Below are 72,089 nucleotides of genomic sequence, written 5' to 3'. Positions count from 1 at the left end.
TGTTCCCAAATTTTGTTAACTTGACCCAATATTTACTTTCTATATGTGAATCTTTTATTTGCTGACTTAATATAAGGTTCTGACTTCCTCATTTGAAAGTATATGGTGTTTGACTTTGAACTCCTGAAGTTTCAGATTGTGCTATGTGCTGATCTCTTAAGCCAATTATCTGACCAGATCTCAGATTTTCATGGCAAATTTGACCCCATAGCTTTGCTATGCAAGTATTAATACCTGCATTTAGTCAAGTCAGGCCTAAAGTAAATATTTCTTTTCTCAACCTTTATTGCACTATATTGTCAAGTTTCTGGCTTTTAGACTAGATTATCTGATCTTCTATATCTGAGTCCACATTTTCTGTCAGTCTTTCAACTAACATTCAGCCCTCTATTGTTTTTTTCTAGCTTCCTAGTGAACAAGATATCTTTGCTTCTGTCATACCCAAATGATTTATTAGTAAGGCAAAATGACTCTTCAGTGTGATTAATTTTAGGGTTTCTGGCTATATGGATGTATAGCTTTCTAATCCTGAGCTGGTATTTTAATTCTACAATGGGATTCAGATAACCAGTTTATAGCACAAATACAAGAAATAAAATAATTTACATATAAAACAGTGAACACAATCATAAAACAAATCTTAATATGGCATACAACATTAATAGCTATAGCCTCCTCTTTAGTGGTGAATATTAAACTTTATTGAATTCTATTTTGTCTTTAATATTCTTTGCCTCACAAGTGAATATAATTGTGGAAAAGAGTTTGAGGGGAAGCGATTTAAAAAAAAAAAACCACAATCTTTTTGTTTAAAGATTTTATCTAACAAAAGGAAGGTACCTTGACAAAATAAAAAGTACTCAAAATAATTTATGTAGAGAAAAGTTCATTTTCATGACAGAATATTTAAAATGTTGCTGTGATTTGAGGAAAAGAAGAGCATGAGGATAATTAAAATAGAGTTTAGAATCAATTAGTGGATTGCTTGATTTGCTTCAGGGTCACTGCCAGAGGAAACTAACTTTTAAATTAAAATTGAATGGAGCAATAATTAACACTGGTAACTAAAATGAAAACATATTTAATAAAATAATCAAGTAGATACCCAAAGGTCATACCTTTATGTTATATATTTTAGTGTATTTGAGTAATTCATTGACATTAGAACATTCAAAAAGTCTTTTGGTAATCTTCATATTTCATAATTTCTTATTTTCTTCTATTGATTAACATATAACAAAGAGTTTCTAGATAAAAAATAAGTCGGTAACTCTGTCTCTCTATCTCTTTGTGTCTCCTCTGTCTCCTCTCTCCCTTTTCATTTTTTGAGACAGGGTTTCTCTGTGTAGCCGTGGCTGTATTAAACTACCTTTGTAGACCAGGCTGGACTCAAACTCATAATGATTCTCCTGCCTTTGATTCCTTGAGTATTAGGATTAAAAGCATGAGCAATCAGGTGGGGCTTCACTAACTCTTAAGAAAGGCACTCAAAATGTATGAGAATTTTTTAGATCAAGGAGGCAAGTATGTAGAAAAAGATATGTAAACATGTAACAATGTAAATAATGCAAAAGTATAGAAAAGCCAATTTGCTTTGAAACAATGTGGTTGTTTGTCTGCATCACAATGAAGGTTAAAATCAATAAGTTCCAAAGAAAATCCAAGGAAGGGATATGCATTTGGTCCAGAATAGCCTGAGAAAATGCTGGAGGAAAAAGAACAACAAACAAAATAACAGCAACAACTAAATAAAAATAAAATAAGCAGGATTAGAATTTGTTTCAAAGCATAGATCCAGACTTTCTTGATATACCTACTAAACAGCTGTCAAGAATTCTGGCATGTCTGTCTCCACATTACTCTTCCTCATCCTTTCAAGAGTTTTCCTTAGAATATTTATCTATAAAATATAGATCTTTTCTCACTTAACATAAGAAAGTCTGAAGAAAAAATTGAAATGTACCCTTGTCTCAGTTATCACGATCAGTAAGTGGGAAGCTTCCTTAATCTGAAGGAATGTTGGCTCACAAGGGAACAGGATAGTGTAAAAGACTACACATGCTCATTCCTTGTTTTCCCCATTGCTGACAATATACAGCTTGCCACTGCTCTCACATTTTCTAGTTTTTCATATTGAATTGCCTGAGCCAGATGCAAATCACTTCCGTCTTTTTCCTGGGCTCCAGATGCTGTTTACAAGACAGAAAAATGTGTGGTGGGCTCTGAACAATTTGACAACATCTGCATTTGGATAAAGGCATCAACAATTTTAAAACTTTGCACATGGTTTATTAGTTGTTTGCTATACTATGAACCATTGAAGGTAAAAATATTTCCACTTATTCATGAATCATTATCAATTTAAAAGAAGAAATTAAAATATAATCTGTCTCTTGAATGAACCCTGGCTAATATACATGCTCTGCTCCTGTAAGTCTGGTACTCAGCATGTTAAAATGAAACCAGTTAGTGGAAACAGTGTTTGTTATACTTACTAAAACTTCTTGAAAGCTTTGATATTTCTATTTGAATCCAGGGTAGGGTATATAGCCTTCTAAATAGCTTCCAACTCTATATGGCAAATGCACTTCATGAGAGGCTTAGACATGGGTATGACTTCAAATTTCCCACAAAATATAAATGAAGATTTGATTGCACATGGACATTTGTTTTAGTAGAAAAATTAATCTTATGTCATGAAAGAAACAGATTAATGATACTGTCACCCTATATTCTAGCAAAGCCAGCATTCCACAAAACATAGCATTTAATTAAACATTTTAGTTTTCATGAAAAATTTCAGGAAATTAACTGACAGTAGAAACTAGTGGGTCACTGTCTAATAGACTACATTCACAGTAATATTGGAGAAGATTGCAGAATGCTGTTTAATTAAAATAACTGATATTGACATTCATATTGTCATTTAAATACATTATAATAATGTACAAAGAAAGTGTACGCTTTCTGGTAAGCAAGAAGGCATTAATCACTCTATTATAAAGGACTTTAATGACAATAAAATATTAATTTTACTTTTTGACCATAATTTTTAAAGTAGTTATTCTGAATTTAATAATGAAGAAAGTATATTACAATTTAATAAAATGTTGCCTTTCTTATAAGCTGACAAATTATTAATTAAAGCCATATATTTTCATTGAAAGAGAAGCAACATGATGTTTTTACAACACAATATCAAGCATATTTAAGTATATTCTTATTTTAAATTTACTTACCTGACATATAAAATAAATTAAAACTCCATATCTATATTGAATCATGTGTTTTTGAGACGTGAACTCACAATATACGCACTCTCATTCTACTAATACAAATCTGCTGAGATAAAGGAATGAGAGTACTTATTGGCAACATATTCTCCGTTAAGCTACGAAGAAATTCTCAGTTCTGTGGCTCATAATTAAAAGCATCACATCTTCTCATTTGTGGCTCCCAAAAATATTACAAATGAAGTATTTTAATATTATGTAAAAGACTCTTGGTTTCTTAAATAATGGTAATTTCTGCTGTGTTCTGTCCTGTGTTACCAATTTGAATTGGTACTCAATTTTGAAAAGAAGAAATTGGTGAAAAAATATTGATAAATATGAGTTATAATCTATACATTAAAATAATGCGTATATACTATCTCAATGAACAATTTAATAAGTAAATGGAGAATGAGATCTGAATCTTCAGTAGAATTAAAAGCAATATGTATATAATGAATGATGCAAAGAGAAAGTTACACTGGCAAATGCCACAATTCTTAGTCAAGTACCACAAATGTATGATGAAATTGCTCGCAATTCTATTGTGAGAAATAGGTAATTTTGTAAATTCAATGCATCCCCTAGAAGTAATAGTAATCACAGAATAGAAATAGAAACATTTGTGATATTTTTAAAATGTTTTAAAGTCATCCCATGTGCCCCCCCAACTCTTAATTTCATAACCCCTCTTTTTTGGATTATTGCTGTTACATATTTGTGTATGTACAATTGCATATAAATATAACCTGTTGAACTTTTGATGTTTGTGAGTATATGATTTCAATAAGAAGGCTTATCCCTGGGAGAAGTTAAAACTCATTCTTCCAGTTGTAATTATTTGCCTATAGTTCTTTCTCTCTGGGTGGTACCCTATAAAATTTTCTCCTTTTCAGATTAATATGTCAATTGATATTGCCATTTTTTCTTGTCTTGTTTATATGACCATTTCTAGGGTTCAACTGACAGGACAGAAATCATGCCTCCTACTGGAAACATGGCTAACTTCTCCAGGATAGTGAGGTCATGGACCTTAGAAAGGAATCTACTACCTCTACTTTGCTATACCAGCACAATTCTATGCTTCATTCTAAACCTTATCCTTTACTCATAGGTAAGTTTAGTTATCACACCTCATCAAAAAAGCCTCTCTTTACAGAAAATGGTGAGTGTCACAGAAAACCACAACAGGACACAATTCAGAAGTCAATAGATTATGAGAAACTCTCCCTCAGTGGATGCATCTGCATCACCACTTAGGGAACATTGTGAAAGAGGATGGGAGGATTATAAGGGCTAGAATAAAAGAAAGTCTGCTATGAAACAGTTTCTCTTAGAAATAGCTGCATAAACAATATGAGAAATAGAAAATTGGCATTGCACAAACCTGACCAATACTAATTCGGCCAAATGTTAAAGATTAATTAGATCAACAACTAGGCATAACAATAACATGCACTAAAAATTGCACAAAATTAAAATGACTAGCATTTATTGCTTTAATTTGTTAAGGTCATGAAAAAAAGTAGTGGTGGGTTATCTCAGATTTAAGGAGAGTAAAGAGAAATGATGTTTCATGAAATGTACAATAAAATAGTTGATACTAGAACACATACAGAAATTTAGGGAGCAATTAGAAAACTTGAATAAATTCTGTACATTAGAACACTTTATAAATGTTCATATTTTTACTTTTATTGTTCTAATGTCACAGATGATATTCTCTTTATGAGGATATAATAATACTCAGGCAATTTTGTGAAATATTATCAGATTTTTTTAAATTAAAGGGGACAAAACAACAAAACATGCCTGTTATACTACACATTATAAAATAATTTGGACCACTGAATGAAGTTGTTTTACAGAAGATTGAGAACTCATGACAACCTTAAAACATCATTCTTCCAATACTTCTACTTTTGTTATTCTAATATTTATTAATTTTTAAACTAAACCATCATTCTATCTCCTTACCGTTTAAATTTCATTCACCAAGGGAAAATATAAAACTCACATTGCTGTTGTTCACTAGATATGTAGATATCAGTCAAGAAATACATTAAATTATGTGTCAGTACTCACAGATCATGTTTATAAGCCTCATCAGTGCAGAAGTCATATTGCCTTATTTTTTTAAACTTCGACTTTGTCTTTCTGTACATTCCAGTTCATAATCAGCTATAATGCATGTTGAAAACAACCAAATAAGACTAGCAATTAGTCTGGAGACTTTTTAGTGGAAATTTCCTTTGAACAATACTTTAATATAAAAGTTGAAAACCCTTCCCATTTATCTAATAAAAATGAAAAATTCAGGAACCAGGTTTTAAATGTCAGTGATTTTTAAAAATTAAAATTTTATATATGTGTTCTGCATTCTCTCCTCCTTCTATTCCCTCCATCTCCCCAACTCCTCTGTGCCCCTCTCCTGAAATTTATTACCACTTTAAAATCATTGTTACATATATATAAATGAAAAACTATGTAAATATAACTTTTTGAGTTTGTTTAATATTGCTTTTATGTATATTCTTAGAGCAAATCATTTAGTATTAGGAAACAAGTTATAAGAGGTTCTACTCCTATCTATAGAAATATATGCAAGGCACAGAAATGATAGTAATCATTTATTTATTGGGTGCAGTGTTCTAGTTAACACAAAATATGCTTGAAATAAATTTTGAGTTTGGTTTTGTAAATCATACAAGGCAAATGATATTGTTGTTCATAGTTTACAAGTAAGATAAGATTGAGTGATTAAAAATCATTGATCCAGAGGTCACATCTAGTAAAGTCTTGCTAAATGTGTACACCAAATTCTGACTGTAATTATTTCCTCGAGCTTCAACAATCTCAAACTAACTGAGCTGACTCTTTGTGATTGTATAATCACCAAAAATCCATCAATCAGTTTTATATTTCAATTTCCTTTTACATAAAATATTATTAATACTTGAAACTTCCAAAAGTGATACATTATTAAGAACAAATATTTAAATAATTGATCCTTCTTACATTTGTATCAAGGCATAGTATATTCTAGAGTCTAGAACCAGTGTGTAAATATTTTGGATAGTGCAATATGCCAAGCACTATACAGAATATAAGCAAAATAATAGAACTACTCACAATAAAACTCCCCTTACTAGATTAAAATCCTGAGTTATTTATTCTGTAATCTTTTAGTTGCATGAAAATTAGGATTTCCAGCTAGTTAAATTTGGACTACCTATGTCATTCAGCTAAAGTTATATGCAAAGAAGACATTGAAGGAAAGCATGCTTGATAAATGTTACTGGAAATACTGGTTTATTCTTTTTATGGCTAGAAAAATGACAAACATTCTTAGAAAGCCAACTCTTTCAAAAAGAAACTCAAGAAAAGAATAAAGAACCAAACAAGTAGAAACATTCCTGCAGACAAAAATCAGAAATTTCATGGGAGGGGACTCCTTTACTGTTTTTGCAGTTTGGCAGCTGTCAACATCTCAAAATATCATCTCACCCAAACTGTTGAAAGAAAAGAACCCTTTGATTTCCCCCTTGGGACGCTGAGACTGAAAATGGAATCTTTGTAGTCTCAGATCTATCTCAGACAATATTTCCTCTTTATTTTTTAGTTAGTAGAAACATGCATTTTCTAAGTAGTTAATTAAACAAGTTTTATAGTTTTAAATTGATTTGAAAAGGAAAAAGGAGATAAAGTAAATCTCTGATATGTTTTCCTTTTATTACCAATCTTAAGAGACTAAACAGCACATTTCTTGCATCATTAATAATGTAAATCAGTTTTTGTTTGTGTCTCACATGAGGCTATAATTAGAAGTAAATATTTAATGCCTAGATCAGAAAATCAAATCTCACACCCAGAAATTGTGTTCTCTAGGAATAGGAAGTTAATGTGAGAAAGATTGTGTGCACCAAAATTTTTGTTTACTTAACCTTTCTTGCTTTTTTTTCACTACCAGTGGATTACTTTGTAATTATTTATTAAATTCCAGTGTTTTCATATTCTTTCTCCTTAAATCTTTAGGGATACAAGCAGCATTAAATATTATACATTAAACATTAGTAATGTAATTGGATATTCATGTAAATATTGCATCTATGTTTTCAATTTAATATTATCTGAATGCCTAAAAACCAAATCATTATTTAAATTTCAGTTCAGAAATTTACGTGTTAACATTAATTTCTAATAGTTTAGTTTAAAATATCTATTGATCTCTTAAATATGCAAAGTTACTTGTTTTCTAAACATTATCAGAAATTCTTAGGTGTGGCATTTTTATTTTTGCATTAGCAGCTGGATAGCAACTGCATACAGAAAATAATTGTTTGTCCCCTAATCATTATTGTTTGGCTGAATTTTCTAGATTACTCCAAATTCATTTTTGTCTCTTTGTTCTTCCTTCCTTCAATCACCATATTAGGGATAGAATTCAGTGTCTTCCTATGTTAGGCATATGATCTATTTCTCCCAGATTCATATTTAATTTTCAGTAAGAATGGTATGTGAATATAGAATAGGAACTCTCAAGGGAATTTATCAGTGTAAAATAATGATTAATGTCACACCTCTAGTAATTATTGAGATTAAAAATATATTAAACACATCAGTTGCTTTTACTTTTCTACTGAGCACAACTTTATCCCAGTGCATGACCAAATTGAAACAAAAAAGTTCTCTTGTGTTGCAATCTGATAATGAATGCAATAATGATAATGATAACAATAAATAATAATAATAATATATTTCATTATTCTTGTATTGATGATCACCTCTGTATTTTAATTGTTGTGATCAATGCTGTGAAGAGCACAGAAGTGTTATTACTGCTTCAGCATACTATTTTCAATGATATAAGATATATTTTAGGTTTTGATTGTCAGGAATTCCATATTTGATATTATTAATACTCCTCAAACACTTTCTATAATAACTATACATCATTTACCCATTAATCAGTAGTACACAAGCGTCTCCATTTCTTTATACATTTGTTAATTCTTGTCATATGATAAAAACCATTTTAGTAGACATGAACTGGTATCACATTGGAATACTATTTTCTTTTTAAAAAGGAGTTATTCTTTCATTTCATACAACACAAATGAACTAAGAATAAATGATCCAAAGAGACATAAAGCAGACACAGGCAGAAAAATATAACATGAACTAATTTTTTATGTAGACTATATAAACTTAGAACTGAGAAGAGGAGAGTATAATAATAGTTATGAGAGACATGAACAAAGGGGCGTGCTATGGAAAAGCTGGTCTAAGGTTCAAAGATTCAGTTAGACAGGAGTAATAAGGTTTGGTGATCAATTAAGCATAATTGGAACTACAAGTAATGATGTACTATATATATATATATATATATATATATATATATTTAATTGTTATGTTTAGATTTAAAACATATTAAACCTAAAACATATAATCATGTAAAAAGATGGATTTGTTGATTAGTTTGATTTTATTATTCCATACTGTAAACAAATATAAAACCATCAGATGGTACAATTTAAGTTTATGGATTTAAACTATAAATAAAATATAAAATGAATGTTTTCGTACATATTTAGAGTCCACAGCCAAACTACAACAGAGCAGTGGGGTAAGTAGTTATAGGGAAGCAAACAGAAGGAGTGTGTGAGATCTAAGGTTTATTCAGACTTAGATTAAATCTGCCAAGGGGGAAACACAAACTTAGAAAAAAGAGGAGCGCATAAGGAGCACATATGAAAACAGCAGTAAAGCTATTGAAGCAGTTGAAAGGCCAATAAAGCCCAGTTCTATTAATAGCATTTATTTTCTCTAGCATATATCTGCTAAAGTTGAAACAATGCTTGTTCTTTCTACAGCACTCCTCAGGAGTTATAGTAGTGCTATCCTTTTCATAGAATTCCTCCAGAGCACTGCTTGCCACCAGGAAAGGAATTTTACAAGTTAGAATGCCTTGTTATCTTTAGGCAACAATCAAATTTTATCCACAGATAAGACCAGCTTTTCCAGTTTCCAGTAACTTGGAAGAATGTGAACCTCATGTAAATATTCTAACTTTGGATTGTATGGAAAAGTTGCTTTTAGAGACATAATATTTGATATTCTACTTTCCCATAGATCTATTTGTCTATGTATCTAAATCTATGCATCTCTCTCTCTCTCTCTCTCTCTCTCTCTCTCTCTCTCTCTCTCTCTCATGTGTGTGTGTGTGTGTGTGTGTGTGTGTGTGTCTGCATGCGCGTGCATGTGTGCATGGTCAGATTAGATTTACAGGGCTTATTAAATTTTGTATTAAATTTTTAGTAATAAAATTTAGAAGATATTCAAACTATATTTTTAAAATGCTTTTTATTTTTATGCATATAAATATTTTGCATGAATGTCTGCCTATGAACCATGTGCATGCATGGTCCCTGGAGCTGAAGTTACAGATGTTTGTGAGCTACCCTGTGAATGATGGCAATAAAACTCAGGTCCTCTGGAACAGCAGCTGAGGCTCTTAAGCAATGGACCACCTCTCTAGTCCATTAATCTATATTTTATTTTTTGTATTGTGTGTTAATGACAAAACTAATGAAAAGATTTGTATTTATGACATTCATTTGCAGAATTTGAAATGTTAGTCTTTGTATCAAAAGTGTATTGGATGAAAATTAGGTAAGTATAATGCTTTCTGCACTTAACCTAAGGTATCACATAAACTTACGGAACTTAAACTGGGAAAGTTTGAATTGTAAGGAGTTAATAGTGGATTACATTTGCTCATAAAGAATAAAAGAGGTTGAATGTAGAAAAGAAAAATGACTTTACACTTGACTCCATTATAGAATTGATGCAGGTTTATGAAACCATCATTTATTCCTATTTGATTGGTAGTCAAGACTTGTCAGTGTCCCACTGCTGCTTAGTCACCATCACCGCTGCTTTTGAAATAGTAAGTTATTTTCATATTTCAGAAATATGTTGGCAACTACAATGTAAGTTCCAGACCATATTTTCAGCAAAAGAAAACTAATAATAAGTAGCAGAGATTCTCCTACATCACACCTATCTAAAGTTGAACAGCAGGAGCAATCAATTGAATACAAAATAATTACTTCTGACTTATCTAGCAAGAGTAGGAAAAATTGTTCTGGATGAAGAACTTTACATTTCAACATTTGTTTATTTTCAAATATTAAATATGCTAAAATGAAAGGATCCTGGAAACTTATTAATTAAAAAATGTGACAAAAGGAATTATAGATTTCCCCTCAAATGTATTCTTTCTTCCCTATGCATCAACATGGACCTTATCTCTTTCTGCTGTATCACAATTTGCTAATCTGATAAATAATTTTATATTAGTATTTAAATTTGTAGTACTGATTTAACTTACCTTTTGGGACCTTTTTCCAGGGCATTTAAAAGATTCCCCTTATTCATTAAGTAATATTGAAATGTTTTGGCATACAAACTACAGGTAGCAATCTAATAAGAAAAAAACTTTTATTTTATACTAGGACAGGCTAATGAGAGATCCTTCAGTTTTTCCTGTTTCCATTTGTGTGTGTGTATATATGTTTGTGTGTGTGTGTTGCACATCTGTGTAGATGTATAGAAATGAGGTTGATGCCAAGAACCATCCTATATCTCTCTTCCACCTTATTCATTAAGGCAGGGTCTCACAGGCAAACCCAGATGTTGCTGATATACCTAGTCTCGTGTTCTACCTTTCTCTGAGTATCCCCTGTATCTGTCTTTAATGTTAAAATAGACTGGCTTTCATACCTTCTTGGTATTTTACTTAGGATTTGAGGAGACGTTCTATAACTAGTAAGTCAGTTTCCAAACCCTGAGATCATCAACTTAATGTGAAGAAGCAACCTATTCTGCTCACATACAGACTAAGCCTGAGGCATTTTAAAAAGACTTTTGTTGTGGTTCATTATCTCTTTTGATGCTCCTAATAACCCTCTGAAGAAAAGAGCCAGAGCTATAACTAGGAAGTGGGAGAACACAAAACGGAAACCCCAAAGTTCTGACTCCTTGTCATGTTCTCTCTACTATAACAGTGGTTTTTAAGCACCATTTCATTCATTGTTCAAGTATAATGTTTTGAGTAACACCATAATCAATAAAGAAAATAAGCAGGTACTTTTGTTTGAAGATGGATTTAAAGGCTACAATACGTGACTTATCACTTCAATCTGTTCCTTTTCACAGCTTTAAGGATCTTCCTCAAACCATTGTACCATTCATGACAACCACTGCCTAATGCGCTGCTGCTGTATAATACACCATTTCCACATATTGAATATCTAATAATCATTTGTGTGGTCTCATTAAACTCATTCACTCATAGTCACTTTCTTCTTGTCAGAAGTAACTTCATTGAGCTTGTTCATAGCTTTTTATAAATTAAAGATTTAAGAACTATTTTATTTGAAATGTAGCATCATTGACCAATGTATATATTTATTAAATTAGGAATACTAAGGTGATGCATAAATAAATAAATAAATTGTTGGAAATTTGTAAAAACTGCTTTCTTCATATGTTGCCATTAAAATATACTATTACTAAAATTATGATTATAATGAATTTGTGTAATTCTATGTGTGAAGAATGAAAAATTATATCATGTTTTTGTGTGAAAACTCTTAAAATGTGTACAAGATTTTTATTTAAAAGGGAATATTTCATCTAAATTCAGAAACTTTTAAAAGTTAATTACAAAATGTAAATTTAAATATGTTAAGGCTAATAGTAAATAGAAAACAAAAATATAAGACTACTCCTGAAGTAGAATATGTTTTTAGTAAGCTAGAATAAACAGAAAAGTAGTTGTCATGTCAATGAAATGGGATTTTGTATATAAAGCAACATTTTATTTCTTAAGAAAAATGGCTGGACTATTTTAAGAGAGAAAAATCAGGATAAGACCAAAATAAAGACTATAAAAGTTGTACTATGTCTGAATGTATAACAGATTTTTGGAGGAAAAATCCTAGAAAGGGTTATGTAAATCAGTTAATAGCTTATTTAAAGTGTTTCCTAAGGTTGGCATTTAATGTACTAATGCAGTAAAGAAAAACTCAACTGTTACAGCAGCAAAATCTCCCTAAGTTTTGTTTGTTTGTTTGTTGGTTGGTTGCTTGGTTTGGTGATCTTAGTAATATTCACAACTTCCAGACCTTAAAAAAGTATTTTATCTAGATAAATGAGTGTGTTTTTGGAAAACCTGGTTAAGCTTATGGAAAATCTAGTCAAGCAACCAAATAAATTTTTAAAATAAGGAACTTAACCTTCATAGACCTAAGATTTTTGTTTGTTTGCTTTTTATCTGTTTTGAAGTCTTCTGAACAGAGATTTCTGACTTTGTTTAAATAAAAATCAGTGTTTAGTAACAACTACTTTAGGTGATTAAAATATGTTTAATGTCTTTTATGTTTATGACCAGAGATACACAGATCTGAATGCCTGAATATCTAATCCTTATGGAATAGTTTAAAGAGTTAAAGGCAAATGCATTTAATACATAAAAGGTAAGCAACGTTATCTTTTTTGTAATATATTGTATGTGGCCTTCAACATGTAAAATAGTCCATAAAATTTTTGACATTTCTGCTTCTTATATTTGGTACTATTTAAATGTGAGTATCCTTCCATTTGGATAGTTTTGCACTTTTTAAACTCAATATCTTTAGTCTATGTAGATGTGCTAATGGCAGAGCCAAGCAATTACAACTATCCTTAAGAACTGTGGGGTCTCAATGATGCTCAAAGCTGAAAATCCAACTTAGTGTATAAATGTCATGAGTACACAATGCCCAAAACATAAATGAAAACTTTTGTGTCTTTCCACATTATCAAATTTAATTGAATAATAAAAAATTCAAAAGGTTTAGTGTTTTCAGTAATAGTAGTTTTTCATATAATTCATCTACACTGGTAGCCAAGGGCAGTGCAAGTTCTTTTTTTTCCAGTATTAAGTAACTAACATTAATTCTTACATCATATCTCACACACAATATACGGATATATATACATAGTGTATATATATATGCATATCTGTGACAAACAGCATGAATATGAGTTATAGAGGCTGAGAAGGCTTCAAAAGGTTTAAAATGTGGGCTGAACATCTATATTAATATGATTATGAACCAGACAAGTGCCAGGAGGGAGCTGAAGTAGAATTCAAGAGAAAACTTCAGAGTTCAGCTGTGAGGTGAAAGGCCACACTAGTCTGGAGCAGGAAATGTCAAGTCTGGTCAAGGCTCTGACAGCAAACAGATGGACATGCATGTGGAACAGACAATTGAGTATGCTGCATCAACAACAAGGGAGCTAGCTGAGCTAAAGCTCCAGGAACAATCCAGCAGTTCTTAGTTCCTGCTACAAAAGCAAAAAACAAAACCCAAACATCAGATTTAGTTTGTGCGGGGCACTATGCAAACTCTTTATCATGTTAGTTGTCTACCACTGTGTGAGGGGTTCAGACGGGGAAGCTATAAAATTTCCTTGGTCTAGTATACCATATAAGTTCTTGGACATGGTTTCTTTCTATGGCTTTAATACATACATGTGTCTCTGAGTCCTCAATTCGGTATTAAGCTCCTGCTGTACTTCTAGAAGTAACTGATTGATCATTCTGTGCTGAATGGGTCTTTTGATTTCTCATTCTGCTTCTGAGAGATGGTGTAGCTTCAGGATTCAGCCAAGAGCTGGTGACACCCTGCTCTCTCAAAGTGTGCTTAAAAACTTCTTGTAAAACTAAGTCATCTAGAAAAAATGCAGCCTGATAAAACACTATTTCTTGTGTGACAAACTTTTTACTTGGAAGTCACAACATAAATCTACAAGTAGATCAAAGTAGGTTTTGTCTGAGGACAATTAGATAAACCAATGATTTTTTTCCTGGAGTTCCTAAAATAAGTATGGGTGAAGAGTTACTTAGATGGAACAGGGCTATCTCAATAAGACACAGCTCTATCAGCAGAATGCTTATGCAAGAATGAATGATGACTCCAGAAACCCTGGAGCAGTACATATTCAATCCTGGAGCTTTCTATAGAGATTACAGGCAGTTCACCAGTCTACTTGGTGCCCTGTATGCACATTGATGTAGAATCATCTACTGAACTAGAAACTGCTTCTCAGGAGACATATCCATGCAGAAAACCAACTCACCCTCCAAAGCAGCCACCAACAGCCAATAGATCCTCATATAAGGATAGGAATCCATAAGTACTTTATCTATCAATGCTAGAATTTTGTCTGGCTTAATCTGGGACAGGTTTTGTGCATGCAGTCCCAGCTACCATGAGTTCCTATGTGCAACCTCCCTGTCATATCTAGCAAATTCTATTGCACTACAGATGCCCAGTACCTCCAGTTTTTTACAATATTTCCATCATTTTTTTTGCAATGATCTCCTAGACTTGGAGAGAGGGAGGGAGTGTGATATAGACTTCCCATTTAAAAGTAACATACTACTGTTTCTTTTTCTCTGTACCTTGACCAATTGTGGATCTCTATGTTAATCACCATCTGATACTGCAAGTACAATCTTCTCTAATGAAGACTGAGAGACACATTAATGTATGAATATAAAGAAGAGAACTTGAGGATGAAGTAATGAGATAGCTGTGGTTAAGAACACTGGAAGTTTACAGCCTGTATTGTGCTTGGCTGGTGCCATAGTTTGAGCGGGACCCCTGGACCCAAATCTGCCTATCATAATGTTCTTCTTGTAGGTTTCTAGGACCCTCTGGATCCTTCTACTTTGCTATTCTCCCATGCTTCTCTCATCTAGAGAATGTCCTCCACTCTGTCCCAGTTTCCTGGTAAGTGAAGGCTTTCATGGGACATGCCCCCTGGAGGGGGAGACCTGGTGGCACTCAGAGGAAGGATAGCAGGCTACCAAGAAGAGACTTGATACCCTATGAGCATATAAAGAGGGAGGAAGTCCCCCTCAGGCACAGTCATAGGGGAGGGGAGTAAGGGAAATATGGGAGGGAGGGAAGAATGGGAGGATACAAGGGATAGGATAACCATTGAGATGTAACAAGAACAAATTAAAAAAAAAAAAAAAAACAGAACACTGGAGGTTTTCCCAGAGGAGCAGGGTTCGATTCTCTGCACCCATATGGTCTCTCACAAATATTTTTAATTCTAGTTCCAAGGGAGCGAATGTCACCTTCTATGTGTCAAAAGTACCTAGGTACATTTGTATTACACAGACTCAGGGGAAATATGTAGTTACATAGAATAAAATAATAAAAATGAACCTAAAGAACCAGTTTGTTACTATTGTCCATTTAGTGGAGTAGTAGTAATAGATTCTTTGCTAAGGCCTATGACCTAGAAACCAAGGCTTTTTGGACTTATTTAAAGATACTAGGAATGAATTCTGCTTTGTAGCACAGTCTTAAAAGCTAATCATAAAATGGCTGATTACCCCCAGAACAGTAATGCATCTATTTTACAAATAGGGGTATCTTACTCGACTAGTCATTATTATACCTTGAATGTTCACAGCTAAATAAGACTTTTGATAACTTTTCCACTCATATTGTCCAAAGAACCTTACATCACTATTAATTGTCAGCAGTAGGGATGGCATTTCTAAGTCCATACCAACTATGTTTGTCTATGTTCTATGACTCACGATGTAGTGTCTTCAGCAGTGTGGTCTTATAACTAAACTGTATTGAGTAACATAGAGCAATATTGATAGCTTGTAATGTTTGGGGAACACCTATGACCAACAACTAGAGAAGAGGTAGCCCATATATCACACTGAGCTCCTATTTGACAGTCTATAGTATCTCAGGCAGGCATTATCTTGCCATTGCAGAGTAACCCCACAAAACTTCTGTTTATATGTGTATTTGTGTGTATTTTAAGAAGTTTCTACAGCAGTGAGTTTCCATATAGCCTTTTGTAGCCTTTTCAGAGTTTTTAAAATGTTAATTATCCCTTTCCATAATTCCTCATCTATCCTACCCCTCCTACCCCAACCCTATCTAATATTCCCTTTTGCCCTTTCCCACTTAATACTATGTATATTGTATCCCCATTCTTTTGAAGTGCCCTCACTGATGCATTTTCAGCTTCCTGACCATGTAGGTACTCTAAATATTCATATCTAAAGATTCAAAACTACCATTCACATATGAGAGAGAACAAGTAACATTTGTCTTTCTGAGTTTTTGTTGCCTCACTTATAATGACTATTTTCAACTTCATCCATTTACCTGAAATTGCTATAACTTCACTTTTTTATAGTTTATGTATATGTACCACACTTTTATTATACATTCATCAGTTCATAAGCAACACCTAGGTTATTTCCATTTCCTGGCTATTGTGAATAGCACAAAACGAACATGGATAAGAAAGAATCTCTGTAATAGGATATAGAATCCTTAAGGAATATACCTAGGAGTAGTACTGCCAGATTATAATATAAATCTATTTATAGATTTCTGAGGTGCCTGATTACTGATGCCCATAGAGTCTGCATCACTTTGTCCTTCCACTAAGTGACAGAATGTTCACTTTTCCCCCATATTTATTCCAGTATTTGTTTCCATTAAAAGATTTAGTCTTGGCTATTCTGATTAGAATAAGATGAAATCTCAAAGTAGTTTTAATATGTCAAGAATGTTAACATTAGAAGAATTTCCAGACATTTGTATTTATGTTTTTCTCTTTTTGAGAACTCCGCTTAGTTTTATGTACCAAGTTTTAATTGAGATACTTGGTTTTTTGTGTTTAGATTTTTGTGCATACTCTACACAAGAGTCATCTGTCAGAAACACATATGGGTATAAGTACAGCTGGAAAAGTATTTTTCCATCCTATAGGTTGTCTTTTCACTTGAATGGTGTTGTCTTTTTCTGTATAGAAATGAACTTTCCTTCCCTGATATTATCCAAAGAACTTTATAGAAGGTTCTTTGTATAGAAGCATTTTAGTTATGACATCTTATTTGTCAGTTGATGGCTTTAATGATTGTACTACTTGTGTGCTATTTGAAAAACATTTTCTTTGTCTATGAGTTGATGAGTATTCTATGCTTTCTATTCTAACTGAGTCAGGGTATCAAGTGTGTTAAGTTGATGACCTCAATTCATTTGGAGTTGTTTTATATAGGATGAGACATAAGAATCTAGTTTTATTCTTCTACATGTAACTATGTTCAGTTTGAGCAGCAGCAGTTTTTGAAGATTCTGTTTTTTCTCACATGTGTATTTGGGTCTTTTTCTAAAAAAACCTTAGTTGTAGGAATGTAGTTTTAGGGGAATCATATTACACTTATAATTTCATTTGGTAGTATGAATACTTCAACAATAATATATGCACCAATCCACGAGCATGGGAAGTGTTTCTATCTTTTGGTATCCTCTTCATCTTCTTTCTTCAGTATCCTTTTGTTTTTGCTATTGTTGGTGGGCTTTTTTTTTTTTTTGGTGGTTTGCTTGGGATAGACTTCTCTATGTAGCTGTGACTGTCCTGGAATTTGATGGTCCTTTATGGTCATCTATATCTTGGTTTTGTCTACAGTAAAGATTTTATTGTGCTGCTTTCAGTTTATGAGATATTTATCAGTAAAGAAAGATTCAAAACTTTCCTCTTAAAGAAAATCTGTAGAAATTCCATGGTATCAAGGATGATTGGAACTCTTATGGAATACCTTTAAAAGTATGAAACCATAAGATATTCTCACTTAATCCATTGATGGGCTCCCATAGTACTATTGAGTCCAAAATATTTTTTTAACCATTTCCCATCTTATATTGAAAGTCATTTGTTTTGATTTAAAGAATCAGTTCATTTATGTGGTACATTATCAAGTCAGATTTTGAATGAATTATAGCAAGCAAGAGGGGACTGAGGTCTTTTTTTTTTTTTTACAAGCTTTTGATAGCTACTTTGGCTAAAACTATTAAGTTGCCATTTGATAAAAAAATTATATATAAAACAGAAACACTTGGTGACAGTGACTTGAGTCACAAACTTTGCAGCATGTCACACCTAGAATATAATGTCTTACTAATACTATTAAGAAAACACTCAGAATAGATTAGAAAGAAGGTGACTCCTAGCTGCTCAGACTTCTTCAAACTCATGTTATTTTGCTTGTATGTTCAATTTCACAAGTCAATGTAATCATTATAATCAACAAAGTAATGAATTAAACAAATATAAAAATCTAATATCTGATTAAATGGCAGCTACATTAATATTTTACTAAAACAATTGAATATTTGAGGATAAAACAGGTTCACCTCAACATCAGAGAACCAGTGGATGATATACATCCAAGTAATTTGCTGCTTGAATCATTGTTTTATATATGTAGAGTAAATGATAAAATAGCAATCCATAAAATTTCAGTTTTTTACAACATATAGAGATGGACTTTTTTGGGTACCCATTTCAATTCTCCTCATTAAAATAATCTCTAAAGGATGGAATAAGGAGACTTATAAATTTCAGGAAATTCAGGAAAATTAAAAGTCTATGGAAACGCAAGAAGAAACTTACAAAACTCAAGAGCCACCTCTCTCTCTGAGGTTATATAAGCAGTAATTCTAATGTTATGTTTGTCACTGCAAATCATCACTATCTGTAGTTTGGAAATTATGGTGATGCTATTGGTTTTGAGTACCCAATACTTCTATAAATAACCCCCTGAAACTTATTAGTTTACCAAACTATATTTGAATAGAATCAGTTTTTTGGTCTTTCATACATTCTTTGTATGAATGAGTAGATATTTAAATGTCTTCCCTGGAAATTACATGCAACACACCATATTTTTTGGAATAATTTTTAAATATAGTTATTTATTTTAAGTACTTTTGAAAAACACACATTTATGATGCATTTGACATTACAAGGGTATTCACAGATGCCAGTACCCATCATCAAAACTATATAGATTTTTTCAAAGAAAAAAGTTTGTAGACTTGTTCTAGGTAACAAATTTTTACACACAAAATTAGGTCGTATGTACTTAATATGTGCCTAGCATTGTTAGTCATTGAAGAACACAAATTAATATATACAAACCTTATCCAAGGGGTTTTAAAAGTGTAATGATTTCCTTGTATACACATAATTTTTTTTTTATTGTTTGTTAATAGCATACACACATAATTTGTTTTGTTATGTCCATGTCCACTCTCTCTTTTCCAATTCATTCCCTATGCCCCCACTATTACACTATTTTTCATATATTCTCTTTTCTTCCAAACTGACTAAATCTATTTAGTGCTGTTAGTATCTGCATGAGTATAAGGCCATCTACTGGACTATTGATTATCTTCCAGTGACTTTATTCTAGAAGGAAATGAACTCTCTTTCCCAGAATCAATCAACTGTTAATATACGTCCTTAGCTGTGGTGGGGGATCTTGACTTCCTTCTCACTCATAGCTAGGATTTTGTATATCTTAATCTCATGAAAATCTTGCATGAAACCACAGTCACTTTTATTTCATAATCCAGCTGTGTCATTGTTTCTGGAAAACATATTGCACTGTAGTCATCCATTGCCTCTGTATCTTACAATAATTCCAAAAATCCTAAAGCCTTGGGTAGAAGTGGTTTGATATAGATGTTCCATTTAGGGATGAACACCTCACAATATATAATTCTTTACATGATGGCCAGTTGTTGATCTCTGTGTTAATAACCATCTAGTGAAACTAGAAGCATCTCTGATGATGATTAAGAGATACATTAGTCTATGGGTATAAACTATTTTCCTTTAGGACTGAGAGATGTACTAATCCACTGGTATAATAATATATCTTCAGAAGTTAGTTTAATAGAAGTCAATTTAACAGCATAATAATAGTATATCCTTCACTAAGGCTATGACTTATCTAGTGTCCTGTTCTCGGTTCCTCAATGATACCAATTATTATCTTGGATTGTGTACTTTAAATATATTCATAAAATCATTGGTCCCTCCAATAACATTAATGCCACAATTATAGCAGTGTTGATGTCTTGCTTGGGCAGTTGTTGTAGTGCACAGGATTCAGAGGTACAGTATACACATTTCCAGAACTATGACAGCAAGCCAGAAGGGATAAAGTTTTCAGATCAGTATCAGCTTGATTTCCTCATGTATTATGACTCAAGTATATTGTATCTTCATAGGGTCTTAATATCAAAATATGGAAGTTAACTAAGAGTAATGATGACAGTTCATAGTATTTTGAGACTCCACCAACTAACAATCCTAAAAGAAGTAATTCATTTCTAGCACATGGCTTTTTATTTGACAGCTATAATGTCTTGTCATTGTCTTTTGTTGTAAAGTAAATCAACTTAACTTATTTTACATACATTCATATGTGTATATTCTAGGAACCTTATATAATAGTAGGTTTTCATATAACTTTTTAAAAATTCTTAAGTGTTATTATTCTCCCTACGCATAGTCCTCTGGCTTTTCTTCCATGATCTATTAAACTTTACCCATTTGCTTCATTATCCTCATTCTCTTTTCAGATCACGTTTTTCTATCTTTCTTCTCCTAAAAGCTACTAACTTTTTAAGTGTCTCAGAACACCACATTTTAGACTGGCAACTTGTAAGAAATGCCAAACTTCCCACTGACCTTAGGAACTATTATAACTTATATGTTAACAAGATCCCCAGATGATTCATATGCAAGTACAATTTTTTAAAGTGAGGATTAAATACTTCAAGTCAGTGCCATTTAGTGAATAAAATGGTCAATGAAGTTACTGGCTCATGGAAAAATATTAAAAAATAAAAATTTGTAAATGTTATAGATGCCTCATAATTTTGTTATATAAAGTTGTTATTTGTTAGCATAAATTCTATATAAGTTTATTTAATTTTTCTACATCCTAGTTTATTTTTATTGTGTATTACAAACTGTACTTCTGTGGCTGATTAGAAATTGTAAAAAGATATCAGGAGTTATTTTGTGTAAAAAGAAAAACTAAATCATTTGCTCATCTAATACCTAAATTGGTTAAAATACTATTCATATAGAAACAGTTATTTTCATAAGGATAGCTACAATTTATGTTAGAAATATTATTTACAATATTTTCGTTGATGTAAAGGAAAATATTTCATTTTTAAATCTGGAAAACTGATGCTGAAAGAGTTTGTAAAAGATTTGCAAATTAAGCTACACATTCCTTTATATGATTTCATAACTGCAAAGTAAAAATAGAAATTATTTTTTCTTGTGAGTGGGAAGACTCAAATCACAAAGGTTAGGTCAGCATAGTTCCTTTCTTGAGTGATAAGGAGCTAAGACATTTTTAAGATAGTGAAGCTAAAATTTAAAATGTGTCATTGAAATAGTAGGCTATGACAGAGTTCACAGGCAAGGTGCTATACAAAAGGTAAAATGAAGTTGTTTTAAATCTATTAATGACCAAAATTGTGCCTATATCATTAACAAGCTAACAATATGATAAGGAATATAGACATGGGAAATTATCTCAATAAAGATTAAATTGATTTTGAAATCATGTATGAAAACATACAATTATGTAAAGTTTAGACTGAAATAGTTTTCAAAAAAAGGTTTCAACAAGTTTCAACATTTGGAGTTTAAGCTAGTAGTTGAAGTGAACATGATTAAGGGTATAGAGAGTTTGTTGTAGGCAATGGATATAGTACTGCCCAAGGCCCTTGAATAGAAAGACATTTCCATAAAAAAAGATACAGTACTCACGATACACACTAAGAAGGAGAAGTAGATGAGACCTGGACAATTAACCGGATCATAAACATCTTGGAAGACCATAACCAATCTCTATCTTGAACATTAAGGAGTAAAAGAAATGTAGTGAAATTATTGAAAATACATTTTGTATAATACCTTTAAATATTCTTTGTAGGATCTGGAATACCACAGAGATATTTTAAAGGAGCCAAGATTATTGTTAAAATAAACTCTGTCAGTCATTTTTTTCATTTTGGAAGCTGCTAAGCTGTACTTCAGGTTCACTCAGGTAATTAAGTTTTATTCTTTCTTATGTCTCTGATGGGTTTGGAAACCATATAGTTTAGTCTTACAACTAACCTTAGTTGGTTAGGAGTTGAAATATTTTAAGAACAAGATAGATGTTTTAAATTAATAGAGATGACATAAGATAGATATTGATTTTCATTCAAAGTTTAGACCCCAAAAGATAGGGAAGATGTTTACTTCAAGTTTGCCAAATACAAATGGCCAAATCTGTCAGGAGCCATAGGACCTTGCCTGACCTGCTCCAGTGGCTGAGAGGCCCTGCTGCCTGAAAGCCACAGCTGTCTGCATACTTGAAATAATTATTCTGCCTGGCTACCACAAAGATCCAGCCTGACCTTGAGAAAGAGAACATTCGGTGTATCGAGACTTCTGTATAGTCGCCCCACTCCACACCTGCTGTCCTTGGGCCTGGCCCAGAAGATTTGGTAACTTTCCACTGCATTCCTTCTCACCCCCGCTCTTTCAGAAGCTTACTATAAATTTGGATACCCCCTTACAATAAACGGCCCTCGATAAGCAAAGTTTTTCCTGGGCTCGTGCCTTTCTTTCGCCTATTCTTTATTCACAGGTCGCGACCCTCCTCGCCACTCCACGAACAACTGAACCCGCGGGTCGGGAACAGTGGCGCCCAACGTGGGGCCGAGGCATGGATCACCCCCGGATGGATTAAGGGATCCCGTTTGGTTTTTCATAACTCGTCCTGCACGCCCGGCTGGTCTTGTTATTAGGTGAGTCATCCATCCGCATTTTCTCAAGAATGGGCCATTCTACGTCCAAGGAAGTCCGATTCGTTAAGGACTTAAAGGAAGCTCTCAGAGAGAGAGGCATTAGGGTTAAAAAGAAAAACTTGGTGCAGTTCTTTGTTTTTATTGCTGATACGTGTCCATGGTTTATGATTGATGGTCCTACTATTCACTCTAAAAAATGGCAAAAGGTGGGCAGGGAACTAAATGCCTTAATTGAAAAAGAAGGCAATGACGCACTCAAACACAGTGTATTCTCTTAATGGGGGCTTATTAGAGATGTAATCGAATCGGCTGAAAACGATAGTGGCCAAAAACAACTTCTTTCTGTTGATGAATTATGCCTCCGTGAGTCCCTCCCGCCCTCTCCAATCTTCTCGTGCCCCCTCCTGCTCTTCTATCCAACTGTCCTCTTTCACCCTGATCGATATGCCCTCTAATAGTTCCCAGCCCGACCCCTTGCCCCCTTTAGCGCAGACCTCGGACCAGGCCGCTCCTCAACAACAAACCTGCCCTGTCTCTATCCCCTTCCTCTTCCCTCTACCCGACTCTGCCTCTCCCTGCTTATGAAGATCCTGCCTCCTCTATGGAATGCGGCTATTCCTCTTTCTGCGCGCCTGTTATCCCTCTTAACAGTAAGAATTCCAAGACTGCCTCTCCATCCACTACAAAGTCTTCTGTGCCCCCTGCTGTCCTTTTTGTTAATCCTGGAGATTCCCTTAACCCTGACAATGCCGTAGCCCTTAAAGAAAAAGCCGCTGGAGATCATTCTGAAGAGTGGCCACCTCCTACAGCTTCACCCCGTAAACTGCAGCCTCCTGTCCTCCCCTATAATCAATCTCCTTCCTGTCGATATTTTTCTTGCCTTTGTAACCTAAAAGCCCATCTTCACTCCTAGCTTAAAGATGCCGCTGAAATCGCTCGACTTCAAAAACAGCTTTTGCTTTTAAATTCTCGTCTTTCACAGCCTTCCGTTCCGTGCCTTACGTTTCCTGTCACTCGCTCTCAACCTAATCCTGCTCCTCCCCCATCCTCCAGAGAAGCTGAGGGTACGAGCGAAGATCCTGCACCCGCCACATCTATCACACGCTCCCGTGCTCTCCAGCAGGGGCCCATCCCTGGGCCCTCCTCTCCTTACACTCTTTAATTTCTCTGCCATCATGTTAAAGCCTCAGCTGCCACAACAGACCTCCCAGCCCCAGCAGCCGGCCCCCACGCAACAGGCTGTGGCTCGCAGGCTTCCCGGCAGGACCAGCGCTCCCAACAGCCACTGCCGCTCCCACGGCCGACTCCCCCTGGAGCCTGCAGTCACTGCCGAGAGCGGGCTCCGCCGAGCCGAGAACATCTTGTCCGCGCCGCCGCCGCAGCAGCAACATCAGCAACGGCAGGGGGCAGTGGTTATCGACTGCGTCAGGGGACAGAACACCGAATGTCCCTGCTCATCTTCTTCCTCATTCTCCTGAGCCCAGTGCCTGCTACGGGACAGATCCAACAGACTCCGGTGCCACCAGCCAGCCTTCCACCACCCTTACTCCCTCTCCCCCTGCCAATTCGCTTCCCGTCTGGTCCCCCTTTCCCCCAGCCCAGGACTGGACCTCTGTGCCACCACCTCAACAGTACTAATTCCGGAAGATGGGACCTTCTCGCTGCCTGTGGCCTTCTGCGAGCTCTCTCCCTCTGACTCCCTCAATTCCCTTGCAGAGGTAGTTCTTCAAAACCACAGAGGCCTCGACCTCCTTTTCCTCAAGGAGGGGGGGGGCTCTGTGCTGCTCTTAAAGAGGAATGTTGCTTCTATGTCAGTAAAACAGGCTTAGCACAAAAGAGCCTTGACAAAGTTTCCAAGGCCCTGGAGGAACGCCAGCGAGCCAGAGAGAAACAGGAGTCCTGGTATCAGAACTGGTTCTCCTCCTCCCCCTGGCTCACCACCCTCTTGCCCAGCCTTCTGGGACCCTTTGTGGGCATTATTCTTCTCCTCTCCTTTGGTCCTTGGGCCCTTAACTGCCTTTCCAGTTTTGTTAAAGCACAGGTGGATGCGGCTACCAACCCTGTTCAGGTCCATTATCATCGCTTGGACACCGAAGACCCCCCAACTGACTTTACACCCAGGACTTCCTCCAACCCTGGGCCAATCTCGTTTGGCCGCCCCCTCAATTTCAGGGCCCTGGACAAAAAGCAATGGCTAGGAGGCCGCTGGCTGGCAGGGCTCCGCAAAGACACCTCTTAGTGGCTCCTCCCTAAAATCTCCCCTCATTCTACTGTACAGTTGGGTTTTCTAATACAGGCTGGTGTCCACACAGATGGAGACCATGCCCTTATTATTCATGCCTTCTTGCCATTAAGGCCAGGTAGCCTCCTTAGGCTTGGCTGACAGCCTTTAAGCCCTAATTCTCATCACGTTCCGGGTGCGAGGCAAAGCACTGCACAGGAGGTACATTGCCTGCTGTGAATGGCCTCCTGGGGAGCATGTCTGATTGCATGTGGGTTGACACCCAATGTCCCACCTCCAGCCAAAAGGTGTCGGTCGGATCCAGAGCCAGGCTGGGGCTGAGCACTCAGTTAAGCTCTGAGCATATCAGTGGCCATATAGGGGCCGATCACAGGGTTGACAGCCCTGCGTATATCAGTGCCCTCTGGAGATCAGACCTTTACTCTCACCCATTTCGTCAAACATGGGCAAAATATAGAGAGCTGCGAAGTACCATGCCCTGACTTTGCACTGGTTTCCGCCTTCCGCCATCCCGATGGCGAGCGCTCTCTGGGTTGAGACCTTGATTGGCAAGAGACTAGACTATGTTAATTGGCAATTGCCCACCCATCACTGTATTAGTTAGAGTAGGGGCAGATGTCAGGAGCCATAGGACCTTGCCTGACCTGCCCCAGTGGCTGAGAGGCCCTGCTGGCTGAAAGCCATAGCTGTCTGCATACTTGAGATAATTATTCTGCCTGGCTACCACAAAGATCCAGCCTGACCTTGAGAAAGAGAACATTCGGTGTATCGAGACTTCTGTATAGTTGCCCCACTCCACACCTGCTGTCCTTGGGCCTGGCCCAGAAGATTTGGTAACTTTCCACTGCATTCCTTCTCACCCCCGCTCTTTCAGAAGCTTACTATAAATTTGGATACCCCCTTACAATAAACGGCCCTCGATAAGCAAAGTTTTTCCTGGGCTCGTGCCTTTCTTTCGCCTATTCTTTATTCGCAGGTCGCGACCCTCCTCGCCACTCCATGAATAACTGAACCCGCGGGTCGAAAACACAAATCACTATGAATGTAACATTTATATACTTCCTGATTGTTTTGTGGTTCTTCCTGCTGTATGTAGTTTATTTTATTTATGTGTAATAATATAAATGTATATTTAAAAAAGAAACATAATTTTTAAAATGGAGGGGGAAAAGGTTTTTGGGAAAACTTCCAGATGAAAAAAGCTGAAATTATCACCACACATACAAAAAAGCATGCTTGTGTGCACGCGTGAAAACACACACACACACACACACACACATTGGTTTTTTATTATCTGATTGTATAACCCAGCTGGTGTCAAAAACGGTATCACTCTACTTCTGTCTCCTGAATACTGGAATTTTAGGTACACCATATCCAGCAAAGAACTAATTATTTTGATAGTAAATTGTTGGCTCATCAGTTTAATATAGACTGAGATATATGATTAGCACCAAGTTAGTTTTAGTGGATAAATGAAATTATCCAAAACAATATGAATATACAAATAAGTATACTAAAGTATTTTTTAAAAATCATCTGAAAATATTAATTGAAGAAAAGACAGTCGGAGATGAACTAAAAATCTTATTAACACTGATAATCCAGAAAACATATCATAGCACTGAACCTATTTTTCCTCTCTGAGGGCTTTTCCTTCCTAATAAATTTGATCTCTGAAAAGCCAAAGTCCAAATTCTTATTACTTATGGAATCTAAGAGAAAACCTCTACCAAAGAAATTGAATAGCAAAAAAAGTCTTTTAAAAAAGACAACCAATGTAGGGGCATTTCTGGGATAAGCTGGAGACTTGTGCAGGAGTAGGCTCCTGGGAAGATATGGGTGTGGCTCTAGCTGAGAGTCCTAGCACTTGGGGGGCATGGAAGCTGAAGTGACCACCTCCTGTACCCAGACAGGATTTCCAGTGGAGGGAGTAGAACACCAACACACCCACAAAACCTTCTATCCCAAATTTGCCTTGCCTACAAGGTATGTAGGGATAAAAATGGAGCAGAGGTTGAATGAAGGGCCAAACATTGTCTGGCCCAACCTGAGACACACCGCATGGAAGAGAGCCAACCCCTGTCACTGTTAATGATACTTTGCTATGGTTGCAGAAAGGAGTCATGTATAATCACCCTCTGAGCAGCTCCACCCAGAAACACATTGAAATAGATGCTGACACCTACAGATAAACATTAGGTGGAGCTCAGGAAGTCTTGTGGAAGAGTTAGCAGAAGGATAGAGGGACCAGGAGGGGAAAAGAACTCTACAGGAAGACCAACAGAGTCTGCTAAGTGAGGACCATGGGGGCTCACAGAGACAGAACCACAAACCAAAGAGTATGCATTGACTGGACATAGGTCTCCTACAAACATGTAACTGATGGGCAGCATGGTCTTCATAAGGGTTCCCTAGCAATTAAAGTGGGTCTGTCTCTGAGGTGGACACTGTTGCCTGCTTTTAGATCCTTTTTCCTTAGTTGGGCTGACTTGTTGGGTGTCAGTGAAAGACGATGCATTTAGTCCTGACGCTACTTGATGGGCCTTGCCAGATGTAGGGGAGGGGAGATTCCCCTTTTCTGAGGAGAAGAGGATGGGGAAAATGCTGACGAAAGTGACAGGACAGGACAGGGAGGAAAGGAGAGAGAAAGAGAGGACTGCCACCGGTATGTAAAGTGAATAAAATAAATTTACTATATTCTGGAAGTTAAAGTCCTTCGCAGAAACAAACAAACAAACAAAAAGCCATTTTGTACTTCTCAGGGTGATTTAAAATTGTGTTTGTGTACCATGTGAGAAGACTGGTATGTTTTAAGTGCAAGTTGATCCTTTCTGTGGAGTAATAGTCTAGAATCATAAAACATAAATTGGTAAAAAACATCTGACTGAACTATAGTGTACCTAGAGTGGAAGTATCTCTAAGTATATGGTAAAATTAACAATAGTTTCTCTCTGGAGAGAAGGTGTTTCATATTAAATTTAAAATCTTTATAATGCAGTTTGTAAGGAAAACATATATCACCTATTCAAAATAATTACACACAGAAACAAGACAACATGGGTCAAATAACAAAATAGAAAAAACATTCATATACCATTCAAACATTTAATTTATCAAACAAACTATAAAATAAACAAGCTGGTGTTTGTTTAATGAAATAAAAGCTCCACAAGGAACAAAGTACTATTTAGAATGACCTAGATATTTAAAAACATGCTAAATAGAACTGGTAGGAATGAAAACATTTAAAACATATTTTTAGATTCATTAAAAATTTGACATTACTGAAGAGGTATTCAATTTGAAAATAAGATGTAATGAATTTTTTGAATGCAATACAGAAAGATATTGAAGGGAAAATATCAATACAGATAAAAATACACATGTTTCTTTTCTGAGTTTAAACCAAGATACATAGTTACCTCCAGGTTCTTATTCATCCTCTCCTCACTGCCTGGACTCCTTTCCTCCTAGATGTTTGCACTGATGGACGTCCTTTACTAAATGTTGATATTGTAGATTGCCCATTCCTAGAAAGGATTTCCATGATGGGTACTGAATACTGTACTCTTCCACCAATCACTTACCCTTAGTTACATATAATACAGCCTCTGGATAGCTAGTACAAAACAAGCAGCATGCAAGAATGCACTACATGTTGACAAACTCTTTTCATTTAGCCCTGATAATGGAGTTCCACCAATAAAATTCAGTTCTACAAAAAACCAAAAACAAAACAACAACAAAACCACACTCACCAGAAAGAGCGACACCGAGGCCTCTCTTGTCACAATATGCTTTGGCAGAGAATATCATGGACATGTATTTATGATTAATTATAGTGACACAACTTGATTCTAGTGCATAAGACACTTATTTTATAGGTATCAAGAAAAAACTGTGATAGTTGCAGCCACTGTGGTGGCAAGAGTGGCTCTGGGTATCTCTGGGTTTAATACAAGGATGATTTTTATATTTTCATTGATATTATTTTAATAAATCTACTTTTATTTGATTTACATACCAGAAAATGCAAACTTCAAAATCTCTTATTCACTTTATTCTCTTAAATAGTTGTGCCACTATCTGTTCAGATAAATATTCTAATACACACACACATACACACACACACACACACACACACATACACACTCATGCGTGTGTGCCAAAAATAATTCTGTACCTGTCAGTAGTAGTAAATTCCCATTATCTTCTCTTTTCAGCCCTTGGCAACCATTGATATAATTTCTAACTAATGATTTTCCTATTATAGTTTTTAACCTTGTTTTTAATAGATATTTTATTATCTAACTTATTTGACAAATATTTTTGAGGGTGGTTACACTTGTGGTCTTTATTCATGGTGCTGAAGATAAAACCCAGTTGCCCTACACATGTTATCCAATCAACTATATTCCTGAGATTTTTGTACATTTGATAATGCCGTTTGCCCCCCACTTATGTCCTATTCAAGTTTCCTTGAGATTATTTTACTTCTGTTTTCTCCTATTTTCAGGTGTATTTGGTGTCTGTTTCTACATTCTTTACTTGTCGGTTTTACATTTGTTTTAAGCTAAGATTTTCAATGAAATGTGTTCAATTTTAATGTATCCTTTTCTTAGTGTATCCTTTCATTCTTTGAAAGTTTGGTTTTCATAGCAATGCATTAAATTTATATTTCACTTTAGACAGCATATTATGTTTTCCATTGTTGTTAAAAAAATACTCTGGTAAAAGCAGGTTCAGGGAGAAAATGTCACATCTTACAACTCCATAGATAGCATCTGGGGCTCATTATAGAATTAGCTAGTCTGTATAAGGGTTAAGTATCTGCATAATTCCAAATCTCCTGATTGCAGTGCAAGTTCTCTCACAGGCTTGATACACTCTATGCCTGCAGCTTGTGTTGGCAGATATCCTATGGTTCTGGCATCAGCAATCTTCCAAGGTATCAATTGCAATTTAGGATTTATATCACAGTTTCACACAATGGCCTTTCAGGACCTCCTTTAAGGAACTCTATCTTAGTCATATATTTCTTTGCAATGGCTCTTCTTTGTAAGAAAAGAACGGGACTCATTGATCACCATAGTCTTGTATCCTTCATTCCTGCAAAATCAATACCACATGAATAACAATGCCAAGTTCTGCTAACAACTAGAGATGAACTTGGGGAATCATTTTTCTAGGTAGTAGCTGGCAAAAAGCAGGGCAATCCCTTCGGTTTAGGCTTTGTCATATCTATCTATATTTATATCTATCTATCTATCTCTCTCTCTATATATAATCTCTCTCTATATATATATTTCTAAGCCTATATATATATTATATGTACTTATATATGCCTTAATATATACACTATATACTATAATTTATTTTGATTTTGAGATTATAATTTAATCACAACATTTTTCCTTCCCTTTACTCCATGCAAATCCTTCCACATATCCCACCAACATTACCCTTCAAATTCACAGCCGTTTTTTCACCAAATGGTATTGCAAGCATCCATGTATATTCTATACACATATATTCTTAAATGTAACCTATATATTTCTACCTATATGTATGTTTTCAGGACTGAACATTTTATACTGTACAACCAATTGTTCTGCTCATCCCTGGGGAAGGCTGCCTCTACCATTCTAAACTATCCTAAGCTGTCTATTGTTCTTTATATAGTGTTGAGGCCTTGGAAGTTTTTCTTCTTCCAGTTTGGCATATTTGTTGGTGTCATTTCTCATCTGGGCGGAGATGTTGGTCAGATTTTATAGGTGTAGCTTATGATATTATTAGGAGACATACTCTCACAGTAAAGTCCCTAATTCTCTGAATCTTACAATATTTCCACCCCATGTTTTGTAATGCTCCCTGATTATTAGGTGTGTATAACAGTGCTCTGAAGATATTTTCACTGGTACAGGGTTTGAGAAATGCCTTTTGAGTGGTTGTCATTTTCCATCATGATCTTTTCTGTTGCAAAGAGAAGTTTTCATGGTGAGGGATGAGAACTACACTTGTCTTTGATTTAAGGAAAATATTTACACTGTATTTAGTCATTATACTGGTTTAATAAATTGGTGTTTGCAGGTTCTCTTCCAAGATCCATGACTTCACTAGCCCTGGGTACTTGACTAAGTTTCCAGTACTAAGTATGATTTCCCTCCTAATTAGTGGGTCTTAAATCCAACTAGATAACTATTAATACAGCTGAAACATGTGTGCTCCTACCTCACTTTGAAAGTTATATTGTGAGGGTTGTCGTTTATGTGGTTCTTAGGCATGTTCATTTTGTTTGCAGACATTTTATTGAACATACTGAGTTTATGTTAGTCAGGAACATCATTGGCTTGTTCTTTTTTTTTTCTATTTTGTCTTTACCTAGTTCTGGTATTAGAGCAACACTGGATTCAAAGAAGGAGTTTGGGAATGTTCCTTCTGTGTATACTCTTTTAATAGTTTAAGAAGATTGACCAAGAATCTTTGAAAATCTAGTATAATTATGCTGTGAATCCATCTGTCTCTGGACTTTTTCAGGTGGACAGCTTTTTATTACTATCTCAGTCTCATTTGCTATGGATTAACTTAAGTTTTGAGTTCTTGGTTTAATTTTAGAAATTCATCTATTTCTTTTAGGTTTTCTAGTTTAATGAAGTACAGATTTTTATAATTATTCCTTTATAATAGTCTAAATTTATTTGATGTTTATTGTAATATGTCTCTGTTCATTTCTGATTATGTTAATTTAGAACCTCTCTTGTCTTCTTTATTGTTAGTTGGGCCAAAGCTGTGTCAATTTTATTTACAAATAGCCTTTAAAATCATCTATTCTTTGTATTGTTTTCCTTGTTTCTATTCCATTGATTTCTGTTCTGATTTTTGTGTTGTTTCTTGCTATCAATAGGTTCAGATGATGTTTGGTCTTGCTTTTCCACTGTTTTGAGTTGCATCAAAAAATAATTTATTTGTTTTCTTTCTGAGTTTTTAGTGTAGGTACTTAGCTATTAACTTCCCTCAGAGGACTGCTTTCAATGTACCTTATATGTTTTGTTGTGATGTGTCTGTCTTTTCATCTTCCTTTAGTTTCAGAATTTATAGAAAATATTTTATTGGTTTCTTCTTTGGCTCATTCTTCATTCAGTAATAAGGTGTTTAAACTAGATGAATTTGTATATTTACTAGTGATTTCTTTGAGGTCAATTTAAAATTTTACTGCATTGTGGTCAGATAGGATTCAAAAAGTTATTTCAAACTTTTTGAATTTGTGCAGATTTTGTTTTTGTCCCAGAATGTGGTATTTTTTCAAGCTTTCATGTGCTGCAAAATAGAATATATATTATTTAGTATTTGGGTAGAATATTCTGCAGATATCTGTTATATGGATTTGATGTGTGATGTCAGTTCATTCTGATATTTATTGCTTTATCCAGATGAACCAGCTATTTTAAAAGTTGGGAATTCTAATCATACTTGATTGATATTACAATGTCTTTAAATCTGGTACTGTTTTTGTTTTTGTGAAATTGGGTGCACCAGAGTTTGGTTGACATATGTTTAGGATACACGAATATCTTCTTGATTATAATTATTTCTTGATAGTAATGAAATGTAACTCTTTATCTAATTCTGATTACTTTCCATTTGATGTTTACTTTATCAGCTATTAGGATAATGTAGCCTGCTTGCTTCTTGGTCTCATTTGATTGAAGTATTATTTGTCCATCCTTTTACTATAAGGTGGTACCTATTTTTAAATGAAAATGTGTTTCTTGTAGCAAACTGATAGATTTTGTTAGTTAATCTCTTTAGCTAATGCGTCTTTTGGCTGGAGAATTCAGCCAATTGATATTGAAAGTTAGTGTTGAAAAGTATGGGTTAATTTTGATCATTGTATTATTGTTTTTTTGTTTTGTTAATATTCTCAGGATATTTTATATTGTAATAATTACAGCCTTGTATTTCTTTCCTTGGTCCCTTTTCAGTTCATTCCTCACTCAGTGTGAAATATTGCTTCCTGCATTTTCTTTAACTTTCCTTTGTTGGCTATAAATATTTTTAGGCTGTTTATATTGTGGAAATTTTTCATTTAGCTATGGTGGATATTTTTCTGGGTTTATTAGTTTAGTTTGGCATTCAAAGCCCTTTAGGAATTTGAATGCTTTGCTCCAGGCCTTTCTAGCTTTCAAAGTTTCTATTGAGAAATCAACTGTTTTTCTGTTGGGTTTTCCTTTGTATGTGACTTGCATTTTTTCACATGTAGCATTAAATACACTTTCTTAATTGTGTATACTTAGCATTTTAATTATGATATGTGGTGGAGATTTTCTTTTCTTGTCTTATATACTTAGTAGTCTGTCTGTTTGTTGTATATGTATAGGTATATCTTTCCTTAGTTTGGGAAAGTTTTCTTCTAGGATCTTGTCAAGGATCTAGTCTAAACCATTGACTTCTTCCTCATCCATGATTATAATTGTAAGCTTTTGCTTTTTCACAGTGTCTCACATTTTCTGCATGTTCCTTTCCTGTGCATGTGTAAAGTTTTTATATTTCTTGCTAATTTTGTTTAGGTTTTCTAATTTCTTTACAACCTCAACTAGTCTATTATCCATTTTATTCATCTTACTTGCAAAGCTTTCCTTGGAGTTTATAGTTGAGTTATTGCAGTTTGCGATTTTATCTTCATTTTAGCTTGAACCCTTGTTCATTTCTATCTTCTTATTGAATTATGTCCTCCAGTCCTGGATTGTCTTTGTCATTTCCATCAGATTTATGCTTGTACATTCTTAGACATTGATCAGGCATTTTTCTGATTAAAGTTCTTCTCCTTAATTTCACTGATCTTTCATTGTGTCTTCTTTATACTCTTGAATTCATTGACAAAGTGTATGATTGTTCTCTTAAAGATTATGTCTGGAAAATATAGCTAATTCTTATTGGGAAACATTTCTATAGAACTGGTTGGTTATGGGAAGAAGATACAGTCTTGATATTTCACATGGTTTGACATTTTTTCAACGATATATGAGCATGTGGAAGTCTTTTGTTAGTTCTAAGTCTAATATGGACAGAGAAGTTTGGGGCAGAAGAGAGAATGTTGGGCTTATAGGTTAGAAATGGTGTCTGTGGAGTAACATCAGATGAACACAGAGAACTAGGCTGGTATACAAGATGTGCTTCCTGGTCTAAGAGTGCAGTTTCAGAGTAGGCCTCACTGAGGAGAAAAGTGAGATTTGAGGTAAGAAGGGCCTGTTGTTTTAGGTCAGGTAGTCTGTATCCTGGTAGAGGTCAGATTGATGAATATAGATGGAAAAATTCATAGCATACCATTAACAGACTGAGCTTAAGAATATATTGAATTTGACCAGATTTTCCATGGTTTTTCCACACATAAACTAACAGAATCTGTGGCTATATGCATAGTGCAAGAAGGGGTGGCTAAAGAATGCTTGGACATTAGATGCATACCCAAAGCTAGATCTGGAGTCTTGGAGAGGGTGTGTATATGATGAATGTCAGAAAGGCTATTGGGCTAGATTCTGCAGAAGACTGTTAAAGATCTGACTGTATATACATTTTTGGATTCTGGTGAAGAAGGAACTGTGACAAGTAGAGGGTGGTTTTGCTAGAAGCTTCTTTGCTTTTTTAAATTATGCCAGTAAGTACAATTAATTTTGTCCATAAACACACTTATGTGTACCATCCACTAAAGCATGACCAACATATCAATGACATCCTCTTTCCAAAATCTTTCCCTCTCTCAGTAGTCATTAACTCTCATTAGCTCATCATGTAGGTAGGGCTACTGGAAGGCCCTGTCCTTTCTATGCTGGGATTATGAACTCTTTTGATATGTACAGGTAGTCACAGCTGTTGTGAGTTTATGTGTAGAAAAAGCTGGTCAAATTCAATATATTCTTAAACTCTGTTTGCTAGTGGAATATTTTGAATTTTTCCATCTATATTTATTTAAAAGTATGGACTTGCCATTTTCTTATGTTTTTCCTTTACCATCAAGGTAAGGCTTACTTAATAAAAAAATCTTCCTTGTATTTTGAATTTGTTGATCAGTTAGAAAAGGATTGAATTTAACTTTACTGTAAATGTTTCAGAAAATTCACCAGTGAGATCATCTGGCTTTGGAATTTTCTTTGTTAGATTATTTAAAAGAAATACGTATCTTATAAAAATATGTATTAACTTTTTTCTTTTTTATTATATATTTTTATTTTCTACATATATATTTATATTGTTACACATATATACAATAAACTACCAATAGCAAGAAGAACCATGACACAACCAGTAGTTATATAAATGTTACATTATTAGTGTTTTGGCTATTTATATTTGGCATCCTTGAAGAAAACATCTTTCCTATCCTGGTGTATCTAAATTCTGAATGTAAATCAATATTATACCTCATCCCTATCAATTTAAAACATCTATCTAGACCTAAAAACATCTTAAACTTTCAACAACTAAGCTTAATTGTAAAACTAACCTACATGGTCTTCAACTCCATCAGAGACTTGAGAAGGAATAAACTTGATTACCTCAGAATGCTGGGAGTGCAGGTTAGTAGCTTTCCAAACAAGAAGATGACAGATACAGTTTGCTATCTGAATAGTCACCCAACTCTCTATAACGTTGGAGCATCAACTTCAGCCTTCTGGCCCAATATATGGGGCATACATATTTGTGAGGCAGGAACTATTGAGGACTTGCTTACCTTGTCTTGGTAGAGTTTGGCTGTCAACTCTGCCTGCACCCAAATTTGCTGTTTGTTAGGTAGAATTTTGTCTGTGGTAGAAATGAGGACATTTTGCCCAGTGGCTTTTTTGCTACATTTGAAGCATCTCCATAAGGAGGTTCTTTGATGCTCATCATCCTCTTTAAGGTAGGCTGGGTATGTCCAGGAGTTAACCTGTCTCATTGTCAGTGATATTTAAAATAATACAAACATTTTAAAATGCCATGTCCTGTAAGTCTCTGAGGTTTTGAAGATCTTATCTAATGGGTGCTTCTCACTTCTGCACTTCTGTGGGGCTACTCACAAGGGTCAGAAGAGAATTTCAGACCCCAGGAACTTGAGTTACAGTTAGTTATGAGTTGTGTGGCCTGTGGATACTTAGAACTGAACTTGGGTTCTCTTTAATGGCAGGAAGCCACTCAACCACTGACTCAACTCTATAGATGCTTTTTTAAAAATTTTGTCTAGTCTTAGTCCTGAATCTATTTAGAAGAATTTAAGGCTTCAAAATTACAGTGCCTTTTCAAAGTAAACAATGATAGATGGAAAATGTGTATGTCAAACTCAGAATTCTGTGTATCTTGTTTAGGATAGTTTTTAATGGAAAGTTTAATACACGTCATCTCAGAACACTACTAGTATTGGGAGGAACAACCAGCACAGTACTAGAAAAAACATAACGCGGTTCTAAGCATGTACATTATGGCAATCCTCAAATCATTTATCACTGGTGACTAAGTGCCTATAGTAATACTTACATTGTAAATGTGTTTGGTACTAAGTTTCCTAGTAAGTACATTAATGGTGAATATAAATGTACTTCTACTACATACAACAATAAATTTGTAGATATAAACTCAAGTAAAACCCATAGGAGTATGAAACTTTATTCATATTTCCAAAGTTCCAAGTCCTTTTAAACAGACTTTTTTGTATTTAAAGAAAGATAAACAAACAGAGGTAGTTGTTATAAGGAAAGTATAATAGATTTAAATTCTCTTTCCATAGTTCCGATAAAACAGAACTAAAATAGGCATAATAATTGAATATAGGAAAATGTTTCTTTGTGACTATAAAGAGAGCATGATTTGAATCTCATCATGCTAGTACTAATCAAGGACATATTTTTATTTTTATTTTTATTTTTAAAATACATTTATTTTATTACACATGTATAAAACAAACTACATACAGCAGGGAGAACCATGTGACAATTATGACGTCTATAAATGTTACATTCATAGTGGTTTGGCTATTTGTATTTGACAGCCTTGAAGTAAACGTTTTTTCCTGTCTTGTTGGGTCTAAATTTCTGAATGAAATTCAATATCTATCCTATCTCAACTCTCATAACTCAACTTCTTTATCTTGATCTAAAAGATCTTATACCCTAACAAACTAAGCTTGATTGTAAAGCTATACTATCTGGCATTCAGTGCTCTCAGAGACTTGAGGAGGAACAAAATTAAATTCCTGAGTGAACCCGAAGTATAGGTTAGCAGCTTCCAAAATGAACAAATTGATTTAGATGGTTTACTGCCTGAACAGTCACCCAACACTCTCTATAACATTGGAGCCTCATCTTCGGCTTTCTGGCCCAATATCTCTGCCAGACTTATTCTCAGTGCAGTAACTATTGAGGACTTGCTTACCCTGTCTTGGCAGATTGCGGCATCGACTCTACCTGCATCTAAGCTGCCCATTTTCAGGCAGAATTCTGTTTGTGGCAGGAATGAGGACATTTTTTTCCCAGTGGCTTGTTTGCTACATTTGAGGCCATGTCCATAAGGAGGTTCTTTCAGGTCTGCTGGGTGTTGTCAGGAGTTAACTTGTCTTGTTGTCAAAGAAATTTAGGATTATAAAAACAACTTTAAATGCCATATTCTGTGTGTCTCTGAGGCCTTTGAAGACCTTATTCAACTATTTTACCTCATATAGCAATAGAGTCATATCTATCTGTTAGACTTAGGCTATATCTTCTTGTGCTAAAATCTGACAAGTATTTGGCATGCCCATGTTTTGTATCAATATACTAAATTCTATACCAATGACTTAGACATAACCTTCATTATGAGTAACAATTAAGGCCTTGAGTTAAGGAGTAGGTTCAATCATCTAGCTTTTGTTCTATCCTCTCTCTACGTTTCTATGTCTCTCTTTCTTTTCAGCTCCTATCTCATTACCTATGTATACAAGATAAAGGAAAATAGAAACATCCCTGAGTTTCACCTAGTTTTTTCTATGTATAAGACCAATATTGGCTTATGTCCACCTCCAGGTGAGAACAAGCATTTGTAGACCAAGAGAGCAAACAGAAACCTACACAACCCCCTTAGAGGGAGTGGGTCATTCTTATCTTGAAGTTTCTTCAGGCTGAATTGGGGCAAATAGTACCTTGGAAGTGGGCCAAAAAGATTGGAGAAAATGTTTAAGCAAGCCAGAGATTGCATTTGTGGTCCAGTTTCTAAATGTTGAGAGGTGACAGGCTTAATAGAAGATTGAAATGGTGGTCCAAATTGGATCAGAAGTTTTCTACAATGTTGTCCAGGAAGCTGTCCAAATCTGATGGGTAACAGCAACAGAGTCATCCGGGACTGGAGATAGGAGGATGCAGATGTAAGTGTCCATCATGCTGAGAGGAGTGGATCCTGTCAGGTCTGATTCAGCAACAGTGTCCAGTTGTTTTATTCTGAAAACATATTTTCTCACCATCATTATACAGTTCTAACATTATAATGTATGAGGTAAGTGGTATGCACGGAACAATTTAAACTAGTTTTCTGTTCACTGTATGAGTCAACATAAGACATCCGCAAATCTTCCTTCATGCCTTACTAAGAGTGGCCTCTAATAATAAGTCACAGAGAATCTGTGGCCAACATGAGACTTCTCTATGCATTTACATTTGTATTTCTGTCAGTCTCAGAGCTATCCTCATGTAGTGGGATTAGGAATATAAATTACCTGCTTGTTCTCCTGTTTGAATTCTTTACATCCCGATTATAGACCCCTCCTTCAGCCTCTCCCCATCTCACCCCCTCCCTCATCATCTCTGGATCCCGTCCCTTCCCTCATCCCCTTTCCCTCCCTCCCCTAGTCCTTAGAAAGAGGAACCTTTCTTCCCTAAATTATGACTTTAGTTTATTTAGTGTCCCCTTAGTTTTTTAGTGTCAGTATTTTGCTCAGTGGTTTCCACTGTTATAACAGAGTAGCTATTATGTTTTATTTCATATAAAATAAATACAAATTCCATTAGCAGCTGATATTTTTTAACTCTATTCATCTGATGTTTGTTACTAGAACAAAATGATCAAGGTAAATAAACTTTAAAAACAAAAGAGTTTTATTTAATTTAGTGATTTGGAAGTGAGAAGTCCATGATTAGATAGCCTTCTTGGTTTAGTGCTGGAAGAATAGTTAGTGATGAGTGGCATCATGGTGAAGTATGTCTGATGGAACATTTATATCACCACACAATAAGTTGGAGAATTAGAGAGGGCCATCACTGTTCATTCTTTAATAACCTTGCCTCATAGATTCCATGGGAGTATTTTAATCTCTTTCAGCAGCAATGCTACCTTCCAACAATCTCAAGCTATCTCAACAGGCCACACATTTGTTTTGTTTTGTTGTCTCTTTTTTGATTTTTTAAATTTTGTTTTTTCACTTTTAAGACAAGTTTTCTCTATGTAGCGGTGAATATCCAAAACTCTACTATGTAGATCAGGCTGAGCTTGAACTCACAGAAATCCATTTATCTCTACTTTTTTTGTGCTGAGATTAAAGATGTGCACTACCAAATCTCACTTATGCACCATTTTAAAGGTGTCCATCACCTCCAAACATCATCATACTAGGAACAGAGTTTCTGCGACATGAATGCTTGAGGAAAATTCACCATTCAATCCACACAATTTATGTACCTTTATCATGTGGTTTTAGTTCTGTAAGCAACAATTAAGTTACTTGTTCACTGAGTTTCATACTTTGGCCAATTTAATTCTTATCTACCTGGAGGTAGCCTAAATTAACTTATTAACCAATAGAAAGTGAAATTTAGGAGTATAATTTAGTAACAACTGAAATAAGCTTAACTTTTCTCATAATCTTGCTTCCCATATTTTCAGTAACCTATAGTTTATTGTGATCTGAAAATGTGCAGCTGAAAATTTCTTGAATAAATACTAAATTCTAAATTGCATATTATTTTAATTAATGTGACAAAATCTCAAAAAAGAAACCGTTTACTGTCTATTCCCACTAAGAAATGAGTAAATAATCTGATTAGTATACCTGCAATGTCTACATTACCCACACATTAGCATGGTAATCTCTGTTACCAACTTGACTGTTGACAGTATTACAGTGCTTTTATGTTTGCTTTTGGGATTTTTTTTAAATAGATGACCTTGGTAGAGTGAATATAATTAATTTCAATGTCATAAATAGTAAATGATGCATATTTTATTGATATATCATAAACACATTCATACACACATTTACACACTACCACACATAGTGACAAATACAAGTTTATAAAAACACACACTCAAACATATTTATACATGCTCAATCACACAAACTCACATAAATACATCCACATTGATATGAATTCTCATATACAGAAACTCATGAACACTCAAACTTACTCATACACACATTCATCCACACTCACAGACACACATGTATTATATACTCATACATACACCTGCACATGTAAGCATGCTTATACATAGGCACACTCATACATTTTGACACACATTGACATATATACCCATACACAAACAAACTCACACATACTCTTCCATACTTAAGAAATATTTATTTAGAGAAACAACAACAATGCTTTATAAATAGGGAAAAAAGGAAATTATCTGGAACTTTGAATTTTAAATCAATACTATAAATATAAGAAAATATTTGTTTATTGACTTTACAATCTGATTAAAGTTGCCCTCCCTCCTCTCCTCCTAGCCTCCCCCCTGACACCCTCTCCCTCATGCTTCCTCCTTCCCATCTCCTCAGAGAAGGCGAAGCCCTCATGTATACCAACCTTCCCTGGCACATCAAGCCACAACAGGACTAAGCTTTTCCTCTCACACTAGGGCCAGACAAGACAGTCCAGTTAAGGAAAGATATCTAAATGCAGGCAACAGAGTTATAGACTGTCCAATGGTTACCAGATCCACAGGGTGACCAAGCTGCACATCTGCTACTTATGTGTAGGGGGCCTAGTTCCAGTTTATGCATGCTTTTTGATTGGTGGTTCAGTCTCTCAGAGCCCCAATGGGCCCAGGTTACTTAATTCTTTAGGTCTTCTTGTAGTGTCCTTGATGTCTCCACTTACTTCAATGCTTCCCCACAAGATTCCCTGAGCTCCTCCTATGGCTTGCCTGTGGGTCTCTGTATCTGTTTCCATCAACTCTTGGGTGGAACTTATCAGAGACAACTCTGCTAGGCTCCTTTCTGCAACCACAGCAGAGTGCCATTAATAGTGTTAGTTGTTGGCCCTCTCCCATGGGGTGGGTCTCAGGTTGGGCCAGGCATTGGTTGGCATTCCCTCAACCTCTGCTCCATTTTCATTGCTACATATTTTGTAGACAGGAAAGAATTTGTGTTGCAGTATTTTTGAGTGGGATGGTGTCCTTCCCCTCCCTCCACTGGGAGTTCCATCTGGCTACAGGAGGTGGTCACTTAAGGCTCTCTATTTCCCACTGCCAGGAGCCTCAGCGTAGGTCACCCATAGACTGCCACGAGTATCCTTTGTCCCAGGGCTCCTGCTCATCCCAGAGGTGCTTCTCACTGATTTCCATTCTCTTTTACAGCCATCTCCCACAACTACTCTCCCCACATCTGATCCTCATAGTCACTTGCCTCCCCATGCCCTCCCCTACCTATATTCCTCCCTCCATCCACTTTCAATGTCTATTTTATTTCTTCTTCTGAGTGAGATTCAGGCATCCTTCCATGGACCATACTTGTTTAGCATCTTCGGGTCTGTGAATTTTAGCATGGTTATCTCATACTTTATGGCTAATATTTATTTTTAAGTGAGTACACACCATGCATTCCTTTATGGATGTGGGTTACCTCATTCAAGACGACATTTTCTAGTTCCATCCATTTGCCTGAAAATTTTATGTTATCTTTGCTTTTAATAGCTGAGTAGTATTCTATTATGTAAATGTTTGACAATTTCTTTATCTGTTGAGTGACATCTAGGATGTTTCCAGTTTCTTGCTACAACAAATAAAGCTGCTCTGAACATATTTGAGCAAGTGTCCTTGTCATACTGTGGAGCATATTTTGGATATATGGCCAGGAGTGGTATAGCTGGTCTTGAGGTGGATTGATTCCTATTTTTCTGAGAAAACACCAAATTGATTTCCAAAGTGGTTGTACAAGTTTGCACTCCCACCTGCAGTGGAGAGTGCTCCACTTTCTCTACATCCTCGCCAGCATGTGCTGTCACTTGAGCTTTTGATCTTAGCCATTCTGATAGGTGTAAGATAGAATCTCAGAGTCATTTTGATTTGCATTTCCATGATAACCAAAGACATTGAACATTTCTTTAAGTGCCTCTTGGCCATTCAAGATTTCTCTGTTGAGAATTCTCTGTTTAACTTTGAACCTCATTTTTAATTGGATCATTGTTGGTGTTTAATTTAAGTTCCTTATATATTTTGGATATTAGCTCTCTGTTGGATGTAGGATTGGTAAAGATTATTTCTCATTCTGTAGGTTACTGTTTTGTCCTATTAACAATGTCCTTTGCCTTACAGAAATTTTCAGGTTCATGAGGTCACATTTGTTAATTCTTGATCTTAGAGCCTGAGTTCTCCTCTGCCAATGAGTTCAAAGCTGTTCTCCCCATTTCACTTCTATTATATTTAGTATATTAGGTTTTATGTGAGGTCTTTCATCCATTTGAACTTGACTTTTTTGCAGGGTGATGAATATGAATCTATTTGCATTTTCTATACATAGACATTCAGTTAGACAGCACCATTTGTTGAAGATGCTTTCTTTTTTCCATATAAGGTTCTGGTTTCTTTGTCAGAAATCAAGTGTCAGTAATGGGGAGGGTTTATTTCTGGGTCTTTGATTTGATTCTATTGATCAACTTGTCTGGTTTTTTTCTTTTTCTTTTCCATATGAAGTAGAGAATTGCTCTTTCAAGGTCTAAAAAGAATTATGTTAGAAATTTTATGGCAATTACATTGAATCTGTAGGTTACTTTTGGTAAGCTGGCCAGTTTTACTATTATAATCCTACCAATCCATGAGCATAAGAGATCTTTGCATCTTATAAAAATATCTCCAATTTTTTGCTTCAAATCCTTGAAATTTTTACCATACAAGTTTTCCCCTTGCTTGATTGGAGTAACCCCAAGATATTTTATATTATTTGGGGCTATTGTGAAGGGTATTGTTTCCCTAGTTTCTTTCTCAGCCCATTTATCATTTGTATAATGGAGGGGAATTGATTTATCTCAGTTAATTTTGTATCCAGCCACGTTGCTAATGTTTTTTTTCAACTGTAGGAGTTCCTTGACAGAATTTTATGGATCATTAATGTATACTATCATATCATCTGTACGTAGATATACTTTGACTTCTCTCTCTCCGATTTGATCCTCTTGATCTCCTTTAGCTGTCTTGTTTTTCTGGCTAGGAATTTCATGTAATATATTGAAAATATATGGAGGTATTGGACAGCCTCATCTTGTCCATGATTTTAGTGGAATTGCTTTAAATTTGTGTTTATTTACTTTGATGTTGACGACTGGCTTGTTGTATATTGCCTTCATTGTGTTTAAGTATGTGCCTTGTATCCTTGATCTCTCCAAGTATTTTTTTTTAAGAATTTGCATCTATGATTTTTTAATTAAATTCCATCTGTAAAACCATAGGCATGGCCTACTATCCTTATACACCTGTTTCTATCTTTACTTATATTAATAAAAATAGAAAGTCCATTGTGCTATCAGGAGCCTAGAAAACCGTGTTATCACAGATAACAATAAATTACTGCCTTCAGTACATTAACTCAAACCTGTTTCTCAGAACAAGGCTTCTGATTCAAATAAAGAGGATACAGATACAGAATAGAAACTATTTACTCACACAAACATTGGGCAGGTTTTGGCTTCTTTATGATTTTTGTTTGTTTTATTTTGTTTTTCAAGACAGGGTTTCTGTGTGCAGCCCTGGTTGGCTATCCTGTACTCACTTTTGTAGACCTGGCTGGCTTCGAACTCATTTCTGCCTGCTTCTGCCTGGGATTAAAGGCATGTGACACCACACCTGGGCTTTGGTTTACATTTTTGAGGAAGGGTCTCACTATGTAGCCTACACTAGCCTTGAATTTGCCAAGTAGTCTGAGAGGGCCTTACACTTGTGATCCACCTGCTTTTTCCTATAGGACCTTGAAACTCTATTTTGGGCCCATTTCTGTTGAGTAACAATCCAAGCCACATATCTCAGGGCTATCCAAACTTAACATGGTAATATCTGCCTTCACAGGAAACAAAACTAAGTCCTCTCACACAGAAAAATGTTCTTGGGATGACCATCTAAGCCATGTCTCTTCATGCTGGACATATTCCCCAATGTCTGCTTGATGAAACACCACAAGTGCCATGGGGTCCATTTTTCTGCAGTCTTTGGTAGCTTTGCTGCTACCCAAAAACTGAGAGAAACATCTGCCGTAAAATAAATCACTACTTCCTGGTACTGAGAATTGTTTTTAGTCATTCGACCCAGATCAGATTTCAACACATAGTTTCCATACAAGAAAGACTGTTTTCCACACTTCATACTGGCCGTCATCCTTAATTGCATCCCCATGGCAAAACAGAGAGATCATCCCCACATACCTTGGCATAGATTTCAATGTAATCGAGAGCTCTAATGAACAACTGGAACTTACGGGTCTTGGTAAACTTTCCTAAACACGTCCATCGTGACACTAGCTTATCCCCAGAGATGGTGGCATCCAGCTTCAGGATCATCTCACGCACATAGTACACTTGGTCGTTCTTCAGCCAGAAACAGTAGATGCTGTCAGGCCTGTCCACTAGGAGCTGTAGATTCTCCCCAATGCCTAGTCACTTCTTCAGTCAAAGACTTCATTTTCTCACTACCTGGGCTCCCAGGATCCTCGTGCCTCTCTCTCAGACTTTCAACATGAATAGGTGCTGGATTTTGTCAAACGGTTTGGAAGCATCTAATGAGATGATAATGTGATTTTCTTCTTTCAGTTTTTTAATATGTTGTGTTACATTGATAGATTTTCACATATTGAACAAACTCTGCATGACTGGGATGAAGCCTACTTGATTACTATGGATGGTATATTTGATATGTTCTTGGATTAGGTTTGCAAGTATTTTGTTAAGCATTTTTGCATCAATGTTCAAAAGGAAAATGGGTCTGAAATATTCTTTCTTTCTTGAGTCTGTGTGCTTTAGGAATCAGGGTGATTGTGTCTTGATAGAATGAGTTTGGCAATGATCCTCCTATTTCCTTTTTGGTGAACTATTTGAGGAGTGTGGCTATGAGCTTTTCTTTGGAATTCTGGTAAAATTCTGCGCTGAAACCATTTGGGGTTGGGCATTTGATTGCATAGAAGACTTTTAATGATTGCTTCTGTTTATTAAGGGGTTATAGGACTATTTAACTTGTTCACCTGATCTTGATTTAACTTAGGGAAGTGGAACCTAGAAAGAAAACTGTCCATTTCATTTAAAAATTTCAATTTTGTAGAGTATAGACTTTTGAAGTAAAACCTAATAATTCTTTTGAGCTCCTCAGTGTCTATTATCTGTATCCCTTTTCATTTGGATCTATCTCTCTGCTTCTTAATTAGTTTGGTTAAGGATTTGTAAATCTTGTTGATTTTCTCAATGAACCAACTCTTGTTTCATAGATTCTTTTTATTGTTATCTTTAGAAAAAATTATTGATTTCACACCTCAGTTTGATTCTTTCCTGAAGTCTAGCCCTCTTGGGTTTGTTGGCTTCTTTTTTTCTATAACTTTCAGGTGAGATGAAGTTGCTAGTATAAGATGTCTCCAATTTTTTTTGAAAAATAAAATCATTCATATTACATCTCAATTGCTATCCTATCCCGTGCATCCTCCCATTCCTCCCTCTCTTCCACTTTCACCCCATTCCCTTTCCCTATGACTGTGACTTATGGGGACTTCCTCCCCTTGAATATGATGCTAGGGTATCAAGTTTCTTCTTGGTAGTCTGCTATCCTTCCTCTGAGTGCCATCGGGCCTCCCCATCAAGGGGACATGACCAAATATGGGGCACCAGAGTTCATGTGAAAGTCATTCCCCAGTCTCCACTTAACTGTTGGGGCGTGTCTCATGAAAGTTCACTTACCAGGAAACTAAGATAGAGGTGAGGACATTCTAAGGTGAGAGAAATATAGAAGATAGGGAAATATATGGATCCAGAGGTTCCTAGAAACCTACAAGAAGAACACTATGATGGGCAAATCTGAGCCCAGGGGTTCTGCTCGATCTATGGCACCAACCAAGGACAATACGTGCAGTCATGATCCAATTTCTTTAGGAAGGCATTTAGTGCTAGAATCTTTTGTCTTGGCACTGCATTCATTGTGTCTCATACATTTGGGTTTGTTGTGCCTTCATTTTCATTTAATTCTAGAAAGCCTCTAATATCTTTATTTCTCCCCTAACCATTGAGTAGAGAGTTTTTCAGTTTCTGTGAGTTTGTGTACTTTCTTTTGTTTTTATAGTTTTTGAAATCCATGAAATTTAATACATGATGGTGTGATAAGATACAAGGAGTTATTTCAATTTTCTTCTTTCTGTTGAGGCTTCCTTTGTGATCAGCTATATGGTCAGTTTTGGAGATGGTCTTGCACGGTGTGGAGAAGAAGGTATAGTCTTCTGTATTTGGATGGAAAGTTCTGTAAATATCTGTTGGTTCATTGGTTTCATAATGTTGGTTAGTTTCATTATTTCTCTGTTTAATTTCTGTCTTGAAGACCTGTCCATTTGTGAGAGTGGGGTGTTGAAGTCTTCTACTATTAATTTGTGGAGATAAATGTGTAACTCATGCTTTATTAGTAATGTTTCTTTTACAAATGTGGTTGCCCTTGCATTTGGGGCAGAAATGTTCAGAATTGAGGCATCATCCACATGGATTTCTCCATCTCTTTTGATTAATTATGGTTTAAAGTTTATTTTATTAGATATTAGAGTGACTACCCCAACTTGCTTCTTGGATCTAATTTCTTGGAAACCCCCTTTCCATCCCTTTAATCTGCGATAATGTCTATCTTTGTTGCTGGGGTGTGTTTCATGTATGCAGCAGAATGATGGCCCCTGTTTTCTCATCCATTCTCTTAGCCTCTGTCTTTTTATTTGGGAATTGAGTCCATTGCTATTGAGAGATGTTAATGACCAATTATTCTTTATTCTTGTTATTTTTTTGTTGGTGGTGGGAGGGAGGGAGGGGAAAAGGGATGGAGGGAAAGAGAGGGAGAGAGAGGGACAGAGAGAGAGACAGAGAGAGAGACAGAGAGAGAGACAGAGACAGAGAAGGAGAGTTTCTCTTCTTTTGTTTTTTTCTGATTTGGGGTTATATTTTTCCTGTGGCTTTCTTGGAGGGTGTGGTTAGTCTCTTTGGATTGGAATTATTCTTCTAGTATTTTATGTAGGGATGTATTTGTGTATAGATATTTTAAATTTAGGTTTTTTCGTGGAAAATCTTGCTTTTTCCATCTATGATGATTTTTTCTGGGTATAGTATTCTGGGATGACATCTGTGGTCTCTTAGAGTCTGCAAGATATCTGTCCAGGCTCTTCTGTCTTTCACAATGTCTGTTGAGAAGTCGAGTGTAATACTTATAGGTCTTCCTTTATATGTTTATTGGACTTTTTACCTTGCTGTTTTTAATATAGTTTGTTTTGTACATTTAGTGTTTTGATTTTTGTATGGCAGGAAGAATTTCTTTTTTCAGGCCTCTCTGCTTTTGAGTTAGCTCACTCATTATGATCATTTCTAGTTCAATCCACTTGTCCACAAATTTTGGGAATTCCTTGTTTTTTTGGAAAACTACTCAGCTATTATCTCCCATTCTTAGATTTGGAGATAGGTGTTGAAATGAAAGAATTGTGAATATAGGCATATATAGAGAAGCTAGAACAAAAAGTAGATGAATGAATCTATTCCTCAATGTAATGCCTCACTTGTCACTCACAAAGTTATTTTTAATTCCCTGGTATAGAATTTTGTATATAGAAGCAAAGTAAGTTTAATTTTAGATACAGTGTTATAGAATTCAAATGTAAGATTATTCTTCACAAACATTATTTATATTTCTACCTGAATATGAGGTATTGTACCCATATAACTCAATTATAATACAAGGTTTACTTCTAATACTTTGCAGGCTGTTTAGGATAAGTAAGTTATACAAGTTAATTGTTAGTTGATCAAATTATGGTCGTATCATTTACTAGTCTACTTTTATCACAAGAATATACTTCTCAGGTACAAAAGATAGATATTATTCTATAGAAAGATAAGGTAATATAGTTAGATAAAGGCTTCAAAACCTCAGAGACCTACAGAATATGACTTTTAAAGATTTTTTTTTATTAGTTTAAAGATTCACTGACAATGAGACAGGTTGACTCCTGGCAACACCGAATCTACCTCAAAGAGGATGATGAGCACCAAATAACTTCCTTATGGAGATGGCTTCAAATATGACAAACAAGCCACTGGGCAAAATATGATCATTTCTACCACAGACAGAATTCGGCAAAAAAAAAAAAAAAAAAAAAAAAAAAAAAAAAAAAAAAAGGCAAGCTTGGATGTAGGCAGAGTTGATGGCCAAGCTCTACCAAGATAGGGTAAGCAGGTCTTCAATAGTTCTTGCCTCATAAAAATGTCTGTCAGATATTTTGGACCAGAAGGCTGAAGATGATGTGCCAATGTTATAGAGAGTTTTGGGTGACTATTTGATAGTCCTTGATGGTCCCTTTCTCATTTGGAAAGCTATTAACCCGCATTCCCATTATACTCAAATAATCAATTTTATTCCTTCTCCGGTCTCTGATAGGGTTGAAGATAAGATAGTGTAGTTTTACTGTTAAGGTTAGTTATTTAGGAGTTAAGATGTTTTTAGGTATAGATAGATGTTTTAAGTTGATAATGGTGAGATATGATAGATAGTGATTTATATTCAAGATTTTAGGTGCACAAAACTGGGGGAAATGTTTTCTTCAAGGATATCATATACAAATAGCCAAATCACAATGAATGTAACATTTATATAATTCTTGATTGTGTCATGGTCCTTCTTGCTATATCTAGTTTATTGTATGTATGAATATATATATATATATATATATATATATATATATATATATATAAAATATAAATGTATATTTAAGAATTTTAAAATATTTTAAAAATAATTCTATACATATAGGATTAGAAAAAATTAGAGAACTGCAGCCTAAGGTGCCTGGTCATGAAGCATTTATAACCAAAATAGTGAGTCTGAGAAATAACTTAATTGGTTACAGTTTGGGCTTATTTGAACATTGTCTTGTTACTTGGCAGCCTGTAACTTCAGGAATTTCAATTGCTTTGACTAGTTGTGACATAAAAATAACAGTTCCCATTATCTTTAGTTGAAACATTCTAAGAACTTCCTAACTTGAGAACCAAATACCAGATAGTATCAAATCCCATACCATACTATATTTATAGTTGTATACTTTCATGGATCTTAATATTTTGATTTATAAATTAATAATTGTAAGAAGTTAACAACACTAATGACATAGAATAAGTTTAACAGATAGTACAAGGAATTACAATAGACATTTTAAGAACTTCAGCAAATACTTTTTATTAGTTCTAAATTAAATGGCATATACCAGATTTTTTTCACTTAAAAGACACACTTTACTCATTCTGTTTGGTCTATAAAATTTTATCATATCACTGTCCTTGAGATTTGGGTAATTTTATATATTAATTGAAATAAGTATTATGTGAAAAGGAACACTGTGTTTTACTCCCCTCTGCTGAACCAAATGTCACATCTGTAACAAGATGAGGTAGGCTGCCCATGGATATTTCCTCCACTCTTACCTTAGACCCAATTCTCAGAGTTACCCCTAGTTCTGTAACAGATGACCAGTTATATCTTCCCCTTCTTCCATCAATACCTCCTATGACAACAACAGACCATCCTTATCTCCCCAGCCCACCCACTCTACATTTCCTCCCCAAATCATTGCAATGTTTCAGCTCCTATCTCATGCCAGTAGTGATTGTTCAACCACAGGCCAGGGATGCTAGAAGAGAAGGTTGGTTGCCTTTATACCTTTCCCACTCTCTCTGTTACCTCAAACCTAGTTCTCATGTTCAACACTAGTACTGGAACAGAAAATATGTAAAATATGTGGCAGCTTCCTCAACTCTTGTGGATTTCTCAGACCATCTTCCATTAACCTCTACTTCCTCCAGCATCTAATAGCAACAAGTGTTCCCCATGAACACAGTAGCAAAGTAGGGAATTTTAAAAGGCAACACTTACCCAACACATTCTGAAAATTGAGAAAGGAAACACAGATTAAGAAAAAAAAATACCCACATAACCAAGCAAACCCAGAAATCAACCCAGATACGTAGATGCCAGCACAAGAATGTAGTCCCTAATATCCAAGGCATTATGTCTCCACTAGAGCCCACCTATCCTACCACAGCAGGCCCTAAATATCCCAATGTAGGTAAAACATAGGAAAAAGATCTTAAAACCAAGTATATAGAGGTGAGAGAAAAAATGAGTAAACTACTTAAAGAAATCCAGGAAAACACCAACAAACACTTGGAGGAAATGAATAAATCCTTCAAAAACAGCCAACTAAAAGCAGTAGAAAGAAACAAAACTGTTCATGACTTGAAAATGAGAAGAGAAACAATAAAGATACACAAACTGAAGGTGTTCTGGAACTGGAAACTTTAAGATGGTAAGAGGAGCTACAGAGACAAATTTCATCAGCAAAATACAAGGAATGGAAGAAATAATCTCAGGCATTGAAGACACAGTAGAAGAAATGAGTATACTGATTAAAACAACTGAAAAATTATTGACAACAGATATCCAGGAAATCTGAGATACTATGAAAAGACCAAACCCAAGAAAATAGAAATAGAAGACAAGTCCTAGCTCAAAGGCCCAGAAAATATTTTCCATTAAATTATATAAGAAGATTTCTTAGCCTAAATAAGAGGGTACCTATAAAGGTACAGGGAATAAAAGAATAGAAAACATCAAATATATAAGACTAGAAAAAAGTCCTCTGCCACCTAATACTCAAAATATTAAACATATAGAGCAAAAAATAATATTAAAAATGGCAATGGGAAAAGAACAAGTAACATATAAAGACCGACTTGTTAAAATAACACCCAACTTCTCAACTTCTCAATGGAGACTCCAAAAGACAGAAGGACCTCAACAGATATATTGCAGACTCTGAGACCACAGATGCAAACCTAGACTACTATACCCAGTAAAACTTTAAGTCACCATAAATAGAGAAAATAAGTTATTCCATGACAAATTCAAATTTAAATGATATCTATTTACAAACCCAACAATATAGAAGGTTCTAGAAGAAAAAAACTGAAACACAGGAGGTTAACTGCACTCATGAAAACACAGGAAGTAATCTCTCACAAGAAAAACCAAACTAAGAGAAGCCCTCACAACAGACTCATAGAAAGAAACAAACATACAAATATATCACTACCACCTTCATCAATAAAAACAACAAAATAAAAGGAATTAACAATCATTGGTCATTGATATCTCTCAATATCAATGGTCTCAATTCTCAAATAAAAAGACACAGATCAAGAGAATGGATAACCCTTCCTTCTTCTGAGTACAAGAATCATACCTCAACATTATTACTGCAAAGTAACACGTTGGAAAAAGATATTGACTTAAGAAGTAAGATTATGAAGCCGGGCGTGGTGGCGCACGCCTTTAATCCCAGCACTCGGGAGGCAGAGGCAGGCGGATCGCTGTGAGTTCGAGGCCAGCCTGGTCTACAAAGTGAGTCCAGGATGGCCAATGCTACACAGAGAAACCCTGTCTCGAAAAACCAAAAAAAAAAAAAAAAAAAAAAAAAAAAGAAGTAAGATTATGTAGAAATTGTAACACCTTATAAAATAAACTTTAAACCAAAATTAATCAAAAGAGATGAGGAGGATTACTACATATTAATCAATAAAAAGCCACCAAAATGACATTTAAATTCTTAACATATATTCTCCAAAAGCAAGGGTATGTAAGTTCATAAAATTAAAAAAAAAAAACTACTACAGCATAAATTACATATTGACTCTCACATCCTGATATTGTGAGACTTAAATATCACACTATTACCAATGGAAAGGTTATCCAGATAAAAAGTAAATAGAGAAATGTTGGAAGTTAACTGATACTATAAGTCAAATGAATCTAAAGATATTCACAGAACCTTTCACCCAAACACAAAAGAATATAACTTCTCAGCAACTCACAAAACTTTCTCCAAAACTGACCACATACTGGGCTACAAAACAGGTCTCAGTAGGTAGAATAAAGTTGACATAACTCTCTGCATTCCATCAGACCACCATGGATTAAAGTTGGATATCAACAACAGTAATAACAACAGAAAGCTTACAAATTCATGGAATGTGTTAAGACAGAAATAAAGAAATTAATGACTTAATAGAATCGAATAAAAATGAATATACAACATACCAAAACTTATAGGACACAATGAATGTGGGCCTAAGAGGAAAGTTCATAGTACCAAGTGGCCTTGTGAGGCCATAGAAGAAGAAGATGCAGACAGTCCAAATGAGACTTGATAGATTGAGGTCAGATGATAGAGGAGGAGGCCTCCCACTTTCTGAGGACTAAAGGAAGAGGGAGTAGAGATGTAGGAGGGACGGTGGAACCAGAAAGTGAGGAGGGAGAAAACTACAATTGAGAAGTAAAGTGAACAAATAAAAAAACTGGAGTTAACAAATACATGCCACTTAATATTATACTCATGAACAAAGCTCTAACCAAACCAAACAAAAAAGCACACACACGAGCGTATAGGTGAAGAAACAATTAAACTGAGGGATCAAATCAATAAAATAGAAATAGAGAACAATAAAAAGAATCAGTGAAACAAAGAACTGTTTCTTTTAGAAAAAAACAAAACAAAACAAGATAGACAAATCTTTATCCTAGTGATTCTCATCCTTCTTGATGCTGTAACCCTTTAATACAGTTACTCATGTTGTGGTGACCTCTCACCCATAAAATCATTTTCATTTTTACTTCTTAAATGTAATTTTGCTACTGTTATGAATTATAATTTACACATCTGTGTTTTCCAATGATCTTAGCCTACCCTAGTGAAAAGGATCATTTGAGCTGCCAAGGAGTCATGACTCAGTTTGAGAACTGCTGCCTTTTCAAACTAAAAGACACAGAAGGAATGAACAAATTAATAAAATTGGAAAAGAGAAGGAGAATATTACAATAGACGCCGAGGAAATCCAGGGAAACATAAGGACTTATTTTAATATCCTGTATTCCAACATTTCGGAAAATCAAAAAGAAAAGAATAATTTTCTTGGTAAGTACCACTTACCAAAGTTAAATCAAGATCAGATAAACAATTTAAATAGACCTAAAACTCCTAGTGAAATAGAAGCCCTCATTGAAAGATTTCCAGCCCAAAATGCCAAGGTCAGACCATCTTATTGTGGAATTCCATGAGACTTTCAAAGAAGAGTTAACACCAATACTCCAAAAATAATTCCATAAACTAGGAGCTTTGCCAAATTTACTTTATAAGGCTATGGTTACCTTGATACCTATGCCCATAAAGATTCAACAAAGAATGAGAACTGAAGACTAATTTCTATTATTAATATAGATGTAAAAATACTCAATAAAATATTTTAAAACCCAAATTGAAAAAAACATTAAAAAGATAATCTGCGGGGGGATCCAAGATGGCAGCGAGCAGTGTGGACCGAGTTTGGAGGCTCCAGTGAAGAATTCAGGGAATTGCACAGATTTCTGAGCCAGGAACACCGAGGTCTGAACATCACGGCCGGCAGCGGGAGTGCTCCACGGTTCAGAGGGACCAGGGTGCGGAGGACCTGCGTGCCCCTGCACATGGGAGGAATGTGGATTTTCTCTGATCGGAGCGGCAGCGGCAGAGGCAGCAGCACCAGCGGCACCAGCAGCGGTGGCTGAGGTTTGCAGCTCATAGCCTTCCAGTGGAGGGGATTGGTGTGGTGGCTGGTGGGAGTTGCTGTGGGAGAGGGGACTCGGGGCAGGATTTGGGTCGCGTGGAGCCTTCGGACCCAGACTGGACTCGGCGGACAGTTTGGCCCCGGAGTCCCGGGTACTGGCCCAGCCCAGCAAGCAATTCTGCCCGAGGCACTAACTCAGCTTCGCCCACAGCTCCCCTGCTGTGGCGCAGGCTTAGTTGAGCGCGCAGCTCCACACTAGGCAGCACCTCAGCTCAGCGGCAGCTCCCCTGCGGTGACACAGTCTGGGCGGAGCACTTGGTTCCACCACAGGCGCTAACTCAGAGCAGCTGCAGTTCTCCTGCTGTGGCACAGGCTTGGCCAAGCACTCATTTCAACCCTAGGTGCAACCTCAGCTCAGGGGCAGCTCCCCTGCAGTGACACAGTCTGGGCAGAGCACTTGGTTCCACCATTGGCGCTAACTCAGAGCAGCCGCAGTTCTCCTGCTGCAGCGCAGGCTGGACAGAGCGCTCAGTTCCACCAGCTTTAAGACTCTGGTTGGACACAGTGTGCAGTTTCAATCCAGAATTCCTGGCTGAGATTGGTGGTCAGTTTGGGCCCTGAGTCAATAACCACAGCACACACTTTGGCCCAAAATGCCCTAGCGGAGCTTGGTGCATAGTCCCAGCCCAAAATTCTGGCTGGACCCTGTGTGTATTTTGGGCCCAGAATCCCTAGCTGAGCTTGGCAGATTGTTCAGGCCCTGAGAATATAGCTGAGTTCAGCCCATGGTTCGGGCCCAGTGTTCCTGGCTGGACTTGACAGGGAACACAGAAGGCTGTGGATACCTTGGCCTAACCCAACGCTCATTCAGAGACCCAGAACAATTGCAGGATCCACAGCACAGGGGGGCTGAAGATCACTGGCTGTGAGAGACCAGAACAACAGGGTTAACCTTCTAACATCAACACCAGTGAAGCTTTGAGCTCGCAGCCTAGGGAAATCGAGAGAAAACAGGTGAATCTATTGTCAGACACCCTCCATCCAACTCTGGAAGCTACCCAACAAAAATAAAGACGGCAAGATGTCTAAAAGACAACGAAAAAGCATACGCAAAAAAACCCAAAACAACATGGCATCTCCAGTTTCCAGCTATCCCAAAGAAAACAACCCAGAGAACTCACATACAACGGAAATACAAGAAAATGACCTCAAATCCTTAGTAATGAGGATGATAATGCAGGAAACAAATAAAATTCGTAATCAAATGCAGGAAGATGCAGACAAACAGGTGACACACATAAAAGAAGCACATAGAGTGGAACTGGAAAACTTGCAGGAAAATGCAAACAACCAGATGAAAGAAATAAATAAAACGGTTCAAGCGCTGAAGACCTATAGAGAGGCAATGGAAGAAACTCAGGAATATACAAAAAATCAGATGAAAGAAATCAAAAAATCAGTTCAAGATCTGAAAATGAAAATGGATTCAATGATTAAAACACAGACAGAAGAAAAACGGGAACGGGAGACCTCAGAGAAGAAGGCAAGCAACACAGAGGTGAGCTTTTCTAACAGAATCCAAAAGGTGGAAGAACGAATCTCAGGGCTAGAAGATACAATCACAGATATTGTATCAACCATTAAAGAAAATGCCAAATCTGGAAAACTCCTGACACAAAACATCCAAGAAATTAAGGACACCATGAAAAGAAGAAATCTGCAGATAATAGGCATTGAAGAAAGAGAAGACGTCAGACTCCAGGGCCCAGAAACTATTCTCAACAAAATCATAGAAGAAAATTTCCCCAATCTAAAGAAAGAAATGCCTATAAACATACAAGAGGCCTACAGAACACCAAATAGAATTGACCAGACAAGAAAAGCTGCCCGCCACATAATAATCAAAACACAAAACTTGCAGAACAAAGAAAAAATATTAAAAGCTGCAAGGGAAAAGGGCCAAATAACATTTAATGGTAAACCTATCAGAATTACACCCGACTTCTCAGCAGAGACCATAAAAGCCAGAAGGGCCTGGACAGAGATCCTGCAAACCCTAAGAGACCACAGATGCCAGGCCAGACTACTTTACCCAGAAAAATTATCAATAACCATTGATGGAGACAACAAAATATTCCATGACAAAAACAAATTCAAACAGTAACTATCCACAAATCCAGCTTTACAGAAGGCACTAGAAGGACAACTCCATCCCAAAGGGTCAAGCTACAACCAAAACTAACCAGGAAATAGATAACTGTCCCATGGCAAAAACACAACTACACAAACGCTCGACTGGAAACAACATCAAAATTAAGACTCTTAACAGTCACTGGTCATTAATATCTCTCAACATCAATGGCCTCAATTCTCCAGTAAAAAGACACAGACTAACTGAGTGGGTACATAAACAAGATCCAACATTCTTCTGCATTCAAGAAACACATCTCACCCATAATGAAAGGCATTACCTCAGGGTAAAAGGTTGGAAAAAAATATTCCAAGCAAATGGTCACAAGAAGCAAGCAGGCGTAGCCATTTTAGTATTGAACAAAATAGAATTTCAACCAAAATTAATCAAAAGGGATGAAGAAGGACACTTCATACTCATCAAAGGTAAAGTCAACCAAGATGACATCACAATTCTGAACATCTATGCTCCCAATACAAGGGCACCCACATTTGTAAAAGATCTCCTAAATAAGCTTAAACCACACATCGATCCCCACACAATAATAGTGGGAGATTTCAACACCCCACTCTCACTGAAGGATAAGTCATTGAAACAGAAACTAAGCTGAGAAATAACATCATTAACCAATGCCATAGGTCAAATGGATCTAACAGATATCTATAGAACCTTTCACCCAAATAAGAAAGAATACACCTTCTTCTCTGCACCCCATGGAACCTTCTCCAAAATTGATCACATCGTAGGTCACAAAGCAAGCCTCAATAGATACAAGAGGATTGAAATAATACCTTGTATCCTATCAGATCACCATGCTCTTAGGCTGCAATTCATCAACAACAGAAATAACAAAAAGCCTACACGTACGTGGAAACTAAACAACTCTCTGCTAAATGACACCTGGGTCAGGGAAGAAATAAAGAAAGAAATCAAGGAGTTTCTGAAATTCAATGAAAGTGAAGAAACCACATACCCAAATTTGTGGGATACATTGAAAGCAGTGCTAAGAGGAAAATTCATAGCACTAAGTGCCTTTAAAAAGAAATTGGAAACATCGCACATAAGCATCTTAACAACAAAACTGGAAGCCCTAGAAAAAAAAAGAAGCGGAAACACCCAAGAGGAGTAGACGCCTGGAAATAATCAGACTCAGGGCGGAAATTAACAAATTAGAAACTAAGAAAACAGTCCAAAGAATCAACAAAACCAAAAGCTGGTTCTTTGATAAATTCAACAAGGTAGACAGACCATTAGCCAAACTAACTAAAAGGCAGAGAGACAGTATTGAAATCAACAAAATCAGAAAAGAAAAGGGAGACATAACAACAGACACTGAAGAAATTCAAAGAATCATAAGATCCTACTATGAGGCATATATGCCACAAAATTTGAAAATCTAAGGGAAATGGACGATTTTCTTGATCAATTTCACTTGCCAAATTTGAATGAAGAACAGATAAACAAGCAAAATAGTCTCAATTCCCCTACAGAAATAGAAGCAATCATCGATGGTCTCCCAACCAAAAAAAGCCCAGGGCCAGATGGTTTCAGTGCAGAATTCTACCAGACCTTCAAGGGCGAGCTAATACCGGTACTCTTCAAGCTACTCCAAAAGATAGAAATGGATGGAAAATTACCAAATTCATTCTATGAGGCCATAGTCTCACTGATACCTAAACCTCACAAAGACTCAACAAAGAAAGAGAATTTCAGACCAACTTCTCTTATGAACATCGATGCAAAAATACTAAATAAAATACTTGCCAAACGAATACAAGAATACATCAAAGATATCATTCATCATGACCAAGCAGGCTTCATTCCACGCATGCAGGGATGGTTTAATATATGGAAATCCATCAATGTAATGCACCATATAAACAAACTGAAAATAAAAAACCACATGATCATCTCCTTGGATGCAGAGAAAGCATTTGATAAAATTCAACACCCATTCATGTTTAAAGTTTTAGAGAGATCGGGGATACAAGGCACTTTCCTCAAGATAATAAAGGCTATATACAGCAAACCAATAGCCAAAATCAAAGTAAATGGTGAGATACTCAAGGAAATTCCTCTAAAATCGGGAACAAGGCAAGGCTGCCCACTCTCTCCATATCTCTTCAATATAGTACTCGAAGTTCTAGCCAGAGCAATAAGACAACAAAAGGAGATCAAGGGTATCCAAATGGGAAAGGAGGAAGTCAAATTATCCCTCTTTGCAGATGATATGATAGTGTACATAAGTGACCCTCAAAATTCCACCAGAGAACTCCTAAAGCTGATAAACACCTTCAGCAAACTGGCTGGATACAAAATTAACTCAAAAAAGTCTGTAGCCTTCCTATACACAAATGACAAGCTTGCAGAGGAAGAAATTAGGAAAACCACACCCTTCACATTAGCCACAAGCAATATAAAATATCTAGGAGTAACCCTCTCTAAGCAAGTGAAGGACTTGCATGAAAAAAATTTCAAAACTCTGAAGAAAGAGATTGAAGATGACCTGAGAAGATGGCGTGATCTTCCTTGCTCATGGATCAGGAGAATTAACATAGTAAAAATGGCCATCCTACCAAAAGCAATCTACAGATTCAATGCAATCCCTATCAAAATACCTACACAATTTTTTAAAGACATTGAAAGTTCAATTCTGAACTTCATATGGAAAAACAAAAAACCCAGAATAGCTAAAACAATCTTGTACAATAAAAGGTGCTCCGGAGGCTTCTCCATACCTGATCTCAAACTGTACTATAAAGCAATAGTACTTAAAACAGCATGGTACTGGCACAGCAACAGGCTGGTTGATCAGTGGAATCGAATCGAAGACCCAGATATGAATCCACACACATATGGTCACTTGATTTTTGACAAAGAAGCCAAATCCATTCAATGGAAAAAGGATAGCCTCTTCAACAAATGGTGCTGGTCTAACTGGAGGTCTATGTGTAAAAAAAATGCAACTGGACCCATATTTGTCACCTTGCACAAATTCAAATTCAAGTGGATTAAAGACCTCAACATAAAACCAGAGACACTAAGCCACTTAGAGGAAGAAGTGGGAAAGAGCCTGGAACATATTGGCACAGGAGACAACTTCCTGAACAGAACACCAACGGCCCAGGCCTTAATGTCAACCATTAATAAATGGGACCTCATGAGTCTGAGAAGCTTCTGTAAGGCAGGAGACACTGTCAAGAGAACAAAGTGACAGCCTACAGACTGGGAAAAAATCTTCACCAACCCTACATCTTACAAAGGTCTAATATCCAAAATATATAAAGAACTCAAGAAATTAAACACCACCGAACCGATTAACCCAATTGAGAAATGGAGCTTGGAACTAAACAGAGAATTCTCAACAGAGGAATACCAAATCGCTCCAAACACTTAAAGAAATGCTCAACCGCCTTAGTCATCAGGGAAATGCAAATCAAAACAACTCTGAGATTCCATCTTACACCCATCAGAATGGCTAAGATCAAAAACTCAAGCGACACCACATGCTGGCAAGGATGTGGGGAGAGAGGAACACTCCTTCATTGCTGGTGGGAATGCAAACTAGTACAGCCACTTTGGAAATCTCTCTGGTGCTATCTCAGAAAAATGGGAATAGGGCTTGCTCAAGATCCAGCTATTCCACTCCTTGGAATATACCCAGAAGATGCTCCAGCACACAACAAGAAAATTTGCTCAACCATGTTCATAACAGCCTTATTCATAATAGCCAGAACACGGAAACAGCCTAAGTGTCCCTCAGTAGAAGAGTGGATAAAGAAACTGTGGTACGTATACACTATGGAATACTACTCAGCTATTAAAATCAAGGAATTCCCGAAATTTGTGGATAAATGGATTGAGCTAGAAATGATCATAATTAGTGAGTTAACCCAGAAGCAGAAAGACTCAAATGGTATATACTCACTTATATCTGCATACTAGCCCAAGGGGCATGTCCCACGAAAGCCTTCATTTACCAGGAAACTGGGACAGAGGGGAAGGCATCCTATTGGGACTCTTAATGAGAGACGCATGGGAGAATAGCAAAATAAAAAGATACAGAGGGTCCTAGAAATCTACAAGTAGAACAATATGATAGGTAGATTTGGGCCCAGGGGTCCCGCTCAAACTAAGGCACCAGCCAAGGACAATACAGGAGGTAAACTTTAAACCCCTTCCCAGATCTAGCCAATGGTCAGAATATTCTCCACATTTGAGTGGAGAGTGTGATATGACTTTCTCACGTACTCTGGTGCCTCACATTTGACCATGTCCCCTGGAGGGGGAGACCTAGTGGCACTCAGAGGAAGGACTGCAGGTAGATAAGAAGAGACTTGATACCCTATGAGAATATATAGGCGGACGTAATCCCCCTCAGGAACAGTCATAGGTGAGGGGAATAATGGGAAAATGCGGGGGGGGGAGGAATGGGAGGATACAAGGAATGGGATAAACATTGAGATGTAACAAGAATAAATTAATAAAAAAAAAAAAGAAAAAAAAAGATAATCTGCAATTACCAAACAGGTTTCATCCCAGAGATGCAGGAATGGTTCCATATTTACTGAAAATCAGTAAATATAATGTAGCATATAAAGAAACTAAAGGAAAAACAAAACATGATAATCTCATTTGATGCAGAAACGGGCTTTTACAAAATTCAACAACCCTTCATGATAAAAGTACTGGAAAGTTTAGAGATATGATGTGCATATTTCATTATAATAAAAGCACGTTACATCAAGCCCATAGTCCATGTCAAATTAAATGAAGAGCGACTCTCTAATTTCTCTAAAATTAGGAACAAGAGAAGGTTCTTCACTCTCTCCATATTTACTCAATATATTACTTAAAAATTTAGGTAAAGTGATAGGACAACTGTAGGAGATCAAGGGGATACAAATTGGAAAGGAAGAAGTCAAAGTATCATTTTTTCATATGATATGATAATACACAAAAGTGACCCTAAATATTCCACCAGGAACTCCTACAATAGAAATGGCTGGATACATGATTACCAGAACCCAAACCAAAAACCAGTAGCCTTCCTATATACAAATGACAAACAGAATGAGGAAAAAAATCAGGGAAATAACACTCTTCACAATCACCACAAATAATATAAATTATCTTGGGATAATTCTTAGCAAGCAAATAGAAATATTGTATGCTAAAAACTGCAAGTCTTTGATGAAAGAAATTGAAGAAGGTATCAGAAGATGGAAAGATCACCCATACTCATGTGTTGGTAGGGTTAACATAGTAAAAATGGCCATCTTATAAAAAATCAATCCAATGCAGTCCTTATGAAAGTTCCAACACAATTCTTTACAGACCTTGAAAGAAGAGGTTAGCTAAAAAATATTCCAGTATGATAAAAGAACTGCTATAGGTATCACCATCCTGGATTTGAAGTTGCACTACATAACTTACGTATAAAAATTGCATGGTATTAGCATAAAAACAAACATGTTAATAATGGCATTGAATTTATGGCCCAGACTTAAATCCACAAACCTATGTACACCTGATTTTTAGAAACATTGCAAAAATTCACACTGGAAAGATGATAGCATCTTCAACAAAAGATGTTGTACAAACTGGATGTCTGCATATCAAAGAATACAAATAGATCCATATATATCACCTTGCACAAAATTCAAGTCCAAGTGGATCAAGGATGTGAACATAAAACCAGATAGATAGGTAAAGCAAGGAATAGGGAATGAACTTGAATGTATTGGCACATGAGACAACTTTCTGATCAGAACACCAACAGTGCAAGTAATTATATCAATAATCAATAACTGGGATCTCATGAAACTGAAGAGCTTCGGTAATGCAAAGGGCACTGTCATTCAGACAAAACTGCAGCTTACAGAATGGGAAATGATTTTTATCAAGTTCTTATCTGATAGTGGGCTAATAGCCAAACTATATAAAAGAACTCAAGTAATTGAATATAATAAAGCAAATAATCCAATTAAAATGGAATACAGATCTGCACAGAGATTTCTCAATAGATCAATCTTTAATGCCTGAGAAACACTAAAGAAATGTTTAACATCCTTAGTCATCAAGGAAATGCAAATCAAAATGATCTTACACCTGTCAGAATAGCCAAGATCAATAACACGAATGACATGCCATGCAGGAGGGGATGCGAAGCAAGGGGAACACTCCTCCACTCCTGGTAGTAGTGCAAACTAGTGTAGTCGCTATGGAAATCAATATGATGGCTTCTCAGAAAACTGAGACTGGATCTACCTCAAGACATAGCTATATCACTCTTGGGCCTATACCCAAAGGACACTCCATCTCAGTACAAGAACATTTGCTCAACTATTTTCATTGCAGATGTATTCATAATACTGCAAACAGTATAGATGCCCCTCAACTGAAAATGGATTTTAAAATGTGATCAATTTATACAATGAATGTTACTCATTTTTAAATGCCATCATTAAATATTCAGGCACATGGATGCAACTAGAAAACATCACCCTAAGTAAGGTAACCCAACCCAGAAAGACAAATATGGTATCTAGTCACTTATAAGTGTATATTAGCTGTTAAACAAATGATAATAAAACTACAATCCACCGACCCAAGGAGGTTAGGTAAAGTTGGCTGTTTTAAGGGGAAAATATGAATCTCCCTGGCAAGGGAAAACAGTATAAATTTTGTGGGTTGAATAGGAGCAGATAGGGACACGAGAGTGAAGAATCAGGTGGGGAGAGTAGAAAAGGATGGTGAAAGAAAATATGGGGAAAGACAGTGGTTAGGATTGGGCAGAGTGTGGGTCATGTGAAATCCTAGTGCATTGTAAACCTCCTGGAATCTTCGAGGGTGACCCTCATGAGGACTTCCAGTAATAGAAGATATGAAGTCTGAACTGGCTACTTTTCATCGCCAGGCAAGGCTTCTAAGGTTGGGATTGGTTTACATTTCTTTAAGTTCTTGCCAAGGGGGTCAAATGGAGATTCCCTAAACAATCTAAGCTTTCACCAGGACAAAAAGTTGTACTATGAAAACTGAAAGGAGGACCATTGCTGAGGACAACATTCACATACCTCACAGAGAGGTTGAGCTGTTGGGGCATAGATCCTTCATTCCTACATTCTAGTCTCTTTGGCATAAGAGATAGTCTGTAGGCTATGGAAAGAGAACCTTGAACACTGAACCAGCCACAAATTCTTCAAGATGTGTGCAGCAGGGGTCTGGGGGGCAATTGTAGAACAGAACTTATGGGAGAGGTCAACCAATGTCTGATTTAATGAGGCACAAATCACAAAACGGAGGCTATGTCTGGCCTGGGTGGCCAGAAACCTAGAGTAGAACTAAACAGAACTGACAAAAAAAAAAAAAAAAAAACAATGAAATGATTTCTAATGGTATTTTGTTATATTCATAAATCAGTGCCTTTTCTAGTAGTCATCCAAGAGGCTTCTTTGAGCAGCAGATGGGAGCAGGAAAAGAGTTGCACAATCAGACATTGTGCAGGGTCTAAACAGGATGTCCGTATCAGGTCCCTCTCCTTGGAGATGGGGGAATCCAGTGGAAGAGGGCAAGGAAACATTGTAGAAGTTAGAGGAGACAAGAGGACATCAGGAAAACATGGCCTACTGTATAAATTAAACAAATCAAAGGCAAGCATAAGAACACAATCAATGCTTCTTCCTGTCGCACCTGCCATCAGAGAGCAGCAGGCAATGCCCCCTGCACCACCCCATGGCCGTGGGCCTCAACAAGGGCCACATAGTGACAAAGAACGTCAGCAAGCAGAGGCACAGCCGGCGCCGCCGGAACCTCACCAAGCACACCAAGTTTGTGCAGGGCATGATCAGGGAGGTGTGGAGATTCATGCCCTATGAACTGCGTGCCATGGAGCTGCTCAAGGTGTCCAAGGACAAGCACAGGCTCAGGTTCATCTAGAAGAGGGTGGGCACGCACATCCGGCCCAAGAGGAAGCGGGAGGAGCTTAGCAATGTGCTGGCAGCCATGAGGAAGGCAGCGGCCAAGAAGGACTGATGTCCCCTCCTTCATTAAATGTTTGTGCACAGTTAAAAAAGAACACAATCCACAAGATCCAGGGCAATATAACACCACTAGAACCTAGCAATACTACTACAGGAAGTCCTGTATATCCTACCACAGCTGACACAGAAAACAATGACTTTAAAATCAGTCTTTAAGAATGATAGAAGCTTGTAAAGAAGAAACAAATAAATCCCTTAAAGAAATACGGGGAAAAACAATCAAACAGGTGAAGGAAATGAATAAAATGTTTCAAGGCCTGAAAAAAGAAATTCTTCCTGCCGTACAAAAATCAAAACACTAAATGTACAAAACAAACTATATTAAAAACAGCAAGGTAAAAAGTCCAATAAACATATAAAGGAAGACCTATAAGTATTACACTCGACTTCTCAACAGACATTGTGAAAGACAGAAGAGCCTGGACAGATATCTTGCAGACTCTAAGAGACCACAGATGTCATCCCAGAATACTATACCCAGAAAAAATCATCATACGTGGAAAAAGCAAGATTTTCCATGAAAAAACCTAAATTTAAAATATCTATACACAAATACATCTCTACATAAAATACTAGAAGAATAATTCCAATCCAAAGAGACTAACCACACCCTCCAAGAAAACCACAGGAAAAATATAACCCCAAATCAGAAAAAAACAAAAGAAGAGAAACTCTCCTTCTCTGTCTCTGTCTCTGTCTCTTCCTCTGTCTCTGTCTCTCTCTCTCTCTCTCTCTCTCTCTCTCTCTCTCTCTCTCTCCCTCTCTTTCCCTCCATCCCTTTCCCCTCCCTCCCTCCCTCCCACCACCAACATAAAAATAACAAGAATAAAGAATAATTGGTCCCAATAGGATGCCTTCCCCTCTGTCCCAGGTTCCTGGTAATTGAAGGCTTCCTATTGGGACTCTAAATGAGAGACGCATGGGAGAATAGCAAAATAAAAGGATACAGAGGGTCCTAGAAATCTACAAGTAGAACATTAGATAGGCAGATTTGGGCCCAGGGGTCCCGCTCAAACTAAGGCACCAGCCAAGGACAATACAGGAGGTAAACTTTAAACCCCTTCCCAGATCTAGCCAATGGTCAGAATATTCTCCACAGTTGAGTGGAGAGTGTGATATGACTTTCTCACATACTATGGTGCCTCACATTTGACCATGTCCCCTGGAGGGGGAGACCTGGTGGCACTCAGAGGAAGGACAGCAGGTAGCCAAGAAGAGACTTGATACCCTATGAGAATACATAGGGGGAGGTAATCCCCCTCAGAAACAGTCATAGGGGAGGGGAATAATGGGAAAATGGGGGGGGGAGGAATGGGAGGATACAAGGTATGGGATAAACATTGAGATGTAACAAGAATAAATTAATACAAAAAAAGAAAAGATAAAAAGAAAAACAACAACAAAAAAAGAATAATTTGTCATTAACATCTCTCAATAGCAATGGACTCAATTCCCAAATAAAAAGACAGAGGCTAAGAGAATGGATGAGAAAACAGGGGCCATCATTCTGCTGCATACATGAAACACACCCCAGCAACAAAGATAGACATTATCGCAGATTAAAGGGATGGAAAGGGGGTTTCCAAGAAATTAGATCCAAGAAGCAAGTTGGGGTAGTCACTCTAATATCTAATAAAATAAACTTTAAACCATAATTAATCAAAAGAGATGGAGAAATCCATGTGGATGATGCCTCAATTCTGAACATTTCTGCCCCAAATGCAAGGGCAACCACATTTGTAAAAGAAACATTACTAATAAAGCATGAGTTACACATTTATCTCCACAAATTAATAGTAGAAGACTTCAACACCCCACTCTCACAAATGGACAGGTCTTCAAGACAGAAATTAAACAGAGAAATAATGAAACTAACCAACATTATGAAACCAATGAACCAACAGATATTTACAGAACTTTCCATCCAAATACAGAAGACTATACCTTCTTCTCCACACTGTGCAAGACCATCTCCAAAACTGACCATATAGCTGATCACAAAGGAAGCCTCAACAGAAAGAAGAAAATTGAAATAACTCCTTGTATCTTATCACACCATCATGTATTAAATTTCATGGATTTCAAAAACTATAAAAACAAAAGAAAGTACACAAACTCACAGAAACTGAAAAACTCTCTACTCAATGGTTAGGGGAGAAATAAAGATATTAGAGGCTTTCTAGAATTAAATGAAAATGAAGGCACAACAAACCCAAATGTATGAGACACAATGAATGCAGTGCCAAGACAAAAGATTCTAGCACTAAATGCCTTCCTAAAGAAATTGGATCATGACTGCACGTATTGTCCTTGGTTGGTGCCATAGATCGAGCAGAACCCCTGGGCTCAGATTTGCCCATCATAGTGTTCTTCTTGTAGGTTTCTAGGAACCTCTGGATCCATATATTTCCCTATCTTCTATATTTCTCTCACCTTAGAATGTCCTCACCTCTATCTTAGTTTCCTGGTAAGTGAAGACTTTCATGAGACACGCCCCAACAGTTAAGTGGAGACTGGGGAATGACTTTCACATGAACTCTGGTGCCCCATATTTGGTCATGTCCCCTTGATGGGGAGGCCCGATGGCACTCAGAGGAAGGATAGCAGACTACCAAGAAGAAACTTGATACCCTAGCATCATATTCAAGGGGAGGAAGTCCCCATAAGTCACAGTCATAGGGAAAGGAAATGGGGTGAAAGCGGGAGGAAGGGAAGAATGGGAGGATGCATAGGATGGGAAAGCAATTGAGATGTAATATGAATGATTTTATTTTTCAATAAAAAAATAAGTAAAACAAAAAGGAATGGGAGATAAAGGAAAAGAGAGACATCCCTGAGTCCACCCTTGTTTTCTCTCTAAATAACATCAATAACAACTTATAACCAATTCCCATTGAAAATAACCACCTAAAGCCCGAGAAAGCAACCAAAACCTTTGTAGAGGCCCAAATAGAATTGGGGAAATGGTTAAACAAGGTAGTAATAGAATTGTGGTCCAGTTTCTAAATGTTGAGAAATTATAGTCTGAATTAGAGCAGGAGAGATGGCTCAGCCATTAAAGCTAGGCCCACAACCAAAAATAATTTCTCTAATATTTTTTTGTTTCAACATTTTCACAATATATTAATTTAGCTCCGAACAATGAAATATTGTTAAATTATCACTTTAAATTTTGTTTTGCAATAAAAATTTGGAGGAATAAATAATAACATAAGGATATAAGAGCATTTTATAAGCATCCTGTACATAGTAACAGTTCAGAAAATGCCAATTACAGTCTTATCAATGTTTCTTGCTAAAGTTACACATAAATAAAGAATTGATTCTTAAATGATAGAATATGTTTATCCAAGATAATATGTTATGGTTTATCTCTGGCACATATACAACATTAAGTTAATTGTTTTAAAAATATTTTGCTTAAAGCTGTGTCAGCATGTATCAAAACTGACATTAGTTGCCATCCTGAGAAGCACTGTGGGACACCCAGACAGACTTGGGCTTGGAACTCTGTCTGTCTATTTGTTTCTGGTCTGGCCCATCTGGGTTAGAGAGTAAACCAGCAGGGGTGAGTCAGCTTGGACCACAACCCACAATGTACACCATACCAAGGAGGCGTGAGAGGCATCCGAGCAGTTTTCAGCTTGGAGCTCTCTCAGCCTGCTCCTCTCTTGCCGGATCCACCTGGACACAGTCAGGGAATTCAGCAGAGCTGAGCTGGGTGTTGGCTTGTTCTTCATCATCTTGAAGAGGCTGCCATGGTGTTTTAGCAAACAGCCTTTGGCTTATAACAGTTTTTACCTGCTCCCAACCTGCCTCACCCAAGTGAGCTACAAACAGTGACCCCATAGGAGGAACCTCAAATTCTGACAACACCAGATACAACCAGGTAGCTAGAGGGGTGTACAAGGACACAAGCAGCAAAACTCACAGCCATATAACACCACCAGAAACCAGTGGTCCTATCACTGCAAGCCCTGGAAATGCTAACACTGTTAAAGTGCAAGAAGAAGGTTTAAATATGATGTTATGAAAATGATACAATACTTAAAGAAGGACAATAAATATAGGAAAATACATCCAAACAGATGAAGAAATTGAATAAATCCTATAAAGAATTAAATGAAAATACAATCAGGCAGGAGAAAGAATTTTTTAAAAATGAATAAAACTATTCAAGACCTAAAATGGAAATTAGAAGCAACAACAACAACAAAAAACCACAATCTGAGGCAATCCTGGAGTTGGAAAACCTAGGGAAGAGAATAATAGGAACTTCAGACACAAGCAACACCAATGGAATATAAAAGATGGAGGACAGAACATCAAGTGTAGTAGGTATTGTTGAAATTATCAATACATCAAAGAAAATGTTAAAAGTAAAAAGTTCCTGACACAAAACATCCAAGAAATATGGGACATTCTAAAAAGACCAAACCTAAGAATAATAGGAATAGAAGGAGAATACTACAAGTTCTACATCTCAGAAAACATCTTCAACAAAGTTATAGAAGAAAACATCACCAACCTAAAGAAAGGAATGTTCATAAAATACAAGAAGCCTATAGAACTCTGAATACACTGAACCAGAAAAGAAAATTCTCCTGTCCCATAATCAAAACACTAAATTTACAGAATAAAGAAAGTTTATTAAAAACTGCAAGAGAAAAAGGCCAAGTCACAAACCTATGAGAATCACACCTGACTTCTCAACAGAGACTATGAAAACCAGAAATGCCTGGACAGGTGTCATACAGACACTAAAAGACCACACTACTACCCACACCACTATACCCAGTTTCAATCACCATAGATGGAGAAAAACAAGGTATTACACGAAAAAACCAAATTGAACAGTACCTAGCTACAAATTCATCCCTACAGAAGATAAAAATCCAACTCAAGGAGCCTACCTGCACCACATCTGAAACACCAAAATAAAGGAAACAGACACACACACTACCACCACTATCATAAAAAAACAACAACCAGGAACTAACAACCACTGGTCCTTAATATCTCTCAACATTAATGGCATCAACTCACCCATAAAGTGACGTGGTCTAAAAGAATGGATGCAAAAACAGGACCCATCATTCTGCTACACACAAGAAACACCTCAGCAATAAATATAGATATCACCTCAGAGTAAAAGGTAGAAAAATGTATTCCAAGCAAATGGATGCAAGAAGCAAGTCTGAGTAGCCATTCTAGAATCTAATAAAATAGACTTTCAATCAAAAGTAATCTAAAGAGATGGGGAAGGACATTTCATACTCAAAAAAGGAAAACTGCACCAAGATGATGTCTCAATCCTGAAGGTTTGTGCATCCACATTTGTAAAACAAAACAAAACAAAACAAAAAACCAGAAAATCAAAGATATTACAAAAGCTTAAATGACACATCGATCCTCCCACGGTAGTACAGGGAGACTTCAATACCCTACTCTCACCAATAGAGAGATCATTGAGACAGAAACTAAATGGATAAATAATGAAACAAATAGACATCATGAATCAAGTTAACCTAACAAATATCTACAGAACATTTCATCCAAACACAAAAGAATATACCTTCTTTTTGAACCTCACGGAACCTTCTCCAAAACTAACCATATACTTGGTCTCAAAGAACATCTCAAAAAATACCAGAAGATTGAAATAACCCCTTGCATCTTATCAGACAATGGCAGATTAAAGCTGAACTTTAACAACAATAAAGAAAGAACAGAAAGTATACAAATTCATGGAAATTGAACAACTCTTCATGCAGAGACCTCTGGGTGAGGTACAAATTAAAAAAAAGAAATTCAAGGCTTCCTAGAATTCAATGAGAATAAAGTCAAAGCATGCCCAAACTTATGGGGCACAATGAAAACAGTCATAAAATTTCATGGCACTAAGCACTTTCAAAAAGAAATTAGAGTGATCCCATATTAGCAAATTAACAGCACACTTGAAATCTCTGGAAGAAAAAGAAGCATTCACACCCCAGAGGAGTAGAAGGCTGGATGTAATAAAAGTCAGTGATGAAATTAATAAAAAGAAACAAGGAAAATAATTCAAAGAATCAAAAAACTAAGAGCTAGTTCTTTGAGAAAATCTACAAGAAAGAAAAACACTTAGCCAAACAAACTAAAAGACAGAGGGAAAGTACTCAAGTCAACAAAATTAGAATGAAAAGGAAGACCTAACAGACACTTAAGAAATCCAAAGAATCATTAGGTTTTACTTCAAAGACATATATGCCACAGTATTTGAAAATCTAAATGAAATGGAAAATTTTCTTTTTTCTCTTTTTTTCTTTTTTACATTTTTTTATATTTTGTCATTTATATTATTACACATATATAAAATAAACTAGCTACAGCAAGAAGAACCATAAAACAATAAGAAATTATATTAATGTTATATTCATAGTGTTTTGGCTATTTGTATTGGGTAACCTTGAAGAAAATGTTTCCTATCTCAGTGAGTCTAAAATTCTGAATGTAAATCAATATCTATCATATCTCATCTCTATCAACTTAAAACATCTATCTAGACCTAAAGACATCTTAACCCCTAAACAACTAAGCTTAATTGTAAAACTAAACTAATTGGTGTTCAACCCCATCAGAGTCTGGAGAAGGAATAAAATTAATTACCTGAGTAAACAGGAAGTGCAGGTTAGCAGCTTCCAAAGTGAAAATAATTACAGGTTGCTGCCTGAACAGTCACCGAAAACTCTCAATAACATTGGAGCATCATAAGCCTTCTGGCCCAGTATATCTGAGAGATATATTTGTGAGGCAGGAACTATTAAGTACTTGCTTACCCTGTCTTGGCAGAGTTTGGCCATGACCTCTGCCAGCATCCAAGCTTGCATACTTTTAGGCAGAATTCTGTCTGTAGTGGAAGCAAGTATATTTTTCCCAGTGGCTGGTTTGATAAATTTGAAACCATCTCCATAAGGAGATTCTTTGATATTCATCATCTTCTTTGAGGTAGACATGGTGTTGCAGGAGTTAATTTGTCTTATTGTCAAATAATCCTTAACATAATAAAAAAAATCTTTAAATGTCATATTCTGTAGGTCTCTGAGTTGTTTGAAGACCTTATCTGTTTTACCTTATCTATCTATAGAATCACATCTCTCTGTTATACCTAGGATGTATATTCTTGCAATAAAAATAGACTAGTAATTGACATGACTATGATATTATTAACTAATAATTAACTTGTGTAATTTATTATCCTAAACAGCCTGCAATAACACTTTCAAAGTATTGAAGTTAAACCTTGTATTCTACTTGAATTGTATGGGTACAATACCTCATAGTAGAGTAGAAATATTTATATATAATGTGTGTGAGGAATAATCTTACATTTGAATTCTATACCACTGTATCTATAATTAAACTTATTTTGCATCTATATACAAAATTCTATACCAGGGAATTAAAAATAACTTTGTGAGTGACAACTAAGGCATTAAGTTGAGGAGTAGAT

General features: G+C 36.1%; 1 protein-coding gene and 1 pseudogene across 1 annotated transcript; one reads left to right on the top strand and one right to left on the bottom strand.

Moving 5' to 3' along the window:
• Positions 1-44,583: 44,583 nt before the first annotated feature.
• LOC127185305 (60S ribosome subunit biogenesis protein NIP7 homolog) lies at positions 44,584-46,608 on the bottom strand. Its single transcript, XM_051141816.1, has 3 exons — positions 46,587-46,608; positions 44,918-45,144; positions 44,584-44,730 (listed from the first exon to the last, which is right to left on the bottom strand). The coding sequence occupies exons 1-3, from the start codon at positions 46,606-46,608 to the stop codon at positions 44,584-44,586; spliced, it is 396 nt and encodes a 131-aa protein (XP_050997773.1).
• Positions 46,609-46,912: 304 nt separating this feature from the next.
• LOC127185304 (60S ribosomal protein L36-like) lies at positions 46,913-64,589 on the top strand (annotated as a pseudogene).
• The last annotated feature ends 7,500 nt before the right edge of the window (positions 64,590-72,089 follow it).

Source organism: Acomys russatus, chromosome X (genome assembly GCF_903995435.1).
Source record: "Acomys russatus chromosome X, mAcoRus1.1, whole genome shotgun sequence".
NCBI classification, from domain to species: Eukaryota; Metazoa; Chordata; class Mammalia; order Rodentia; family Muridae; genus Acomys; species Acomys russatus.
This window is presented reverse-complemented; position numbering and strand designations above follow the sequence as displayed.

Coding starts and splice junctions, on each gene's coding strand:
- LOC127185305 (XM_051141816.1), bottom strand. CDS start 46,608: ATGACTGCACGTATTGTCCTTG. Junction 45,145..46,586: donor GACTGCACGTATTGTCCTTG/GTTGGTGCCATA, acceptor AGAAGTGACTAG/GCATTGGGGAGAATCTACAG. Junction 44,731..44,917: donor ACATTGAAATCTATGCCAAG/GTATGTGGGGAT, acceptor TGTTTCTCTCAG/TTTTTGGGTAGCAGCAAAGC.